This window comes from Uloborus diversus, chromosome 8, assembly GCF_026930045.1.
Source record: "Uloborus diversus isolate 005 chromosome 8, Udiv.v.3.1, whole genome shotgun sequence".
Taxonomy (NCBI): domain Eukaryota; kingdom Metazoa; phylum Arthropoda; class Arachnida; order Araneae; family Uloboridae; genus Uloborus; species Uloborus diversus.
In genome coordinates, this window is record NC_072738.1 from 11678360 (window position 1) to 11741906 (window position 63547).

Genomic DNA, 63547 nt, shown 5'->3' on the forward strand with positions numbered 1-63547 from the left:
AGAACAGCCGATTTAAATTATTGGAATTTAAGAAAAAATGTGAAAATTCATGTGCCTAAAGGTTTAACGTTGTAATTAATAGTTTAATCAACAGTCTAATTGATACAACTATATCAATTAGATAACATTATATGCAGTATTCGGGGGAAGGGGGAGTACATGTATATAGTGTGAAATGTAAGTCAGAACAGCTCTTTTACAAAAGTACTCCAATAGGCTTTCTAGTTTATTTATTTATTTATTGAAAAACACACACACATATACCCCCCTTATAAAAATTAAATTGGTATAGTTAAACATATTGAAAAATTGCAAGATACCTTAAAGAACTGCAAAATACATCATGATAAGTATTATTCCCTCGCTTATGTCTACTCGAACCGGCAGGAAGATGCACCCCCTCCCCCTCGATTTAAAAAAATAAAATTACACCAATTTTAAAAAAAAATGACTTAATATTATAAAAATATTATTTAAACATGTTTTAATGGGTATTGATACTATAAATAAGAAAGTAAGTAAAAATAACAGCATTTTAAAAAGGGGCTAATTCAAAAGTACAAAAATACTGTGTCCAGAAAAATAACTTATAAACTAAATAATTAAATAGAAATACGTCTTAGATGTCGCTTTAAGATTTAAATTAAATAAATAAATAATTAATCACATACTTTTTAAAAATTGGAAAATCAATAAATAAATAAATAAATAAAAATTAATTTTGACTTTTGATAACTCGAATTCAAATTATGTTTTTCGCAATCAAGAGTGTCTGTGTAGGCATGTATGTAGCCGTGTGTGTGTATGTGTAAGTCTATCTTCAAGCATATGTGTGTGTGCAGGTGTGCGAGTGTGGGGAGGAGGTGCCCAAGGTGGAGTCCCTCCAAAAATCCACCTGGGGTGGCGGCAGAAATAAAATTAAAGGACGGACGAACGCCGAAAACGGTCAAGTGAGAACAATAAGCAGTTCACAATTGCTGAATTTAAAAAAATAAATAAAACAGGTTTATTTATTTATTTTTTTATTTTGAGCAATCCCGGTTGTTTATTGTTTTTACTTGATGATAGGTGATTTTCTTTGATTTTATTTTCCTATGCTTATAACGCAAACTTCTCTTGTGCACGGGCCTCCATAAGCGTGTCTATTCTCCTCGTCCATTCGTTCGTGGCATTCATGTCCTCTGGTCCGCGGGCTTCCGCTAGCATGTCCCTTCCCTTGGGTGGTAGCGCCCATGCACCTCGAAATCGTATTATTTATTACGACCTTTTCGATTTACACAATCCTTTTTACGCGAAAACGGTATCCAGCACATAACATCCAATATCCAGCCCCTGGCATTCATTTGAATTTTGACGTCATGAATTCAAATTACGTTGCGGTAAAATCTATTAGTAGGAACAAGAAACCCATCGAATAGGGTCCTACCGCAATTCCTGGTTGCGAAAAACCTAATTTGAATTAAAAATCTCAAAATTAAACCATTTTTTTTAATATATAATTTTTGGGGAGGGAAAAGGGACACATTGGTCATATAATGGATTTATAGCTATTAGAATTGAATGATTTCCCGATTGGCCAGATTCCATGCCTGTATGGAAGCCCTATGTTATTTTTTGTTACGGAATTCTATATGGCTACACCCCCTTCATTTAATTCTGCCGGTGTTCATGCATGATGCGTTCTTTTGAAAATTTTCAAAGACGATTTTATCTTTCAAAATAAGTTAAATTTTGTATCAACTATTTAACGAACACGAAATACCTTCGACCGGCTGGCATCGAACCCTAGACCCTTCGGTTACGAGTCCGACGACACTTTGCCGATCAGGCCACCACGACCCCAGGTAAATAATACTGAGAACTTTGCATGTTCTTAACATGTGGCCGTGATGGCATGATTGGTAGGGCATTGGACTCGCAACTGCAGGGTTGCGGGTTCGATGCAGCTGGTAGGAGATCCTCTGTGTACGCTAATGGTGACAGGTTCACATTTAATCAGTCGTGATCACGAAGGTCTCCAAGTTTCCATTCCATATCGATATCTCCGAGGGTGCTGGATCACGGATTGCCCGGCTCATGGTCTAGATCAAGAAACTAAAACTGTCTTGAAGGTCTCATCCGACCAATTAAATCATTTGTAAGCGGTAGATACGGGGGACCCTGGAGTGTAGGCTAGTGTTATTTTACATGTTGACTACGGAGGCAACATTGATTTTTATTTGCAATTTTATTCATTTAAAAAACATATTCCTAGCTTCATATCCTCGAAATAAAAATCAACAATTCTTAGGTGCAAAAATCAGATACTAGGGTGCAAAAATCAGATGTTCCACTCAGCCGAACGCAGAGCCCCTAGTATTTAGATTCCAAGCACGCTTGATATTCATTTTATCGACCCACTGAAGAAATGAAAGGTCGAGTTGACCGTGCCCATCCTTGGTATCGAACCCGGGTCTGCGGCGTAGCGAAACGAGCAGGGGACTCTTATTCAAGTCATCCTAGTTTTTTCCTAAAAATAATACAAAAAACTGAAACTTTGTCAAAAGTAGTCATTTAAAAGAGTTCAAATACCTGAGCACAAATGTACTAAACTTCATCAATGAAAAATTTTCGTTTTAGTCCTTCCCTCTCTTTTCTCTTATTCCTCATCAGAAATTATTTGGATTTTGTATAATAATATTACACCCCCCCCCCCATCCTATCCTTTTTAATGAATAAAATAATCATATCTTTTAGAACGCCAAATTGAAATCTTAAAACACCAATAATAATATTCTTAATTCATTTTAATTAAATATAAAATAAATACAAATACAAATGTGACGACCAGCAACAGACTCTGGGCCCAGCTAGGCTGGTCCTAGTCAATTAATTAGTCCCCAATGAAGATCAATGGCCCTCTTAAAGCTATCTACTCCCTTGCTCATTACCGCCTCTTCCGGTAAGCTATTCCAAGTGCCCACGACCCTGCTAAAGTAGTAGTTTTTCCTGATATCCAAGTTAGCCTGAGATTTATATAGCTTAAAACAATGACCCCTTGTCCTGCTTTCCCCACAAAAATTTAATCCATTTACATCTTTCATTTTGATAAATTTAAATAACTGAATCATGTCCCCTCTGACTCTCCTTTGCTCCAGGCTATACATGTTAAGCCTATTAAGTCTGGTATCATAATCTAAATCTGAGAGTCCCCTTACTAATTTAGTTACCCTTCTTTGAACCCTTTCCAATACAAAAATATCTTTCTTCAGATAAGGTGACCAAAACTGAACAGCATACTCCAAATGAGGTCTTACTAAACTCTTATATAAAGGCAGAAGAACTTTCTTAGATTTGTTTGAAATAGATCTATTGATGAACCCAAGCATTTTGTTGGCTTTGTTACTAGCAATACTGCACTGTTGACTAAACTTGAAGTCCTGATTTATAAAGACACCCAGATCCATAACATTTTCTGCTTGATTTATGACTGAACCCTGTAAACGATATCTCATACGCTTATTTCCATGACCTAAGTGTAGCACTTGACATTTCCCTACATTAACTGCCATACCCCATTTATCTGCCCACTTAGTAATATGATCTAAATCCTCTTGCAGCTGTTTTGATTTGATTTGATTTGATCTCGAGTCCTGGGACTCCAAAAATTTATGGAGGGCTGCGAATTCTTTTCGCCTTGCCTCACTTCCTTGAATAAAAGTCACTATTGAAGAGTTCTTCCAACTTTGTCTATCTTGTTCCTATAAAAGTAGAATATCACGATAAGATACTTTCTCAACCAAAAATAGAAGACTACTAGCAAAAATACCCGGCGTTGCCTGGGTTAGCAATAATTATGAGAAACAATCGTTACTTGCATTTGTTTTCTGTTTTAAGTGAAAGAACTTAAAACACACCTTTTTGACGTGATTTAAAATCTAGATTCTTCTTTACTCATAAAACTAAAGTAGCAATAAGTAAAAAGAGCAAAATAGTATTCATTTAGAAACGAAAACACAAAATTTAAGCATATACAAATTTGAAGAATTTCCGAAATATGAAATTAAACTTCACATGTTTAAAAAGATTTATCAGTTAATACTTATTTTTTTTACATAGAGTCTTACCTTCTCTGTATGTCTATTGAAGAACGAACTGTTTAAAAAAAATGTAGCCACGCGCTCCTGATCCCCTTAAACTTGCTTTAGTTATTTTGGAAAATTTCAATTATTGTGGATTCTTGGTGAGATTTCAAATGTTGCCGAATTTGCGGGAATCGTTTTGGGATACCTTGGATAATGCTCCCCCTCCTTACTTTGTAAAACGGTATGTTACTAATTTTGGGGACATTTCGATAATTGGGAATCTGGCTATCTTTCTTCATTGGCGTTAATTTTTGGCTCCAGCGCCTGCGCGAGAGGTATTTTTCTTTGCAAATCAAAACAAAGAGATCGGAAATATCTATTCACATAGGGTTACTTTAATCAGCAGGGTTACCAAAATAAAATTATTTACGCCAAAAATGAGACGACCGCGCCAAATTCCCAATTATCGAAATATCCCCCTAATTTTTGTTAAAGAGATATTGTCGCCATATGCTAAGATACTTTTGGTCACCATAAAATGGCGCTAAACAATTTCAACCGAAATGTTTCCAAAATAAGTAGTAAAATTTGGCGATGGTTTGAATTTGTGCACAAAGTCACATTAATGGAAGTTTTTGTGCTGTTTATGGATTTACATAATTTAGTTGCTGGATTATTTTACAGTAAAAAATGTTTTTAAATATTCTTTGATTGACGATATTTTGTTTACATGGTGAAAGCTGACAAACATTATTACGTAGTCTTTGACTTCAAAAACCGCGACAGTTGAAAAAACTGCCAAATGCATTCGCTACTGAAATCTTTCTGCATAAATTTTGGCGAGGTTTCTGCTGTTAGATTGGATAATGATTAAAAAATCCGATCAGCACAAATAATTAAAAAGAACATTAGTTACACTAAAGTTCCGTTTAAATGGAAAATAATCAACCAAATCTAGTTAATTTCAGCCAATCTTGGGAGAAAAAAGAAAAAACGTTACTTTAAGATTTGACTTGAGAAAAGTCTCAGTCAGACGAAACACATAAAAATTCAACAATTCTAACTATGAACTGGGAGTTGAAATGATACACTAAATAATGAATTGGGTTGAGGAAAGCTTTCGAACATGGAACAAAAAAATCTAATAACTCGTTTTTCATAGAACTTTGTAACAGATGCCATCTTCAGCAGAAAAATAAGCGCTTTCGATGGACACATAATTTTAATATGTGCACGTATTTTTTCACCGTCATATTGGGGCATTTATGCGAAAATTTGGACAAATTAGAATAAAAAAGGAACTATCAATCGGATTTTTTTTGAACTGGTCTACAAACCTCCTCAGTACCAAAAAGAACAAACGGTGAAAGTTTCAGCCAAATCTACCGGGTAGTTTCTGAGATCTTAGGGAACAAATTTACCAACATTCATTTATATATATATATATAGATTATCATTATATTATTATTATATTATTATCATTCCATTCCATTAAAATTAATAGTAAAAATCTTCATTAATACAGCTGAAATCCATGTCTTCGGCCGGCTAACAAAAATTGTAAAACGGTCTGTTACTAATTTTTGTCAAAAAGATATTGTCGCCAAATCTTGAGATACTTCTAGTCACCATAACATGGAGCTAAACATTTTCATCCAAAATGTTTCCAAAATGAGTAGTAAAATTTGGCGATTGTTTGAAAATGTGCAAAAAAGAAAAATTTATGGAAGTTTTTGTGCTCTTTAATGGATTTGCATAATTTAGTTTATGGTGGATTATTTTACATCTTGAAAAAAGTTTCAAAGATTCTTTTTATGGCGATATTTTGTTTACATGGTGAAAGCTGAGAAACATTGGCTTCAAAAACAGCGACAGTTGAAAAAATTGCACAAATCTATTCGCATAAGCTATTACGAAGAAGCGAGTTCCATAAATTTTGAAAATATCAACAACAGAACGTGTAAGAAAATAATTACATTTTTGGCAAGGTTGATATCAATTTGAGTGTATCATTCAGCGTTGAATTTATACCAATCCAGGCGGCATTAAAATAATGTTCAATATTGCTGCATATTATGAAAAACAATACGGGTGTCAAGTATTTTTAAATAAGACTAAGCTACTATACTTTTAAACACATAAAACGTTCAAAACCTGAATACTTATGAAGTGGAAAAAACGTTCAGATTTGAGTTAGAATGAGGGTTTCAGTTTTAAAATATCGTTAACAGTCCCTCTAAAAATATGTATCTGAATAAGGAAAGTAGTCATCCCCCCCCCCTCCCTTCGGAATAAGAAAAATTTTCAAAATAACATCAACATTCTGTTTTTGGTTTTGGTTTATCCCCACTTTTGCCGACATTTCAAACTTCCTCCCGCCTTTAATATTTTAATGTATCAAAAGGTATGATTAAATAAGAAAACGGGGGGGGGGACGAAATGTCGGCTAAACTGGGAAGACGCCCTTTTTTAACCCCAACAGAATTAGCATAATAGCTTCAAAAAATTAACTTTTCAATGAATTCTCGAAACGTCATCTTAGAATATCGACGTCCGTCCCTCAAAATCAACATCAACCATTCTGAAATAACGATAACGGCTCATCTAAAAATCTCCATTACATTAAAATTAATAGTAAAAATCTTCATTAATACAGCTAAAATCCATGTCTTCGGCCGGCTAACAAAAATTGTAAAACGGTCTGTTACTAATTTTCGTCAAAAAGATATTGTCGCCAAATCCTGAGATACTTCTAGTCACCATAACATGGAGCTAAACATTTTCTTCCAAAATGAGTAGTAAAATTTGGCGATTGTTTGAAAATGTGCAAAAAGAAAAATTTATGGATGTTTTTGTGCTCTTTAATGGATTTGCCTAATTTAGTTTATGGTGGATTATTTTACATCTTGAAAAAAGTTTTAAAGATGCCTTTAATGGCGATATTTTGTTAACAGCGGCAGTTGAAAAAATTGCACAAATGTATTCGCATAAGCTACTGAAATCTTTGCAAAGAGTTTGGCGAGATTTCTACTGGTAGATTGGATCATGAGTCTGATCGCACAAATAATAAAAATATAACAATAATTTCATTAAAGTTCCATTTAAATGGAAAATAATCAGCCAAATCCATCTATTATCAGCCAATCTTGTGAAAAAACGTTACTTTAAGATTTGACTTGAGAAAAGCCTCGAACAGTCACACGAAACGCAAAAATTCTAGCTATCAACTGAGAGTTGATATGATACACTAAATAATGAATTAGGTTGAGGAGAGCCTTCGAACATGGAACAAAAAAAGCTCATATCTCGTTTTTCATACAGCTTAGAACTTTCTAACAGATGCCATCTTCAGCAGAAAAATAAGCGCTTTCGATGGACACATAATTTTAGTATGTGCACGTATTTTTTCACCGTCATATTGGGGCATTTATGCGAAAATTTGGACATATTAGAATAAAAAAGGAACTAACAATCGGATCTTTTTCGAACTGGTCTACAAACCTCCCCAGTACCAAAAAGAACAAACGGTGAAAGTTTCAGCCAAATCTGCAGGGTAGTTTCTGAGATCTTAGGGAACAAATTTACCAAACTCCATTTTTATATATTAAGATTTGGTAAAAGTTATTGATTATAGCAGAAAAGCATGTATCAAGAGAAAGAAACCCCAAAACAAAAGAAAAAAAAAAGCAAACGGGGAAAGCATGCAACACCGAAACAGTCTCAACCAAAGAAAGAAAACAAAGCCTGAGCGACCCCAGGAGTAAACAAAATATCTTGATCAAGAAATTTGAAACGAAGAGGATTTTTGTATTTCTGAATAAGCTCTATTAAACGTTTTCTATTTGATTTTGTTTTTGTACAATGATGTAGTATGTGATCAATTGTTTGACGAGAGTCACACAAATCACAGTTTGGGGAGTTCGTATTTTTCATTTTGAAAAGTTTGCTTTTTGTAATATAACAGTCACAGATTAGTCTATTCAGGAAAATTTCAATCCTTCTATTTTGGACTTTGTAACTTCCTTTGTTTGAGGGAATTTTTCTAAATTTAAATTTTTCAAAGTATTTGGATTTTTCCCAATTTTCCATTTGCTCCTCATGTTTCATTTTCAACAGATAATTATTACAGTCTTTCCATGTAGTGATATTTAAGCTTGGAATGTTTGAGCCACATGCTGCTTCCTTTGCAAGAGCATCAGCATCCTCATTTAATTCAATATTTGAATGACTGGGGGACCATACTAAATAAATATAATTTCTGCTGGATAACTTCTCCAAATAATATCTGGTAATTTTCACAAGTGGGTCTTGATTTTTGTTTTCACTTCTGATGGCGTTGATTACACTAAGACTATCAGTGAGAATAATTGTTGGCATATCAGCTTTTATAAGATACTAGCAAAAATACCCGGCGTTGCCTGGGTTAGCAATAATTATGAGAAACAATCGTTACTTGCATTTGTTTTCTGTTTTAAGTGAAAGAACTTAAAATACACCTTTTTGACGTGATTTAAAATCTAGATTCTTCCTTACTCATAAAACTAAAGTAGCAATAAGTAAAAAGAGCAAAATAGCATTCATTTAGAAACGAAACCACGAAATTTAAGCATATACAAATTTGAAGAATTTCCGAAATATGAAATTAAACTTCACATGTTTAAAAAGATTTATCAGTTAATACTTATTATTTTTTTACATAGAGTCTTACCTTCTCTGTATGTCTATTGAAGAACGAACTGTTTAAAAAAAATGTAGCCACGCGCTCCTGATCCCCTTAAACTTGCTATAGTTATTTTGGAAAATTTCAATTATTGTGGATTCTTGGTGAGATTTAAAATGTTGCCGAATTTGCGGGAATCGTTTTGGGATACCTTGGATAATGCTCCCCCCTCCTTACTTTGTAAAACGGTATGTTACTAACTTTTCTTAAAGAGATATTGTCGCCATATGCTAAGATACTTTTGGTCACCATAAAATGGCGCTAAACAATTTCATCCGAAATGTTTCCAAAATAAGTAGTAAAATTTGGCGATGGTTTGAATTTGTGCACAAAGTCACATTAATGGAAGTTTTTGTGCTGTTTATGGATTTACATAATTTAGTTGCTGGATTATTTTACAGTAAAAAAAGTTTTTAAAGATTCTTTGATTGACGATATTTTGTTTACATGGTGAAAGCTGACAAACATTATTACGTAGTCTTTGACTTCAAAAACCGCGACAGTAGAAAAAACTGCCAAATGCATTCGCTACTGAAATCTTTCTGCATAAATTTTGGCGAGGTTTCTGCTGTTAGATTGGATAATGATTAAAAAATCCGATCAGCACAAATAATTAAAAAGAACATTAATTACACTAAAGTTCCGTTTAAATGGAAAATAATCAACCAAATATAGTTATTTTCAGCCAATCTTGGGGAAAAAAGAAAAAACGTTACTTTAAGATTTGACTTGAGAAAAGTCTCAGTCAGACGAAACACATAAAAATTCAACTACTCTAACTATGAACTGGGAGTTGAAATGATACACTAAATAATGAATTAGGTTGAGGAGAGCCTTCGAACATGGAACAAAAAAAAGCTCATATCTCGTTTTTCATACAACTTAGAACTTTCTAACAGATGCCATCTTCAGCAGAAAAATAAGCGCTTTCGATGGACACATAATTTTAGTATGTGCACGTATTTTTTCACCGTCATATTGGGGCATTTATGCGAAAATTTGGACATATTAGAATAAAAAAGGAACTAACAATCGGATCTTTTTCGAACTGGTCTACAAACCTCCCCAGTATCAAAAAGAACAAACGGTGAAAGTTTCAGCCAAATCTGCCGGGTAGTTTCTGAGATCTTAGGGAACAAATTTACCAAACTCCATTTTTATATATAAAGATTTAGCAGCATAATATAGCGCCGAAAGCTCCGCTGTAAAAATGGAACAGAAGTTAGGGATTCTGATTTTTCTCTTAATAGATTTGTCTTGGTTTAACAGTCCAAAGCCTACATATGTTTCATTTTTGGAGCCATCAGTAGCCCATATTTCTTTGTCTTTATTTTCTGTAAGAAACTTTAGGAAGTCTTGCTTAATTTCTTCTTTTATTTGTGTCTGTTGAAATTTTCTTTCATCTGTAATGATTTTCAGTTTTCTGCATTGCCATGGTGGGTATTCTTCATAATTTGTATCCTTCCATATTTTTGTATTATAATTTGTCATAAAGTTGTTACAAAAATCTACTATGTTTTCATCCAGTTCCATTGAATTAATCAAGTTAATATTTTCTGAAGAATTATCTTGATACATATTCTTTAAGACCCATTTAGTGGCTTTCCAATTTAGTCTTCTTTCATATGTGTCAATATTTGTAAAATGTCTTATAACTTCATTTGGGGCAAAATTGTTTAGTTTCAGAGCATTCCTTATGACTTGGTTTGTGATGACATCCATTTTATTCTTATTATATTTTGTATCTTTGATTCTGCTCAGGTTGCCATAGTCAATTTGTGGGAGTATAACTTGCTTGATTATTTTGAGTAAGTTATCATTACAGAAACCTGTCCTACTTCCCAAAAATTTAATGACATTTGCAGTCTTGTTGATTTTCCTTTCAATTACTTGTGTGTGTTTGTTCCAGGACAAATTATAGTCAATGTACACTCCAAGAAGTTTGTTCTGAGTATTCCATGGAATGTCCCTTCCGTTTATCTTTATGTTTTCAGTGAATTTGTTTCTAGTCGCTGTCATATTTTGTATGCTACTCTTTTCAGCCGAAAATATCATTTTGTTGTCGTCCGACCATTCTTCTATTTTTTCTATAAAATTCTTGATAGCCCTAATGGCTGCATCTCTACTTTTGTCGAATATAATACATGAAATGTCATCTGCGTATACAAATAGTTTGTTTCTTTCATCATTACCTACCAGGTCTGACATGAAACAATTGAAAAGGAATGGTGATAATATGGAACCTTGAGGCAGTCCATACTCAATACTTCTTCCTTTAGACATCTTGTTTCTCCATCTAATCACTATTTTTCTATTAGTCAACCATTCTTTTATCCATTTAATATATTTATGATCCATTTTTAAATTGTTTAATTTTCTTAACAGTATATCTGATTTTATGTTATCATAAGCACCCTTCAAATCTAATGAGATGAGGAAGATAAAGTTTTTTTTCTTTTCTTAGCCTTTTTAGTGTATTAATAATTTGTACTATGCAGTTTTCTGCACTTTTCCCTTTTCTGAAACCATGTAAAAATTCTGGGAAAATCTGGTTCTTCTCCTCCCACCATGTGAGTCTTTTAAGTATCAATTTTTCCATAAGTTTACACAAACATTGTGTTAGTGCAACTGGTCGATAACTCTCCAAATTCTGTGGGTTTTTTCCTGGTTTGCAAATTGGAATAATCATTGATATCTTCCAGTTACTTGGCATATTACCCGTATGTATGCTATAATTAAAAAGTCTTAAGCATAGCTCCTTGGTTTTTTCTGGTAACATTCTTATAATGCTGTTTGTTATTCCATCTGATCCTGCTGCCGTATTCTTTAAACTATTGATCTCGGCCAAAAGTTCTTTCATCTTAAAAGATTGAAAACTTCCTATATTATTAATTTCCAGTATGTGTTTCTCTTTATCTGTTTTGTCTTTCTTGCTAAAGTATTCCACAAACATTTCTGCCTGTTCGTTATCTTCAAAATACTTAATTCCCTCCTTGATAAGTACTTGGTTGGGACTTGCTGATTTGTTTATGATATTTTTTAATTTATTTACCGATCTATATATGTCTTTAGGTTGTTTAATGTTATAATTTATGTTTTCCCAATATTTTCTTTTTGCTTCTATTATGCTTTTTCTAAAAAGAGCAAGTTTTCTTTTGTAATCTATCCAATGAGTTATCATTTGAGTTCTGTAGGCTTTGTTTTTTGCTTGGTTCTTCTGTTTTTTTTTTTTTTTTTTTTGAGCATTCTAAGTTCCACCAGTTGCTGTTTGAGTTGTTGTTTCTATATTTCACTATTTTTGTTACGTTATCTATATTTGATGTAATAATTTCTGTCACTTGATTAAATGTATTGCAATTAAGAATCTTGAAATTTATATTAGGAATGATTTTATCCATATTATCTTTGAATTTGTCCCAATTTACATACCTTTTAATTTTAGTGTGTGTTTTTTTTTTTCAGCAATCCTGATTATAGTGGGGTAGTGATCACTTTCGCCGTTTTCATCGCTTCTATGCCAATCCATTTCTGTAATTAGCTCAGAACTGACTATTGTTAGGTCTAATATTCCCTCATCTTTTTGTTTGTTGATATGGGTTGGAATATTTTTATTGATTATGCAGATATTTTTTTCTTGGATCCAGTCATAGAATTTAATTGAGCTATTGTATGTTTTTTTGTCTCCTGTTATTTTATTTCTAGCGTTAAAATCACCAGTAAAAATTTGATTATTTCCCTTTTGGATCTTTTTTAAAACGTTTAAGTCCTCTTCAGTGAATTTACCTGGTGGTCTGTAACAGTTAATAATTTGATAATACTTGCTATTGTAAAAAATAGTGACACTATTAATTTCAAAATTGGAATTGGTAATGTCTATTACTTCTTCAGTGACAGGAATGTCTGTTTTGACATATATACAAAGTCCACCCCCTTTGCAGGGAGGTGGTCTTTCATAACTAAAATTATGATAGCCACTTATAGTGGGGATTTTATTCTTTGTGCACCAGGTCTCCTGGAGACAAATAACGAAAGGAGATAACCATGAAATTAAATTTTTTAAGTAAATAAGATTCTTAGCCAAGCTGCGGCAATTCCATGACAAAAGAAAACAGTCCCTGAACATGAAAAAAAAAGAAAAAGAACAACCCCCTAAAGAGAGTTGTATTCCTCTTGGTCACTTTAAATCGGGTCTCCATCAATTGGTAGACCTCCCAACAGTTCAGCTTCAGGTAGAAGATTCTCTGCACTTGGGATTAAATTGATTTTTGGATTTTCCTTCCTCATCTCTCTATATTGCTTAATCAGCTGAACTTCCACTGTATTAAAATTACTATTTTCAGCTTTGTCGTTGTAGGTGTTATTGTACCTCAATATTTGTAATTCAATTTTAATTTTGTCTATTTCCTGCTTCAGCATTTTTATTTCTTCATCTTTCTCTCCTAATTCTTTTTTTAACTGCTTAATGATTAAGTCTTTGCTTTCATTTTCAACTTTATTTTCACTAGCCACTTTTGCATATGTTTTATTTTTTTCTTGTTCTTTCCTGTCTTTATTGTTTGTATAATTCTTTAGAACAAAACAACTTTTATCCTCTGCACTGTGACTACCATTGCATCTAAAGCAAGCTGTTATTTTTCCACAATTTTCGTGTGTCATTCCACAACCTGGCATCTAACTTCTCCCTTGCAATACTTTGCTGGGTGACCTATTTTTTTGCATTTTTTGCAAATCAAAGGTTTTTCTATGTATTTATTAGCTCGGAAGTTAATGCATCCTATTTTAAATTCTGTTCTATTTGTGATTCCCAACTCTTTTATCAAACCAATCGGGATTGGTACCTCAGTTTCTTTTTTCTTAAATCTTATCACCTGCGTTACGTAAACTCCCCTTTCCTCAAGTTTGTTTGCAATGAATTTTACGGTCAAATCTTCATCTACATTTCTTAGTATATACTTTGTGCTTATGGCATCTTCTAATAGTCTTGTTCCAACTTCAATATCCAGAAAAGTTTTAGTTTCACTCACCTTTTTCATGGTGTCTTCGTTTTTGGTACTCACAATTATGTTGCCGTTCCTGGTAAAATATACTTCATCTTCTTTTGAGATTAAGTTTTCTATTTCTTTGTGGAACTTCATCCCTTTGTTCTTTGGTATCTCCTTGTCAACACCGAAAATAACTATTTTAATTTTATCGGCTCCATTTGTCATGGCAGCCCTAATTTTTTCTTTCCTAGACATACTAGTTTCATATATAAATTCATTTCGCTTGGTAATTTTCTCTTTACCATAACAACCACCTCCTTATTAGGACTAGCCTTCCTTTTTGGCCCCATATAAACAAGTTCCTCTTAGAAAAATAAAAACAAAAACCATGCACGAGCAACATGCATAGCTGGAGAAACGCAATTGGAAATAAAAGAAAAACCCCTTTAACAAAACCTAACTCACAAACTCGAGAAAAAATCACAACCTCACATTCGCCTACCACGCCGCGAAAAAAAACCACCTTGCAGCTGTTTTACTTGTTCTTCATTTTCATTGAGGTTACGTACTTTTTTTTTTTTTTCATTGTTTTTTCGTTTACCGTTTCATTTCACAAAAACTTAAAACTTAGATTTCTCCACAAAATGCTTCACTTAAATAGCTAAAATAAAACATATTTTGGAAAATAACTTGATAAACTAATTTTGATAATCCCTCTCCCCCTCTCATTTTAATGAATAAAATAATCACATCTTCTAGAACATCATAAAAATCTTAAAAAACTAATAATAATATTCTTAATTTATTTTAATTAAATATGAAATAAAACCGTATTTGCTCTTAAAAAAATGAACTCCCTTTCCGTTTTATAACAATAACAAAAAGAAAATAAAGATAAAAAGCGAAATTTAAATAAATAAATAAATTAAGATCAAGAAGCAAAAAAGAAAGAAATTATCAACGCGAAAATCAAACTAGCTAAAAAACGATGTGACGTCAGAAGGTTATATAGCTCCACCCATTCTTGTGACGTCAGAGGTAGACCGTTGCAGATTTATCCGAACGTATAAAACAGATATTAAGCCGCACAAACATGCGGCGTTGTGAGCAGCTAAAGTTCATTGGAATTAAAGTTTAAGTGTTTGTTTTCCCTCTACGAATTTCCCTTAATAATATTTTAGCAAGCAAATAAATAATATTAAGGTTATAACTACAATAAAAAAATTTTTTTTTATGAATGAAGTGATCTGTTATCGTCTAAAAAATATATTATTCACTCCACTGAAACTATTCTTAAGCATGATGGTTTTTTTTAACGGCAGCTCGTTTTAGCTAGCAAATGCTGATTGAGGGCCGTGGTAGCCCGATCGGTAGAGTGTCGGATTCGGGGCCGGAGGGTCCTGAGTTCGAACCTCGATGGTCGAAGATCCACCGTCGTCATTAAAGGGGACTGGGCGACGTTAAATATGCTCGTGGTCTCAATGTCCTCCAAGTGAAACGATACCTCTGGGGGTGCTAATTCCAGGTAGCTATTAGCTCTTGGACTAGTTCTAAATTCTCATTAACTGTTCGATCCGGTGATGGTGCTGCCAGCTATCGGTATATAAATTAATGGAGGCAAGGCACTTAGTATGCAGTCCTCGACATAAATACAGTTGTAGTCAGTTGTGACTCTTTAGTCTGACTAATAATAGGAACTGGAAACACTGCAGGGTTACCATATTTGGCAACTTATCGCTCAGTTGAAAGATTCTAATTATTCACTTCAAAGATGTGGATAAAGACAGAACAAGCACTTAACTTGGTCACAGTTAAAAATGGTATAAGTAGAAATTCTTCACATTAATAATATTTTTTAAATTAGTATTTTTCACAAACGTAAAAAAAGTCTTGAAAAAATCGTAAACAAGAGTAAACATCGCATAATTTAATTAAATTATTTTTTTAAACGTTTTATGTCAATTTATTTTTGGTGTTTTCTGTGATTTGATTGTACAGATCAAGCAGGTCATTCGCAGAGTCTTTTTTTCTTAAAAATCAGATAATGACAATTAAAATAATAATAATGAACAAGAAACGGGGAAAAATTGGTAAAATTTTAATTAATGCTTCCATGAGCATCGTCAGAAGAGTCAGTTGAATGCTCCAAACTCACTTCATTTAGGGACTCTATAGATGGGACTGCGGCCCTGTGCCCCCAATTTTTGTGCTCACGATGATGATATGTCGCGAGAAATGAAGGTTGAATGCTTAATTATTTGGCCTCCAGAATAATCTAAACTACTTGAGAATATAAAATTATCCTAATTTTAAATTTTTATTTAAAAAAAAATCACTTGCGCACAAATGAGTGTTGAAAAATACCTTTAATTGCTCCCCCCCCCCCAAAAAAAAGAAGAAAAATTAATTTGAATTTTGACATCTTGAATTCAAATTATGTTTTTCGCAATCACGAGTGTGTGTATGTATAGGCGTGTGTGTTTGTGTGTACGGGTTATGTGTATGTGTGTGTATGAATGGGGGGGGGGTATGTGTATGTGTGTGTAGGCATATGTGTTTGTGTCTGTGTGCAGGCATGAATGTGTGGGTAGTTGATGTTTTTGTGTGTGTATGTGTGGGTATCTGTATGTATGCGTGTGTGTATGTGTTTGTGTAGGTGTGTGTAGGTGTATGTGTTTGTGTGTGTAGTTGTGTATGTATGTGCGTGTGTGTAGGACATGGATGCAACCTGGAGACGGCTTTCGCTGGAGGTGCAGCATCGTGAGGAGCCCGTCGACGGTGATGGTGCGGAGGGTGGTGGTGGGAAAAATCAAAGGAACGTCAAAAACAGTCAAGTGAGAACAATAAGCCATCGTGATTGCTCAAAAAAAAAAAAAAAAAAAAAAAAACACACACAAACACACACACACACACACACACATATACACTGACGTCCCGTCTCTAAAAAACAAGAAGCAGGATATTTTGAAAACGCAGGGCTCCTAAAACTGAATGCAAAAAATACATTTTATGCTATTTTGTTTTTTACTGTGATATGGAATATACTAGTCTAGGTTCGGGGTAAGGCCTCAATTCTAATTTAAAAAGTGATATAAGAGATAGTGGCTTGGCTAGAAAAAATTGCACTAAGTCTTTAGAAATTGTATTAATGCGTAAATAGTCAGGATCCCGTCGATAATGAGAAAAAACACGATGCAGACTGCGCCATTGAGATTTTTAGAAGTTTTGCACAATTTGTGGATGCTCTGTAACATCTGAAGGGGTACGTCATCATTCTTAATGGACATCTTTGAATAAAAAAAAAAAAATAATAATAAATAAAAATTGCAAACAAGTGCAGGAACTGGACTGCCGTGCGCTGGAATTGACAACGAAACAGAATATAAAAACAGAAAATGAATACATTTAGAAAATAAAAGTTTTTTAAATTCCGTTTATATAGGTCGCAAAAAAGGTAATTTTTCTCTCTCTATTCAAAGAATATGGTCAGTAAGATGGTCTGAAGAAAATCAGTAAAACTTCACTGCATTTTTGGGGAAATAATTGGACTAAAATGAAGAAAATTGAAACGTTTTAAGTTTATACTCGTGTATGAAAAGCTTTCGTTTTTTTGATCGCGGTTTTTCAAAAGGTTTCGATTTTATGATTGCGATTTTTGGTAATTATTGGTATACCTAATTTTTCACTTAATTTCAGGCAGGGCCTGATTACTGAATAGGTCAACTAGGCTGTGGCCCCAAACGGCTTTTTTTTTTTTTCAAACTGATTTCGTCAATGGCTAAAATTGTAAGAGTTGACTACACACGGCTCCCTGATGTCTTAACCAGGCCCTAATTTTGGGGAAAAAAATAGATGGTTTGACCAGCTGCGGTTTTAGATTTAGGGCCCGTCAGAATACAAAGTTGGAGGCCCTCTCTAAAACAAAACTATGTAAAACATAGTGCACTTATCATGTGCACTTTTGTGCGTCATTCGGATCCCCTTTACAGTTGCGACATATGGTGAATTCGCCACTGGGTTTGACTTTAGATGAATTTGATCTGCTCTATGTTTTTCAGATATACATTTTCTTAGCTGGTATACACCACTTGGACTATATTTTGGTTTATACACCACATTATTTTATTAGATTGGTTTATATACCACATGGTGTGAATCATGACATGGTATGTTTATATATGTACAGCGCTGTACTAGTGGAAACTGAAGGTAGTTTGTAGAAAATAAAAAATAAAAAAAGTGTGTAAACGCTAAAATTTGAAATGAAGATGAAGGGCAATTTAGGTCAAAATAATGGAAATTGGAATTAAGAATTTTCGTAAATCATCCTATTTACTAAGGTTAGATGCACACTAGTCTATGAACTAATGACGAACTTCCCCATAAACGTCCCTATTAAATATTTTCTTTATGTCATGGAATTTTTTGAGATTTTTTGTTTAAGTTTCTTTACTTTATGATATTAAAAAAAAAAAAAGTCTTCAATTGTTCACATGAGCCCCTATAATAACTCTGCTCACTATCAAATTTCAAAATTTTGCAGCATATCTGTTTATTGGATAGACAAGAAAAAAAATTATAAGACTACACAAAAAATAATTCTTTTAAAATTGTTCGCAAAAAAAAAAAAAAAAAAAAAAAAAAAATCAATTTGAATTCTGAAATTTTGAATTCAAATTATGTTTTTCGCAATCACGAACTGAGACAGGGACCTACTCATTGGAGTTATTGTTTCTAGAAACGGCTCCTATCCCCCCAAGTCTGCCTCTCCTCCTGGGCGGTTACTTGTGCATAGTTGTGTGTGTGTGCGTAGACCTGTGTGTATGCACGTAGGTATGTGTGAGTGTATATGTGTGAAGTCGTGTATGTGTGTGAACGTGCGTGTGTGTAGGACATGGGAACCATGAGAAGCGGATAGCTCAAAACCGGAGCAGCCGCGCCGCGCCGCCAGCAGAGGACGGTGGTGCTGCAAAGGCTTCTGGTCCAAGTTGAAAAAGGCACGGACACCAAAACGGTCAAATGAGAACAATAAGCAATCGTGATTGCTCAAAAAAAAAAAAAAAAAAAAAATAGGGAGTTTTAATGATTACAACTAGGGGGCATTAAAGTTCTCTTCTAGAACATTTGGTTTTTTGTCATATTATCATTCTCAGCATGGAATTTTATACTTTCTGGCTATTGACCATAATGTTCATTCATTTTACAGCTTCCTTTGAATTAAATCTTATGTAGATAGCAAAAAGATTAAAGAATTGTGCAAAACTATTTTTATATCATGTAGCGCGGCTCTAGTAGTTCTGCATTCCTAGGCGATATTGACAAGTGCCCCCCCCCCCCATTGAATAATAAAAATAATAATATATTAATAAAATAAAAATAATAGTAAAGTGCTTAAAATTAAAGCGAGTTTCTAGTTTTATTCCAAACTGATTTTTGCATATCCAAGCACTGGTACACACTTCAATTTTAACATTAAAGTAGTGCATCTTATGCCATAGAAACATATATTAATATTTTCAAAAGACTTTCAAATCATGCAATTTGCCACCTCTAAAATTAAAGCGAGTTTCTAGTTTTATTCCAAACTGATTTTTGCATATCCAAGCACTGGTACACACTTCAATTTTAACATTAAAGTAGTGCATCTTATGAATTAGAAACAGATATTAATATTTTCAAAAGACATTCAAATCATGCAATTTGCCACCTCTAAAATTAAATTGAATTTCTAGTTCAATTCCAAACTATGTTTAGCATATTCAAGCACTGGTACAGTCTTAAATATATATATATATATATATATATATATATATATATATATATATATATTTTTTTTTTTTTTTTTTTTGCATTGAAGCAGTGAATCTTATGATTCTGAAACAGTTATTCATATTTAAAAGAAAAAAATGTTTCAACTCTGAAATTTTCTACCCCTAAAATCTGCTGCCCTAGGCAATTGCCTACCCCAGGAGCCAGGCCTGATATCATGTAATGTATATGTGTTAAATTATGAAAGAATGCTTGATTAACTATTGCAGATGCAAATTATTATACTAAACACACAATTACTTTGAAGATTGAAAAGGGTGCCTTTCTCCAGGTCCAGGGGTCTCATCGCCCTGAGCCCTCTGCAACCTTAGCCAACAAAAGAAATTATGACAGCATTTAATATGCATGTACAAAACAAAGTTGGAATTTTCATGTAATGTAACTATAATTCTTCTCTCTTGCCCAAGTTCTATAACGGGGAAAAAAAATAACATGTAAAATACAGCTGTCAAACAATAACACACAAGTTAAATGCACATTTTCTTCATTTTAATTTTTATAATTTGTTGCCCAATGGGAAGGCAATAATGAATAATGTTATACCATGGTTAAGTTATGAGGCAAGTGCAAAATATATCCCTCAAACCTTGAGGTGTAACAAGTTTCTACCGCATTTAATTAGTTTAACAAGAAAATGTTGCTCTTAGCTAAAATTAAAGACATATTTTTTAGTCACTGTTAACTAAATGTTACTGAATACAATATGAATATTAACAATCCCTGCTCTTATTCATGATTATTCAAATCAATTTGAAATAAAATTTACTTTTTCATATTTACTAAATTGTAACTTATAAGAATTCATCATTATTGCACACATATTACATAATTGAACAAATAAATTCAATGTTATGCATAAAGTTCAAACATGACAAATGACAGTTTCATTCAATTTATTTTTGCATCAAAATTGAGTCCATGTTTTTAAATGTTGGGTATCATACTTTATTACAATATTGAATACACAAAAAAATGTTACAATCATAGAAGTGCATCAAATATATATAGTTTTTTATACTTGTGATTTATTGATAGCAATTTAAAGGGTTCAATGTAGATTCAAAGCTGCTTCTGCAAAATTCATCCACTGCTCTCTGAAGAAACTTTGAAGAGATAATGCAAACCGAAAAGCACAAACAGAAAGGATGGCATTAATTAAAACCAAATCTTCCTGCTGTATGCTACTCAGTAGAAACATTTACTTGAAAAGGAAATTGTGAGATTGGACCAATCCTTGTATTGAAACTCCTGGTTCCAGTTCTGGATCTTAGGGCTCAAAACAAAAGGTCGTAAGATAGCTGTAAAAGCAAGAAATGATTTAATATTAAACAAGACACTTTGGAAATGAGATTTAAATCTTAGGATTTCTTCAAATTTCATAGTAATACTTGACAGCAAATTAAAACTATTTATGTATATTTCCTTGAAATTCAATTTCTTCCAATGCAAACTGAAAAGCATCAACAGAAAGGTTGGCACTAATTAAAACCAATTCTTCCTGCTATAATATACCTACAAACAAATTTAATTAAAATGTTGTACAATTTTCCTTCACACTTTATCCAGGCTTAGGACTGGCAGCTGTTAATGCTGGCGTGTTTAAAAATTGTGTTAAAAAGATTTGAAAAGAAGAAAAAGAAAAGAAAGAACAAAAAATGCATTTTAACTTTTAAACTGTAGCATGAAATGAACTACTGCATGAGCATACACTAGGATTAATTTCCACTCCGCATTTGGATAAGGTATGGATCAGTCTTAGTTTTGTGGGTCTTCTGTCTCTGATGAAAAAAATTGCCACCAAGAGACTTGCAAAAATTCAAGCATTGGAATTTAAAACTGCCCTCATCAGTTCTGCACAGCAGCTGTAAAATAAAGTACATTAACATAAAAAAGTATTTTGTGAGGTAAGTATACAGAGAAAGGTAGAGCAATAACTTATTTCTCTTACCTTTCAAAAATCAGTTTCACACGTAATTATTTATTTGCAACCCACAAGAGTGTTATAAATTTGCTTCCTAGAAGCAAGCAGGGGTTGAAATTTAGAAAAACACGTCACTGGCCCAATGGACTAGTAAAATCTAAATTTCCCAGAACAGCACACGTTTAGTGGTCCATTATCACATCCTGATTTTGAACAATACGAAAAAAGGGAAAAAAACAAAATAAAGTAACATGATAATATAGAGACAATTTACAATTTTTAATCGACATGACACAAGAGGTAAAATCACTAGTCTATGTTATAATGCTATAGAAATCTTTTAACATAGTCTTTTTTGCAGACTGAAAATCTAAACATTGTAAATAAAGGTGCAAACTTTCTTATGGTATCGAAATTGTGATGCTTACAATTTCTGAAAGGAAAGCAGAAATAAAACTTCCCTGGTCAAGTGGACCACTACAATTTGTATTTCGCTGGTCCAGTAGATACTTTTGTGGTTGGTCCTGGACTAGTGGACCACTGTTAATTTTGAACCCTGGCAAGTATATCAAATGAAGACATAAAATTTTGACTATTGAGAATTTGTTGAGCAAAATTCTTAATAGTCAAACACATACCCTACAATTCATGTTATCAATGTGAGTGTTATGAGGAGGATAACTTACATCACTATCAAAGATATTTAAAAGTTTACAAACGAAGTCTCTCCATATCATTATAAAATCAGAATAAACATCTAAATTTTTTCAAACCTTTAAGATCCTAAAAGTTGATCATTCTATATCTTTTACTGTCAATAACAGTAGGAACCAATGACAATTGATATTTGCTGGTAGAAAAAACATAATCTGACCGAGAAATTTCTTCCCTGGCACAACATATTCTTCATTTGTAAGAGCCGACTATGATATGATTTTGCAGCAAGTGAATTATTACTTACTGAATTTTGGAATTTTGTGTTATATGATTTGGAAGTCATCTACGATGCTGTCAAATAACCAACCGTTTCAAAAGATAATGCGTTTTAACTTTAAAAATACTTACTTTATAGGCAGTTAGGATATCAAGATTTTTATTCCATTCACTTTTAGAACACGCCGGTATATCATCAATTTTAAATTTCTTCTGGGAACATCAACTTCTTAAATTCGTATTTCATCATCGAATCACCAATAATTAGTAGTCGCATACCAGTTAGGAATGTAAAGTACAAATCAAAATGAATAAATTAAAACAAAAAAGTAAAATACAAAACACACAAATGCAAGAAATAAACAATTTTTGCGGATCATAATCACCACGCCTCGTGTAAATCAAATCAGGTGTAAATAAATCCGTGATCAGTACTCCAAATAACGATTACCAGAGGTTGGCATAAATGCGGCGACGAGTTCGTTTTGGCGACTCTTTTGGCATGTTTCCTGTTCCTATTATCTGGAAGAATCGTGACTCTTGAATAGAATAGAATAGGAATAGGAAATGCTGATTGGTTCGACTTCAACAAAAACTTACGCTGATTGGTCCAAAAATATGATGCGTGCTGGTGAGGAAGGTGAGCAGATCTGCGATTTCTACTGAAATTACTTCTATTTTGTTTTCCCGGAATCGGCGAAAGTTGATAGTCGGTAAATATAATTTCTGCTGTTATCCTTGCTCTGAATTGTGTAATTCTTCTGAAATTTTTTTGTGCTTAGGTTTTCGAGAGAATAATTTTCACTATGTCTGATATCAGGTGGTTACCTCTAGAAGCAAATCCTGAAGTTATGAACAAGTTTTTGATTCAATTAGGCGTGCCTAAAAAATATGGAATATCTGATATTTTTTCCTTTGATGCTGAAATGCTTCAGTTTGTCCCAAAGCCTTCTTATGCTCTTATACTACTTTTTCCTGCTAAAAGTGAGTTTTATAAAGTAAGTGCAAATAAACAGTTTTTGGATGAAAAACAGGTCAAAGAATCATCAGTCTTTTTTATGAAACAGACAATTGGAAATGCTTGTGGTACTGTCGCATTGATCCATTCAGTAGCTAACAATTTGCACAACATATGTTTAGAGCCTGACTCTCCCCTTGAAAAATTTTTGAAAGAAACCATGGAATTAGGACCACATGAAAAAGCTGAATATCTGGAAAAGAACATAGACATTGGTGCTGCTCATGAAGCTAGTGCACAAGAAGGCCAGACTGAGCCTCCTCCAGCCAATGAGGAAGTGTCACTGCATTTTATAGCATTTGTTAATTCCAACGGCAAGCTTCTTGAGCTTGATGGTCGCAAAGATGGACCCATTTGTCACAGATCTACCAGTGTGGAAACATTTTTTGAGGATGCTTGTGAAGTTTGTAAGGAATATATGTCAAAAGATCCGGAAAATTTGGCATTTACAGCTTTGTCTTTTGGGGCCTTGAATTATATCTAATACTCTTCTGGTAGAAGAGCTTTTTTTGATTTTCTACTACTAATGGAGTACTCGTTATTATTTGCTTGCTTTATGTGTTCAAAAGCTGCTTTGTGATGTTCTCAATTTTTACTTGTTATTGTGTTATGACCTGCATTTTTTCCCTTTTTTTAATGGTAAATGAATCATTTATAATCATGTCAAAATACTCATTTTTAATATTGTTACATTGAAGTGAATATTTTCTTAATAAAATTGCTTGAGAAATCAGTTTATTTATTTGTTATTGCATTATGATCAGAGCTGGTTTTTTTATTGATGGTAAAAGAATCATTTCAAAATAATTATCATTTTTAATAGTGTTGTTACATTGAAGAGAATACTTTCTTAACATCATTCTTAGCACGGGTGGTTCAAAGAATAACAACTTCACCAGTATCGCCGCCATCAGCATTTCTCACAATATTGATGCCGCTGCCATCATCAATAATAATGCATCCGTCTTTACAGCAGAAGCCCTCGCCATCATTGAATTCATTCACCAACAATTATGAAGATTACGTTCTTTTCTCCGACAGCAAGTCTAATCTAAGTGCCCTCTCTTCTTTCAACCTGAAATCTCACTCTGTTATTTTTGTACCATTGAAGCAATTGTTGAAGCCCTGCACAAAGTCAAATCTATTACCATAATCTGGGTCCCAAGTCACCTTGATATTCCGGTCAACGAAAAAGCTGACCTGCTCGCCGAAAAGGGCTCTTCTCAAGTTGCTTCACGTATGATAACGCCTCTGAAGATACCATTACCATGAACCAAAAAAAACTCAAATCAAAGATCAGCAGTTATTGGATTAACAGCAAAAATTTCAACCACAAGCCCTATCTTGGATACATCAACGATTACATCAACTGGACCCCTAACCAGGGTTGTCCTATTTTGTCCACTCCGGAAAAAACCGTCCCTGACAAAATGTCATTTCTTCCACTTCATCAGTAAACTGAAAGTTCTGAGTTAAAAATTTGAAGTTTGAAAATAATAAATAATCATATAGATTTTTCCTATTCAAGTAATATTTTAATATAAAAATAGCATACATAAATCTGTATAAGAAAAATTGATGGTAAAATATTTTTAAGTGAAAAAAAAATAAGATCAGTTAAGTTTATGTAAGTGTGTTAATAAATCAAATGAGTTAAAATAAATTATAAAGCATGTAATAACATTGATAAAACAGTTCTTGTAATACAAATACAAATGTGATGATCAACAACAGGCTCTGACTAGCAGACTTTTAGATAAAATGAAAAGCTTTCTGCAAACAACAAATCTTAACTGGAAAATGTTCTGAAAATAATTATTTTCCCTAACTCACCCTTATATAAAGAATTTATGTTCGAATATGAAAGAGGCCAAAAAAAAAAAAAAGCTTAAATCATTTATTTATTTATTATTATTATTATTTTTTTTTTTACAATAACATATAGTTTGTGCTTATTTTTCACCAACTGAAGAAAACTGCAAAAAACCATTATTTTTTTCACGCATGTACTTTAAAAGACTTTTAGAGAAAAGCTTCAACAGAAATAAACTGGGATCTTTTTAAAAATTCCTTTTTTTTTTAAAATTAACTTTAGCAATTTTAAAAAAAAATTCTGCAAAGCCAAAAATTTTCTGTGAACATGTTCGTGCGTTCGTCTATATTATGCAAGACTGCTGACTAGGCTGTTCCTAGTCAATTTATTAGTCCCTAATGAAGATTAATGGCCTTTTTAAAGCTCTCTACCCTCTTGCCTATTATAGCCTCTTCTGGTACACTGTTCTGACTACCATTGGCGTCGTCAGCTGAAATTTATTGGGGGGGACCATTCTGACTCTGACATTTGCAAGTTGCATTAAGAAAAATTCGTATATATATATATATATATATATATATATATATATATATATATATATATATATATATATATATATCGATTTACATATTACACAATAAGAAAAAAATACGTTTTTTCTAGACTGCACATGGGATACGAATATCCGTACTTTTTTTTTTTTTAAGATCAATTTCGTCCAAGATGTTTTCGTGAACGTAACATAAAGCAACATGATTCAACCGCTTTTGTGTCATAGTCGACCTTAGATACAATTTCAGCTTTCTTAGCGCAATGAAGCTTCTTTCAGCTTTACAAGACGAAGGGCGGCACACCAAGAATAGCCGCACCAAATTTTCAACATTTTGAAACAGTGGACAATTTAATTAACCGTTCTTAATGAATGAAATCATCAAAAACGAAATCCAGCTTTATTGAATCAGCCACTTTATGGAATCAAAGCTGTTTAGAACAAAATGTGACTCATATAAGCCGCGAAAACTGTATAATTAAATTTTTATAATACATAGTGATAAACCCTGCAGCTCTAACTTCTTGGCACAAGTTGGATTCGAAGGAGTTTAATTTGATGTCTTTTAATTCAAAAATTAAAGTATATAATTCACCGTTATGACATTCACGGTGATATGAAAAACACAACTACAAAAATAAAATAAGACACAAATAATTAAGCTCTCATGATATCATATTTTAATAATGCAACCTTTTAAAGTATTTTCTTAATTTTTTCAGATTTTTCGTAACAAATGCACCAAAATTTTGCTTTTTTGTTGAATCCTCCATACACTCAATGCATATGAAACCAAAAAAAAAACAGCAAAAATCATGCCCATGTAAATACAATAATTTTTGATTTCTCAAAGACAGCAGGGAAAGTGCCCCTCCTGATCCTCTTTAAGTGACAGGCCTGCCTTAAGAGGCACACCCCACAGATTGAAAAGTACTGGCCTACACAGAGAACAAACAGCATTTGGTATAATTGAATTCTGATCAGCGGACGATGGAAAATAGATAGAGAAATGAACTGCTTTTTTCTGACACCTGACAATAAGTTTTAAAATGGTTATTTCAATAAAATTTGATCAGTAAAGCAGGTTTATTAATGGATAATTTTCTGTTAAGCTTTAATAAGTAAAAGGAGTATTTTTTATTCCATTAAAATTTATAAAAGATGAAACATTAAAAAAAAAGAGAGAGAGTTGAACGCATTAGCTCCGATAGGACTCATAATGTCAAAATATTGACTGTAAAGCATACCTGATTAGCAGGCATTCAGGGGCTACTCTATAGGAGGTCACTGTAAACTTTCATAAACTTTCCTTTCCCAGAAAATTTTGTCTGACGAGTCTTCAAATTTCGAGTAGTTTTTTGTGAAATATTGCATTAATAAGATATTCTCATTAGATGTAGTGATGTGGGTAATTAGGAATTTCATCCGGAAAATCGAGAAGTAATTCCATTTGAATAGTATAAAATCGGGGAGCCCCTGCATGTATTACACTAAACAGAATGGTACTTACCTATCACGACCTTTTGACTTTTTGAAGACGGTTCCGTTGATGTTGATGATGATTCAGTAGTTAAAAATTGCCTCAGGTTCATTTGATGTAGAAGGTTTGCTACATTTTCCCGTTTCAAGCCACCTCTACATAGCCGTAATCGAATATGTAAAAAAAAAGTATTTTTACCAAATAGGAGCGCTCTTCAGGTCACCTACTCTCAAGGAGACCAACAGACCACATGAAATTATCTTTATTTTTGTCGGAACGTTTCATAATAGGAAAGCTCCTTTTATTTCTGTCTTTTTTTTTTTCTGGAGATCTTGCGCTTCTTTTTTCGTTGGTCTGTCGGAAGTGACATCACAGTATCCATCGTTATGCTGGCTTACGATTTGCTTTTGAAATTGCACGTTAATTTTTAGACTCCTCCTCTTTTTTTTCTGTAACGTAACGCTTTTTTAGTCAAATTTGAGATGCCGCAAACACATTTGAGAAACCGCGCTTCGGTAAGGTATTTGAAGCCATGTGTTGAATAATGTCAAACACATGACACGTCTCCTTTCCCTTTCTACCCCAAACATAACCTTTAACCAGCTAAGTGGTCTTCTAAATTTTTGTGCATCCTTTGGCCAGGGTGTTGTTGCCAGCTGCAAAAAAACCGCCAAAGAGGTCTGATGTCTCATTTTATTTGGGTAACGTCGGGGTCGCCATAAATTGAAACGAATTGGAGAAACAAACACTGCAAAACTCGAAACAGAAACCTGGAAGCGCCGAGAAACGAGATAAGAAAGAAAGGGGAAGAAACTCAGAACCCCGTCTGACTTCTGTGGACTTAGCACGAGAGTCGTAGGGGGGGGGGGGGAGTTTCAGTATCTCAAAGTTGTCCCGTTGTTTACCCTTATATACTTTCCGACTTTCCATTCACTATAAACATCACCTATTTTGTTTTTTTTTTAGTTAATTTTTTTTTCGATGTTCATTTCGTTTTATTTGATATGAATTAAACATGGTAAATTTTGTATTATGCTACTGTTTAAAGTCTTCAAAGCAAAAATATTTTCCCCAAAATAATGAATTTCATTTTGACAATTATCGAAGGGGTCCGATTTTCAGATATTGAGGGGGTCCGGTCCTCAAATATTGGGGGGGTCCGGACCCCTTGGACCCCCCGGCCGCGACGCCCATGCTGACTACCCACAAACCTACTAAAGTAGTAATTTTTCTTAATTTGTATGAATCCAAAAAATATGCAAGTACAAATATTTTACTATGGGGTGACATCAATAAAAACTCGAAAAATATAACAGTTATAAAATATTTTTCGTCTATAAATCTTTGTTTTGTATGTATGTCTCCAAGCATTTAATTTGACTTTTCTGTTGAGTTAATTTTCTACTATTGTATGTAATAGCCCAATAGCATATTCACATTGTTTAATTTCATTACTTTTAAGTAAATTATGATCTAAAATTAGCTAAGCCATTGTGTAATTAAAAAAATTATGAAATTCTAAAGCTAATGATTATATTTTAATTAAATGATTAATTCATAATAGAAAATATATTAGAATAATATACTAATATTATTACACCATAACAATAAATTTATGTATGTATAATCAGTTTACTTTTCATTTTGTCCAGTTTCTTCCGGTGTCCCGGACTTATTACAAAAAAGTGGACAAAATAGCAACACTGCCCCAACAGAAAATTAGGAGTTCTCCGCACTGGGACTCTCCTTGTGAACAAGACTGTCCATCGTTTCAAGTGCAGTGTTTCCCCACTCTGCCCCTTGTGCAATCAAACAGAGACAATTGACCATTTCCTGCTCCAATGTCCATGTCTCTTCAACCTCCGTCATTCCCTTTTCTCACCCCTCAACATCTCTGATCCCAATGTCCCTCTTGCCCTTGTGATTTCTCATATTTGCGCCAATTGCTCTTCCATTCGTGCATTTTGCACTTTTGTCACGTGCTCTAATCGCTTTTGATGTTTATTTTTTTGCCTTTCCTTCTTCCCATGCATCCCCCGAGTTCTTCCCCTTTTTCTCCGGCCGTGGTACAAGCCTCCTCTTGTAGGATAGGCAGAAACCACTTAATAACCCCAATCAATCAATCGGCGGAAGTAATCAAACTTTTAGGAAGTATGGTGAAATAGACAAAGTGACGGTATTGTAGTATTAAATTCTTATTTTTTTACCCATTTTGCAAAATCACCTTTTGTAGAAATGGTTGAGAATTATGTATTTTCTATAAACTTTGTCTTCATAGTTTTAGACCATCTTGATTTATGTACTTTTTCTTTCTTTGCTTTTGTTTTCTTTAATATTTTATTTGCAATAATCAAGTATTTTCTCCTTTTTACATGGAATTTTAATGCTTAAATGGCATGATTCGTTTTTAATTACACATTAAGAATTGATCTTATTTCTTACCTTAAGTATACCAAGGCTATAAATGTAACACTTCGATCATAGTTAGATAAAAATATAAAGTATCTGCGCACACAATCCAAAACTATCTGCAGGTATTTAAAACAATATACAGTGGGTAGATAAAATTTTCAGTAATGCAACGCTGTTTTTGCTTTCAATTGTGTATCCATGAAAACAAGAAATTAGTTTCATTAATTTAGCTGAAGATTTTCAAGATAACCGTTGTTTAATATTGATATTAATTAAAAAATTTTGAGCGAAGTACATATTTGCAGCAAATGTATCCGTGCACGGCGTGCGCGTGTGCGTCTGCATTACCTAGCTATGACTTCGATCTTCATGGTATACTTAATGCAGGGGCGGACTAGGAAGGAAATTCGGCCCTGGAAACTTTCAAATTGATCAGCCCTGAAAGGGAGGGGGGGGGGTCTACAGGGAATCTGAAAAACACGCACTCTTATGCAAGTAAACGCTTTAAATGAGGTGTGCAATGCTAATTTTGCAATTTTAATGATTAAAATTTTATCAATTATATCATATTATATGCCTGGTCAATAATAAATTAATTCCTTTCATGTTATGTCCATTTAAATTTATTCAACATGAACCAGAAAACATTTTTCAAAAAATACCAAAGCTCCCCCCACTGCATTTTTTTACCCATTTTAAAGGAAAAAAACAAATTCAAAACAAATGATTAAAAAGCATTTTGAACAAAATGATTAAATAATAAATACACAGGTATCAAATGGAATAAAATTACTTTTTTTTCCACATTTACTTGATCAAGTTTGCCTCTGTTTAACCCTAAATGTACTTTGCAAGAAATAATATCCGTATAAATAAAAATGTTTCTCCTCTAAGGCTTATGAATTCTCCTTTGGGATTTCGACTTTTGAGTTCATGCGTTATGCTGGTATGACGTAAATGCAGTTTTGGAGACGTAACTAGGTCTTTTTCAAACAGGGGCAAGACCTTGACTCAGTGCCCCCCCCCCCTCACCATCAGAAACTTTTTTAGATAGGGTTCAAATCCCCAACTATGAGAAATTTTGAAATTTTAATTTCAAAATATTAAATCCTTATTCACAATGAGTGTTTTAAAATCTATTTTGGGCTTTCGACTTCCCCCTTAAATACACTCTTGCTCCCCATTCTAGTAACAGAAAATAGACTTCAAGATAATTTGATGATCACAAACTTTTATTATGAGCTCTGAGAAAGAGAGGTTTGATGTATAATTTTTTAGAACATCAGGACTAGAACACCATCAATTTCATGCTCGAGTTTTGCTGATAGCATGCTCATTTGCTGTCGGGTTTCATGACTAAAAATGGTATTACATTGGCAGAGCCATCTAGAGCCAAAGTGATTGCCATGTCAGTTTTCCGCCCCACCCCATCCATCACGCTTATAAGAAGATTATGAAAGCTTCATATTTGAACGATAATATGTATATGTATATATATATATATATTTCTCATATAAGATTTTGAAATTATAATGGATGTCACTTGCAAGACCACTTTTTATCCATGAAAAGGGTTCTATATACATTCTCAAATTTGAATAACTCAAAAAATTATATGTATTTGAATAGTAAGAACAATGGTTTCTGTTCCGCTGATCTGCCAGAGAAAATTTACAGTATATATCATCGCCTCAGAGCAACAGTAAGATATCTAATCTGAGAAATAACACTAAGATATCCTACTGTTGCTCTGAGACGACGATATTGTATTGGTCCGAATAGAAAATGACTTGGACTTTTTAATTAGAAAAATAGACAGCCTGCACTTGTAAGCCTTCAGCTCTATATCGTAATTCTTGCTTTTGGTAAAAATGAGAAAAAAGCTTTTTGTATTCAGTATATCACAGCATTACAAAAAAAAAAAAAAAAAAAAAAATCTTGTTTCAGAACTACAAGCTAAGGTGGCTTTTTCAACACAAAAAAAAAGTAACTTTAATTCAATAAGAAAAAAAAAAACATTGTTATAATTTTACCTGAAGGTTGGTTTACAATCATTAAGGTTTGCCTATTAGTCAATTTAGAATGTGTTTTCACGTGAAGAGGACAGTGATGAAATTTGAAAATTTCACTCCGCAACACGTTCTGTTCAACACTCTGCTAAAACAAAGAAGTAGTCACCGCAGAAATAACAAATGGTTCATTGCTCTAAAAGTTCAACTGTGAAAGGTAGGACTGGTACTGCTACTACTGAGAATTTTTCGATATTTTTTTACTTCATGTTATCCTAGTAAAATGTAAGAGTAATTCATAAGACTTCCTTTCCCTAAAATGTGCCTGTAGGGTTTTTTTTAATTTTGTGCTTCCCTAACATTGTTTAATCCATTAGATTTTTCAGCGTAAATGTACGCAATTTATTTCAACTACTGATAGTTTTGTTTACTTTTTTCTGCATTTAATTCTTTATTAGAATAAAAATTAAATAAAATACTAGATATGACAGAGTTTTAAGCAGAGCCGGCCTTAGCAGATGCGGGGCCCGACTGGAGAGATCTGGCGGGGCCCTACAGAACTGTGATACAAATTCGAGAAAAGCCGACCGAAAGAAATGAATGAATGAATGACCACACACACACACAAAAAAAAAAAAGTGTAAATTTTAAGAACGTAAGAAAAATAGCTCTGAGAATATGCTCAATCACATGCTTTTGGTGCACGAGAAAAGGAGGGTGAAAAGATGTGTGGGGGTTAGGAAACGGCGCCCCGGCTGCTGATTTCTTGTTCCTTTTTTTTTTTTTTTTTTTTTTTTGTAAAATTGGACGATATTGTGGGATTTTAACATGGCTGATTAAATTAATTCCAAAAAATGTGGAATATTGCCTCCAAAACCGGGACGGATGGCCACCATAGACTTTCTTCTTCCAATTCAAAGTTCGATTATCGTGAAATAACACTAGAAAAGTCCATTTTTTTAGTTGGAATTTAATTTTCGTGGAATAAACCAATCCACCTATAAAAAATAATTTTTGTATCGATCATTACTGTGCAACTTTGAGAAAATGAGAAGTGAGGGGGCAATTCCCTTCACCATTGGAAGTGAGCGGGCAGTTGCATCCCCCCCCCCTCTCGTATGAGCGGCCTACGCAATTTACAGCTTAGACGGAAAAAAAATGCACCACAATTTATCAGTTCTAAAAAAGGAATTTTAGACTACATGCAAAAAATCAGCCGTCTTTGGGATGTCAGAAGTGGAACGGAATTGCTGGGAACATGGGAGCTCTTCTTGGGAGATTTTTCGAAATTAAAGTTTTAAAAAAGCAGTTTTGGTACGGAGACAAGGGTTGGGGGGGGGGGGGGGCGTTCGAGGTCAGATAAACCACCCACGGTCCCCGGAAGAGTCTTCAAAGCTGACGTCTAAAATCGCATTGGACAATTCTGTGTAAAATGAAGGGAAAGTAGTAAGGCAGAAGTTCCCCGCATATCGAATTATTTTTAAAATTTAAGATAAGTTAAGATTAATTTTGGCAATGATAGGGAATTGAGGGCTCCTCTCAGAATTTTTTTCTGAAATTTTAGTCCCAAGGTGATGTTGATGAAAATGGAGATGATAGGAATTTGGCGATCTCCTATCGAGGGCTTTAAGGCGCAATTTTAGACTATCATTGGTGACGTTAGGGGATTCAGTGACTCTATGAAAAATTTTCGATATTGAAGTGTTAAAAACTCAATTTTAGGCTTTGTTTGGAAACGATGGAGGAAAAGGGAAGAGATTCTCCCTTAATTTTTTTCGAAACTGAAATCAATTTTATGCTACCCATGAGAAAGAAGGGTTTTCTCGCAGTAGTATTTTCTAAAACGGAAATTTTAAGCAATTCTGCTGGTTTTAAAGAAAGTGGTCATTATAGTTAGGAAAAGGGATTCAGAGACCTTTAAAAGAAAATATTTTGAAATTTAAATCTTAAAAACACTATTTTAGTCTGCCTTTGTAGCAGGGGCGTGCACAGCGGGGGGGGGGGGGGGGGGGCGAGAGATGGGACACCTGTTGGCCCGGGCCCGAGTCTGAAGGAGGCCCAATATTTTTTAAACTAGGGGTGAAATATAGGGGTAAACAATATGGAAAGGGGGCCCCAAAATTTCTGTGCATGCCCCTGCTTTGGAGACGTTAGAGAAGAAGAAGGGGAGGAGGGTGGTGAAATTTATGAATTTTCCTTCCTTGGAAATCCTTTAAAATTGAAACTGAATGATGTAATTTTAGTCAGTTTTTTTGTGATAAAGTTGAGGTAAGGGTGGGCATTTGAGTAGCCTCCTCCTGAATTTTTTTAAATTGAATTTTAAAAATACATCTTCAGTCACGTTAGGAGATATGTCAGGGTTTGGTCGCTGCCCCAAGAAATTTTTTGGGCTTGAAGATTTAAAAACCTATTTCCAGGCTATAGGTAGAAACGTTAGAATATTAATGGCAATTTGCTTTATAGAATTGTTACGGAGATGTTTTACGCTAATAAAAGCACGCAGTATTTGAAGCATCTTTTGTTTGTTTATTTTTCAGAATTGCACCTACGTTAGTGTTAACTGTGTATTAAAAAAATTGTCATTGCTGCTAAGTTTTAAGATTTTTTTTATCAACACAAATAAAGAAAGTAAAAAAATAATAAAAATAAATATGTAAATGAAATAAATTAAAAAGATAGCTTTAGAGATTCCTGAAATTTCGGAGACTCGGGGGTAAGTTTCCGCATTGCCAATGTGATAGTAAGATTCTGGGATAGGGGCCCGTATTAATTGCTGATAATCATTAAAAATTTGTACTTTGGTTCCCCACTACCTAATTCCTTTCTCTTGACCGAAAGTTATAGGGTACAGCGGGTATGGTCTATCTTAGATATGGATTTAAAAATGTTCAACTGGCAGTATGTTCTATTTTTTTCCTTCTGGAAATTTATCTGATACTACTAGTTTCAAATAGGTTTCTATGGACAGCTATTTTCTTACTTTAATAGGGATGCTAAAAGTCTCAGGGAACACCCCTTACTCCCTTAATTACACTGAAAGTAGCTCCATACCCCCAGCTTAAATATCAGTTAAGTAAATTATGATTATTATCAGTTTAGTTCATTTGAACTTTTTGTTTTCTTTATTTTCTTATTTATTTTTGCGAGGGAAATTTTTTTTTTAGAGCGGGGCCCCTATTGGTGCGGGGCCCCATTGGGCTCTTTTGCTCTAATCGGCTTAAGGCCGGCTCTGGTTTTAAGGGTGCTATTTGACTAGTAAAACCAATTGATAAAAGCTGGGGCATCCCAAACTTAAATTTTTAGGAGGGGGAAAATTCTCAATTTGCCGAATAGAACTCCAAATTTCTCCGAATGATAAAATACGGGTGTGCACACATTTGGGCATTTTGAAATTTTAATTTTGCAATAATGTCTCAAAATTTTCCAAATCTTCAGGCAAAATTTGCTGAACAATTAATTTTCTGGGAGGTCACAGCGACCTTCTGTGATCTCTCATCGGAGTGCCCCAGGTTAAATAACATTCTTTTTGTATTATTTTATTATAGTATGCAAACAGAGAACATTTAATGATGCACTTGATATCAAAACTCTTGTTATAAGTTTTTTAAAAAATATAGAAATAAAAAATTGCATTTCTTTCTAGATTATTTGCATTGAATTGCGAGTATAAATATGCATCGAAAAAAGCGAAACAAAGTTCAATTTTGGGAGCTGTAATAAAATGTAAAAAAATGCTTTCAATTCTAAAGACTATTTCTAAAAGCTAAACACTAAAAAGTGTATAAAATAAAATAAGTACTTATATGATTTCTTGATCGCAACTCTCAAAAGTTGAAGTTGATCTTATTTCTGTTCATTCTGAAGGAAGCAGCTATCTCTTCTCTCAATTTTTTTATTTTATTTTACAAGTAAAATGCTTTAGAAATAACATAAAGATATTCAGATCAACTTCAATTTTCAAGAGTTGCAAACAAGAAGCCATATACGTATTTTATTTTATACTTTTTAATGCTAACCAAGCTTTCAAAAATAGTCTTTAGAATTAAAAACATTTTTTACATTTAATTTTAAAATTTTTATACTTTAAAATTTGTTCAAGGTATGACTTTTTGAAATTTTTAACATATTTACCTAAGCTATCCTTTCTTTTAAAAAAATGTATTGCACTCAAAGAGAGAATAAGTTATATCTACTATTAATCTTTTTTCAATATTGCTGATTTGTATGCTATGCTCGAATTTAAAAGCACTTTTGAACAAGTATAGCGGAAAAAAAAAAAAGCTTTTAAAAACGTCCATAAATATGTTTGTATAATTTCAGCCTTGAAATCATTTGTTAAATTTATTAATAATTCATTAATTCATTGTTCTTTTTTTGGCAAGAATTAAACAGCGGAAGTATGATCAATTACATCTACTTTCATTGTTTTTGAAAACTATTAAAAGCCGGAAGCAAATTGTAGGGGTTATGACATAGAAAGTAAACTAAAAAATAGTCTTTAAAAATAATAAAAAATATCTGATTTATAACACATATTTAACGTCGAAAATTTCTCATTTAAATTTAGCTCACATTATCTCTAAGAAACCATAACATTTCCTAAAGAAAAATCCAGCAGCCTTGGAACTGTTTAAATTGAATCTGCTTTATTTTTCTCCAAGAAAGAAAAAAAAAGTAATACGAGGCGTGTTTTTAAAGTAAGTTCCGTTTTGAAATAAAAAAAGAACGAGTACAGGTAGAGCAAAGAAATTTATTGCACAAAAATTTACCACCCTTACGCTATTTTTTGACATTGCTCCAGTAATTTTCCGAGCATTTGTCATAGCGTGGTACAGGTTTTTGTATACCTATTTGTACAAAGTTGCCGCCGGTGTAGTCGACCATGAGGACTCTTACAGGCTTTGGCTGGGACATTTTTGAACATCCTCTGGTCTGCCCCCACCTCGCTCGCAGCATCTTTCATTTGTTTCGGCATCTAAAGTCTTTCTTAGGTGGTCTGTGGCACAACAGCAATAATGAGCTCAGAAAACATGTTATCCTATGGTTGACTACACAGGCGGCAACTTTGTAGGAATAGGTATTCAAAAACCTGTACCACGCTATGACAAATGCTCGGAAAATCACGGGAGCAATGTCGAAAAATAGCGTAAGGGTGGTAGATTTTTGTGCAATAAATTTCTTTGCTCTATCTGTACTCGTTCTTTTTTTTATTTCAAAACAGAACTTACTTTAAAAACACGCCTAGTATATCCAACAAATTTGTAATTCATAGTTCAAATTTTATGGACAGTGCCTTACCTACTCTGCAAATGTCTTTAGCATTTAACCATGGTGATAAAAAAGATGAAGGTTGTTAGGAGTCTTTTTCGCAATCTTTGGCTCTCTTTCTAAATACGGCTCTTTATGTTTTTTTTTTTTTGACATATCTTTAAATTGAAAAAAAAATCCTGGGAATCAAATAAGAAAAGCCAAACCTCGACCTCGCAGGAAAAAGTAAGTGGTATGAGCTAGAGAAGCTTCTCTTGCGAGAATGATTCTGAGGTCCAGCCTATTCACGTCACATAAAAAAGACTTCGCCAAATTTCTCGGCATTTGATGAGGGAGGGCATATAGTGGCTCTGTTTCCTGAAATGGGGGTTATGTTCAATAAAACAGGGTCAGGGGTGCCCACAGGGGGGGGGATTTTTTTTTTGTAAACATAATTTTTGGAGGAAACATAAATATTTAAATTTAGTAAGATGAAACAATAGTACTTTTTTGACGCACTCCTTCCAAAATTTAATAGCATTGGAAAAGAGATTTTTCAATGAAGACAGGGTGGCGTCAAATAATCTGTTTGCAAAAAATGGTCAGAAGGTTCAATTTCATTTTAATTTATCGTGAATTTTTCTGGAACTAGTACAGATCTGTACGATGATCATGTGTGACAGCGATGAAAAAGAGGGCCCTAAAAATGGATGAAGTAAAATCTTTTTTTTTTTTTTTTTGCAAGAATCTTGACCATTATGCTCCAGCCTTTCACTTATTCATTAACCTGAAAAAAAATCAATAAGAACTCATCTTAAAGTTTTAAAATAATATATTTCATAACAATTGCCTGGGGCCAATATTCATATATCTTCTTCACAAACAAGTCTGAGCTTGTGTAGAATTTTTTCATATCATTTTACTCTAAAACATTGTATCATTTTTAAAATGAGTTTTTTTTTTTTTTTTACAATTTACTAATAATTGATTTTTACCAAACAAATCTCAGGCTAACCTGGAACTAAGGAAAAACTACTACTTTAGTAGGGTTGTGGGCTCTTGGAACAATTTATTGGAAGAGGTGGTAATGAGCAAGGGGGGTGGATAGGTTTCAGAGGGCCATTGGACTAATAAATTGACTAGGACCAGCCTAGCTGGGCCAAGAGCCTGTTGTTGGTCGTCACATTTGTATTTGTATAAAACACATACTTTCCCTCTTATTTTTTTTTGCTCTCACGACAGCCCTGAATAATTTAATATTATCCATCATCTTACTGGGATTTTTACATAGCTTAAAAATTTTGCTTAGACAGACAGCCAAATAGAAGGAATCTGGTAGCCGCAACACTCAAAAAAGTCCCAAGCAAATGGCAAAACTTTGCGAGATCCTAAATTTATTGATTGTTTGTACTAGTATTTGCAGTCATAAATGTAAGCAGTTCGTTTTCGCATTTGTTGTAACTTCATTTTCCTCAAGCAACTCTAATTCTTGGATTTCTTTCAGATATTATTTTGGTTTATTCAGAAAATTATGTGAATTTAAATGGAAATTTGTGACACTAAAAAGTGTTATGTTTAACCTAATTTAAAAACAAGAGAGTTAGGAAAATGTTTGGGAGGGATTTTGCGCCATTGAGCTTGGGGGGAATGGGCACCCCTGAACAGGGTAACGGTTGTCCGCTAGGCCAGTGGGGGGTAAACAAGCTTTCGTCACTGTAAGCTGAAAGGTAGACCGTATGTTGACAGCTTTATGATGTTTAATTGTAGAAAAAGGCTATTTGATCCATTTCCGCTGTTTTGTATTGGTGTGTGGTTCGTACGCTCCACGCTCTGCTCGTATATTCCTCCTTCGAGAGGGAGATTCTTAGATAAGATATAACAAGTACTGGTCACTCTAAAATGAGTATTTGCGCAAAATAAAACATTGTTAAAAAAAGTAAAAGAGAACGTGTTCTTCAGATGAATAGGAGGGAATTGAAATCGGAGACTTGTGTATTATTCAAGTATTGTTCAAGTGAACATCAAGTTAAATAAGAAGATGTATGTTACGAGACAATAGGACTCCTCACCGAATTCCCGTGTTTCTATTTTATTACCGTTTTCTTTCTTGTTAAGAGGAACACATTGGAGTAACACCATTATTTTCTTAGCAGTGGCAGTCCCTGCAAGGAAGAGAAAGTTTAAAATGCTCAATTGTACAAATGAGTATTCATGAAAAGCGACTGTGAAACTGCCCTAAAGCGAAGCACTAGGCCACACACAGATGTTAAGGTCTTTAAATATTGAATCAGAGATTTTTTTTTCTGATTTCCTGCACTAAAAAGAGGTTCTAGTTTTATTAAAGTAGTAAGCTGCATTTACTTTAAAAATAAAACAAGTGGCCGTGGCTAACTCTCGACCGGCCTTTATCCGTCCAGGAAGGCCCAGTAACAAAGCCACCGTGAGCTTAATCAGCCTCGGGAGGAAAATGACATGCACCCCCCCCCCCCCCACACACACTCACAACCTTTACTCAAATAGCAGTGCAGCAAGGAGAATGAATGACAGAGGATCAAAACACTCATTATAAAAATCAAAACTATACATCATAAAAACACGCACACATATATGTATGAAGATGTGGAGAAAGGGGGACCCCGGCCACAGCCGCTGAGAGTCAAGGCGGGCCCCCTTCCATTCATAAAACTTTTAAAATTTATACTGCTTGGACTCCAAGCCGGGCCTCTTGTTTGTGCAGGACTGATGAGAGGCCATGTCATTCTATTCGTAAACTAGGCCCATTCCGGCCATTGAAGAGGCCCGGGATCGGGATTGGAGTTGTATAAATTTTCTAGAGGGTTGCCCGGTGATCAAACTGACAAGGAGACCATCGTGGGTCTGTGTTTCCAACTAGGCACCACCATACTCTAAAACCTTTCCTAGGCTATTTGTATCTTTTATGGACCGTGGCCCGAAAATTTTGCTCCTGTTGCCCTGATCTCTTTTCAGCGACCCTCGGAGGGAACCAGCCGTTCTGGCATTTGCCTGAATGCCCACATAACCAGTCCGCCCCTGACTTAACATCAGCTTTTAGTTTTAACCTATCAGTTGAGCTAGGATAACTGTTAGAGCTGAGCCACTTATCAAATTATAAGCAACTATCTGCATGGCCTTACGTTGCACGTTCCACCTCAAAAATAAAAACTATCTTGTGTCATTGTTCGGTTATCAGGCAAAAGAAAAAAAAAATTCTCATAAACGTGTACAAAAAAGCTATTTTATGACTCAAAATTTAAATTTTGGAATTTTTAAAAATCTCAAAACTTTAGTCACCTGTTTTTTAGTCAACATCATTCACGATTTTTCCATGTTGACAGCAATGTATACCGTGTTGGACAGTGGGGGGGGGGGGGGGGGGGGGGCTTCCCTATAGTTTCTGAAAACTTCACTGTCTTCAGAAAATTTTTCTTGAGTCCACTATCACCCCTTTGGTTACTCTTCACAGCCTGCACAATTTCAATTCCAAGCCAGGCCCCTAGTCTTGTACTTGGATGAAATACCCCTTTGCTGGGCCTGGCAATAAAAAATAAATCAGCTAATTCATTTTCACTATTCTCATGCTGGCAACGAACTAACTTTTGAAATTCCTATTAATAACTCTAAATACCAATGCTTCTTCTATGATCTTTGTTCATATCCTTGTACATTAATATTCTAATGTGATATAATTTTCAGAAGGACTTTCAAATCACTTTTCCGAGTCTTCATGTGAATATTTTTCTTTCTTATATTAATTTGGAAGGATTCTCAAGATGTTTGCTGATGAAGACATACCTGAAAAATGGCTGGAAAATGGACTGCAAAAGAAAATACCTATTGAAAGAGCTTCCGTCAATGATAAAATGTGTAAGTTTCATTTTTCATTTGTAATAGTTATACATATAACATATACAGAGGTCTCTCCAGGATTTTTTACTCCATTTTTTGTGAAAAAATCAATTGTGTGAAAAACCAAATAGTTTTCTGAAGAATTTTTTTTTTATAAACAAAATTTCAAAAATTTGAGATGGCCCAAACTGCATCATTGAAACTTTTAGTTTTTTTCCCTATTTTATGTTGAGAATATCATTCTTGAGAGTTTTCCTAGTATTTGAGGGGGGGGGGGGGGAGGCCAGCATTGTTCTCTGGGAGATGGGTGCCCCTCAAGTATCAATATATACCTTTCTAGATTAGGTTAAATTATTTTAGAAATTTTGTGTGTATAGTATTTTAATAATTGAAAAAAAAAAAAAGGGAAACTCTTAAAGAAAAACTCTTAAAGAACTCAGAATTTAATTTGAAACTTATAATTTTCGTGATTTTAAGAAAAATAAAGAGATGTTTTATTTGTTTGCCTTTTAACAAAACTTACTACACATCAAAAATTCGAAAAATCTGATTTCCTCAGCGGATGCAAAGAGATTGCAATCCTCAAAGTGAAGGCATCAAAAGTATAAAACCGGCTTATAAAGAGCTTATTTTTGTAAAATTGCTTTAGAATTGCATTTTAGAGGCCTATGATAAACATATCATTAATATCTATCGACACAGTTGAAGCAAAAATAAAATTAAACAGTCGATTCAGTATTTTAGTTTTTGACTTATAAAAGAAAATGGAATTTTTCTTAAAAAACTTGAAATAACCTGTAACTGCACCTGTTACAGAAACAAAAAGTATTTTCATTTATGTGCATCCTAATAAAACAAAGTTAGCTTTAAAAAATAATAAAACATGATTCTCATATTAGATGTAAAAAGATTGCATTTTCCAAAATGAAGGCATCAAAAATATAAAAAGGGTAAATAAAAAAGTTTATTGCTAAACATCCTTGTTAGCATCAAAAATTCAAACCCATATCATTTTCTCTCAAATTAATGTTCAAACATTGCACTGTAAAAATGAAAACATTGCAAAGCTGGTAAAATAATGGGAGTATTTTCTAAAAAAGTTACTATAAAGGTTTAATGCCAGATGCTGCTGAATGGCAATAATTTTAAAGCAGCCTATCTGGAGCGGTCCCCCCCCCCAACCATTTGCAGTTCTAAGTTCATTTCGCTGATGTATATTACTATTGTTACATTTTTGTTGTTTAAATCATGAGATGGGAGTAAAGTTCTTACATTTTATAAAAGTTTATAGCTATACCAATGCAAAATAGCTATGATAAAACAAACAAAGAAAATTATTTAAAACAGAACTGACTTTCAACTATTAATTTAGTTTAAAGAAACAAATAAGCATTATATTTATTTGGCAGTATTGTTATTTATCACTTGTAGGAGCATCACAAGAGTGCAGGTTTTTTTTTTTTTTTTTGCCAAATCAGCAGATTCTGTATAAGCTAATCCCTCTAATTAAACTAAAAAAGGTTCCAAATATTATCAGTTTATGCATGGAAATATGCGTTATTTTGACGTGAGATTTGCTTTTTCAATGAACAATTTGTGAAAGATCCGTTTTGGTTTATCAGAATTTTGTGAAGGGTCCGTTTTGGTTGATCTGGATTTTGGGAAAGGTCCGTTTTGGTTGTTCGGATTTTTGTTTAGAGTCTGTTAATGAACCAAAATTTCCTCTGGCCAGACCTCTGATATAACTTTATAAATGACTTGCATATGAAGAGAGTTAGGCATCAGAGACGATTTAGCTCTTGCCAGCCGTAGAGACATGTGCTTAAAGTTACATTACATGCTTCCATTAATTTATCCTTGTAATGATGTAAAATCGTTTGCCATTTTGTCTCTTATATTTTACAATATGCAGTTGTGCTTTCACAAAAATGTTTACCTGGATAAAATGCTTTCTTTTATGCGGTTGAATTAAGCATGATCTTTAAATGAATAATATATAGTAAACTCCCTATTATCCATGGAATAGGGTGGCAGGATAACTGCTGATAAGTGAATATCGCAGATAATACGAATAATAGATGAAAAACTATACTAATGAAAACAATAGCTAAAAAATATAATTAACCATCACATATGACATTGCTAAAAACATTGTTACATTGCATCTACTAAAATTGAGTGTAAAAAATAAATGTAAAAGTTAAAACGAACAATAACACAATCATGCGTTTAAAAAACATTTAATTGACCATTATAAAAAGCAATGTGGAAAGACCTGCGCATAATCCCAACTGCGAATAATCGGGAGTTTATTGTATTTGATTCATTTTTTTTGCGAGTAGAAGCAAAATCACTTAAATACTAAAAAGGTTCAATCATACTTTGTATCAATATTGCTATACTTCTGATATTTAACAACATCTGCTATTGTACATTACAAAGCATTCTTGTAACCATAGCAAAGATGTACATTTTTTAAGAATTGTTTCTATGTACCTATTGTAGTAGAAAAATATTATTTATGAAATAATTTCTCATAAATATTATTTATGAGTATGGGGATGAAATATAGAGAGATTTTTTTTTTTTTTTTTGTACTGCACAATGTTATTTGACAACTACCTAATTTTTAGTGTTGTTTCATGGAATTTGCATTTACGCATAGCGAATATGAAAAATTAGGTCATAAAAGGGGATGCGAGGTCTCAGAGATTGCACTACTTTCTTTTTTTTTGAAAAAAATCATGTAATTAAGACTTGTCATTTCCTTTGATGTTCTTTGGGTTTTTCTTTGCGTGAAAAAATATATTAAGCGTTTGAGGCCCCTGTCAATAAAAAAAAAAAATCAACATTTTGAACTTATATTCAGATTTATCTTAGATTTATCTTAGTTTTTTACACTTTCTTTTGTTTTAAATGTCATGTTTCCTGAATATTGCAATAAAATTTTTGTTCAATTTTCTTTTATATTTAAACACTTGGAACTAGTGGTGTGACTAGTCATAACCTCTTTCAAATCTCGCCTTATTTTGTTTCAACTTTTTCTCTATTTAAAACGTATTTTTGCGGCATATATATTTTTCTCTACCTAACTGCGATTTTCATGAAGATATTTTTATGAAAAAAAGCAAAAGCGGAAAAAAAAAAAGATTTAAATTTAAAAATACCTTCAGCCCTCATGAAATTATGTTTATTTACCTATTCATTTTTTATTTGCCTGACGCTTGTCATAGATTTGCACTAATTTGCACTGAATACTTTCTTTTCGTTAAAAAATGTTCGAAATGGTTGTTTCAGCGTTCTCCAATTAGGTAAATCATAATGCAGAGCCTTAGATGTTCCTAAATAATATTCTAAGATTGCATTTGCTTTCAAAATCTCACAGGAAAAAAACCTTTTTGACAATTTTATTCTATTTGTTCACTTATTATTTCTATTCAATGTTCTTAAGATTGCGAAGGTTTCCTTTCTGCTTTTTTTTATCTCCAAAATGAAATTGGTGACCCCCATTTCTGAAAAACTGGGGGGGAGGGAGGTAGCAAAACCCTTCTTGGCGATGGCCTTGGTGCCCCCTACCCCAAATTTTAGTCATGCTACGCCTATGGAGGTGAGGTCTCACATGCAATGAAATTTTAACTAGATGCACATGACAAAGGATGTTTATGAGAGATGGTGATGTTTGAGGTCTCAAAACAAGAAGCTAATGTGAAAAACAATTCAATCAGTCTAATGCTTTTTCCTGCTTTTTTTGCAGGTCATTGTTTTAAGCTATTTAAATCTCAGGCTAACTTGGAAATTAGGAAAAACTACTACTTTAGCAGGGTCGTGGGCACTTGGAATAGCTTACCCGAAGAGGCGGTAATGAGCAAGGGGATAGATAGCTTTAAGAGGGCCATTGATCTTCATTGGAGACTAATTAATTGACTAGGGCCAGTCTAGCTGGGCCCAGAGCCTGTTGCTGGTCGTCACATTTGTATTTGTATTTGTAATGGTGTATAAGCGGTGGTGGAGTGATCAGTCTTCAACACCGCACATCCCTTGTTATGGGTTACGAATACAGATATCATTTTCATTTTGATTAAATTAAAGTAAGAATTTCAAAAAAAAAAAAAAAAAAAATCTTAAAAAAGCTGGGGTTTTTTAATAAAGCTGGCTTTTTTAAGCCGTTTAATCCAAGGATAAGCCGGTCTGCTTTTTTTGGCCGGGCCAAAATCTGGCAGCCCTGGAAACATATATAATGGTAAATCATATAAATGTTAATAATGGCCATTAATTACAGTAGTTGATAAATGTGAGTTTCATCATCATTTTTCTTTAAAAACTGTTGTACATAAAATCATATTGAGTTTCTTAAATGCATGATGTATTTATAAGAGCATTCATAAATTAGGGATGGCACAATTGTATGTGCATTAAATTTAAATTTAGTTTGGCACTTTTAATCTGAATCAAAATTGTTTTGCTAATAATTTTATAAATATAAAATAATTAAGGAATATTATATTAATGATGTATTCACATTATAAAAATATAGCACACACCTCTTTGGTTATTTTAAATAACAAATGAACACTATTACTATGATTAATATAATTTCTATAATGAAAATACCGTAGTTGAAAAAATAAATATTGAAAATATCAAAATATCATGATATTTTCAAAATAAATATCGGATATATATCATGATATATATTGACTGATATATCGGCAAACCCTGGATGTTTCTGTTAAAGTATTGAGAAATAAACTTTATCTTTATGTATTTAATTTTCCTGTTTTAATTATTTCCTTTTTTTCCCCTAGATTTCTTGAAATATTTATTTATTTACATCCTTGTGCAATATTTTTTAAATTGTGTGATGACTGGATACTTAATGTTTACACCACTACTCAGGTTTCATTTTAATGAAAAGTAAGTTTCCTGTAATATTGTATTTTTACTTTTTCTAATTGTTCTTCTTTTTCATTTTTTGTGTTAAAAAAAATTGAACAGAAATGGCTTTTTAATGGCATTTGGGTTGTAGAGGAATGTGGGGAAAAGTGAAATAATTAAGATAACTTACTTTTTTTCAAAATGAGCAAATTGGAAATTTGTTCTAAAAATTATGGCACATAACGAAAGAACGATATATTTTATTATAAGACTTGCATTGAAGTATTATTTTTTATTATGGCAGTAAATTTGTACCTTCAAAAATTCAACTGTTTAAGATATTTTTGAGTAGGTAAGAGAATGAATGAATAAATGAAAAGGAAATGAAACTATAAATGGTTAAATGAATAAATAAATAAGATAATAATGAGAAAAAATAAATGAATGAATAAAATAGTGAATGAATAAGTAAAAAAATGAATAATGAAGAAAATTATTAAGGAATGGAATGTGAATGAAATAATTAATAAATGAATGCGTGTTTTTTTAAAAGGTTAAATAAGTTAATAAAATGAACTATTCCAGTTTGCCCCATCCATTTTGCCCGGCTTGCACTTGACTAACTGTACAAAGCATTTCAGATACAATTAAGCTTAATATTAAACAGATAAGTACTGCACTGAATATTAGTAAGCCTCAATTAATATTTAATATGTTAATAACAAGAACTTTAACATTTAATAATAACAAAAGGAATTTTTGACTTACAAGAAAATCTTAAATTACAATATGAGTATCAACTTTTGAAAATTACTTGTATTATCATATTCTTTGATTTTTTGGGGTTTTTTCTTGACCGAAATAGACAACATGTGTTACAATACAACATAGTTAAAATATTACTAGGTAGGTGAAGCAAGAAGCAAAGTAACTACACCCTTGTGCAAATTAATTGAAACGAAATATTTTTTCCATTAATTTAAAAATCATTCCGAGTATTCATCACCACAATAAGACTAAAATTTGTAAAAATATTTATGGGATCAACAAATCCTTTAACTGTTATCAATTTACATCAATTGAAGGGTTCTGAGCGCATGTGCAGGAATTTCCGAACATGAAAGCTGCAGCTATGATCGCGTCAGTTGAGATTTCTGCAGCAATGGATGCAAGGGCACCCATATGCAAAATTGTAAGGGGGGGGGGGGGGCTCGAATATTTTCTCCATGGTTTAGCAGGGTATTTTCTCCATGGAAACCAATTTCAAGACAGATTAGAATCCTCAAAATTTGTCATTTTTAATAACTTATTCAATAATGCTGGAGAATAAATGTTTTTACATTTTTGCAAAGAAAAAAGTACCAAAAGCAAGAAAATTCTAATTTGAAAGAGAGGCTCGAGCCCCCCCCCCCCCCTTGCCCCCTATATGGGAGCCCTTGAATGGATGTGACACCGTGAGAGAGTTCAAAGATTGTTACTCTTTCCGAACGCCTATAGAGAGATTTCAAAGGTCGTTGGCGTTAGTATTGCAACTGTGAGCAAAACAAAATGGAGGAACAGGATTCATATTTCCAAAGCGGAGAGGAAAACAGAAATCGAGATGACTCTTTTCTACTTATGCAAAATAAAAAAGTCCCTCTAAAGAATAGCGCAGCATTTAATAGAGATTCAAAATATAAGGAATAAAACATTAGCTCATCTACTGTTAGGAGGCGCTTTTTTGCAGCCTGTTGGCCTGCCTATCTGTCGATGATGAAACAGCTTCTGACCCAAGAAAAAGCGCTACTTGTGGGAGTGAAAATATAATAATTGGACTGCTTAATATTGGAGGAAAGTACTACTTAGCAAAGAAAGTAATTTCACTGTTCTAGGCCAAAGAACTCAACATGTGCAGAGATCTCCAGACGAAAGAACATGAACCAATTTGTAAAACACCCTAGCAAGAATATATTTTGGGGTTGTTTGGGTTACAATGGGGTTGGTTCTTTGCAGCATGTTTAGGGTATGATGAATTCAGAGCAAATATTTCCATTCTGGGAAAAAACATATGGAACGGAGATTTTCCAGCAGGATTTAGGCTGTTTCCATTCTTCCAAAATAGTCAAGAAATTCATGTCTAAAAACTATATTGAGACATTGGATTGGCCTGGGAACTTTCCTGATATCAAGCCAATTGAAAATCTTGAGGATATATACAAAAATTGTCTATTGCATACGGACTGTTCAATTATGGAGAAGCCAATAGCTGCTCTAATTCATGTTTGAGACAAGGACCCAAACGTTATAAATGATTGTAAAAAAATGGTGGATTCCATGCCGAATTGTGTCCAAATGTTAATAGAAAGTTCTGGACATCATAATATGCCCTAACCACTTTTGCTTTTATATAAATTTAAATAAAATACCACTTCTTAATTTTTCCAATTTTTCGTTTCAATTAATTTGCACGAGGGTGCATTTCACCACATCACTTTGCCCTGCTATTTCACTTAGCCCCACATTCCCCAATTACTTGTGGAATCTTGTAAATAAACTTTAATCTTGTTATAAAAATTCAATAATCTGTTATAACATGTGCCAGCTCTCTTAATTTGCTCCAGTCATAATCGAATTTCAATGCTCTCCTTGAAACACTAATCTAGTGTAAGGATCATGATTTTTTTAAAAAAGAGTCAAACCCTAGGAATTGTGTAACAAATATGGGGGTTCCAATAATTTTTGAAAAAAATTCTGCAAAATACTATTGTGCTCCTCCTAAGTCCCATATCGCCACAAACAACGAAAATGAAAAGTTGAAAGCAAATAGAGTGTCACTAAGTGACTAACATGTCTTTTCAATCAAATTTACTAATTTTTCAGGATCATTAATTGGGGTAAATCAAAATTGACCAATATTTCTCTTTTACCAAAAAAATTTCCCAAAAAAAAATCTTACCAAGTCACTTACAAAAAAAAAAAAAAAAAAGAAAGAAAGAAAAAAACACACACACACACACACACACACACACAAAAAGTTTAAGCGATAGGAAAATAGTCTGCAAGCTTTGCAAATTTTCTGCCAGCAGGGTTTGAGCTTTCCTTTATATCATCTGGGTCTGCCAGTGACCTCCAAATTTTGATGTCCTCTCTCAAATACTCTAATCTAGTTGTTCCTCCTAAATTATTTTTATTATTAAATCAAAACCTATGAGTTCTCTAAAAAAATTCTTTTAGTAATTAAAATTTCAGAAAAAAAATCTTTAATAGTAAAACAATGAAATTTAATTTAAAAAAATGAAAAAGAAAAACGGTGCATAAAATTCTGTATCATTTCTATATTTAAAAGTACATAATGTAATCTGCTAAAGAATTACATAACTTGCCAAGTTCTGAAGCAATTCAATCAGTACCACATCTTTAAATACTTGCATAGGTACAAGAATACCTGTGCAGTGTGCAAGCAAACAAGTATATGTTGATCAACTTTATTTAAGCACCGTGCTTAGGCAAGTGGCTTCTTTACCAAAATCATCTTATGCATGTCAAGGTTGCTAACATATGCTCAAGTACTCTTGAGCATACCTATGTTAGCATTTTTACAAATTTTCACTCAAAATCAGGGAAATATTTCATAGTGAAAGGAAGTCCATTAAGCTATTACAATGACACCAGTCAAAAAGGATTGACTGCCTCTGCAATTGTGCCTTTTGCAATCCAGGACAATCTTATGAATAAATGCTGAAAGGTAGAGAATGACCGAGAAAAAGGTGCTAATGCAATCTGCAACTCAACCGGAATTTTTGTCTGGAAGCAGTTCTCATTTCTGTATTATATATTACTCAAAATTAATTTATTCCTAAATATTTTTAATTGAGTAGTTAAATTGTTTGAGATTAAAATTAATAATAAAACTTAATTATTATACTAAAATTTAAAAATAATTAATTTTTAGTTTGTGTACAGTTAACATAGTATTTTAAGGTTAGTATTCCATATTAACATTTTAGTTTGTGTACATATATAGCTCTAAATGCCTAACACAAAAAATCAGCTTACATTAAATAGTTTTCTTAGGAGGCGAATCATTAGGACAGACCATTTACTCATGTTGAAGCTAATTTTAGCTGATTTTCTTCTCTTGTGCTCATTTATTTTATGTATTACCGTATATACTCGTGTATAAGTCGATCCCCCTATTTTTAGGAGGAAAATTGGGGAAAAGTCGGAAACCACCCATGTAAAAGTCAAGCCCCTACTCTCTGGAAAAATCGGGAACGTTTCGCCGCTAATTTTGACTATAAACCTTATAAAAAGGAGGAAAATGAAATGTAATGAACATTCTTATGTTAAAAACGTCCGATTTTTATTCTTTTGAACAGAATCTCCCGTTCGCAATGGTGGTAGGTCTATACCCACCACCCGGCGGGGAAAATTGTTTGGTTTCATCGTAGGTAATCGCCTTGACTGGGGCGTGGGACCCGGCCTGCGAAACTACAGAGTAGAGACTCACCTTCTGTCCCTCGAGAAGCACTTGCATGCATTCGCATGGTTGGTGAGGAGTTTCTTTCTTTTGAACAGAAAAGGTTCACTTCTACAATCGCAATTTTCGTAAAGGGTACAATTTTGCTGTTTGGATTTTTGTTATTTGTTGCTTTTATTTTGAATAAATATCAATAAAATTTTGCTCTGTAGCCATATTACATTTTTTTTTTCAAAAAATGAGCATTAATTCGCAACAATCAAGAAAATTTGCGAAATGGCGATTCCTGCACTTTTTGCATGGTCTGCCGATTACTGTAATTATTTAGTCTTTAGTTCAGTCAGGCAATGTAAAATTTTACCAGAATGTGTAAGTATTTACTTACAAAATATCTGCTTAAAAAGGTTGGACTCGAATCGGAAAAATGTTCACGTTTTCAAGTGTTCTTTTTCCCCCAAGTTTGGGAAAAAATTTCGGAAGTTCTGTCCCGCACATAAGTTGACCCCCCAACTTTTATCCCTCATTTTTTGTACTAAATTTCTCGACTTGTATGCAGTGGTGTAGCTAGGGAGGGGCGGAGGGGGCGGTCCGCCCCGGCGGCACTTTTTGGGGGGCAGCAATTTCACTTTTGATGCGAAAAAATTTAATGAGTTTTCCTTACGAGGTTTTAGTATGACTATGATAATAAAATTACTCTAATACAAAACATGTGTTTTTCTTGTGGACATCTCCATCACAGCACTATTGTTCGTTTTTTCTTTTCCTTTGTCTACAGACTGAGGGAGGTGGTAGTGTAAAGTCAAGGGACCATGTTTTTTTTCTTTTTGCTGTGAAGGTCAACTTTTATGGAGGAAACAATATATTTCATAACGTTTCATTATATGATGAAGCTACCACTTGATTTTATGTAAGTTCCAAGAAAACCACTGTATTAAAAAAAAAAAAAAATTAAGGGAAAGTGACATCAAGGATAAAAGGAGAGAGGTCTCAAATGGTGGCTGATTTCTTGCTTTATGCAATGAGTTTCACATTCGGTCATTCGTTTTAAGGAAAGGTTTTCAATTAGTAAAATCTTTCACATTTCGACCTCTATTAGTGAGAAAGAGAATCATCCAAATTTGGTCTCGAAACATTTCCAAGGGATAACGCCCACCCTATCCCTTTACATCTCATCTTTTAGCCTAATATTGATTATAGAGTTTTTACAACTTCAATACCAACAAATTCCTGAGGGCGATCAAGCCCTGACCTTTCCTGTATACATTTAGGACATCAACTTCGAACTTTAAAATCGCCATCTCATCCAATGTCTCCAAAAATAGCTTAAAGTTGGGTTTTTTAAACTTAAACTTCAGAAAAATTCTAAGGGACCCCAGATGTGCATGATATCACCTAACATCATAACAGTTGGCTCCAAATTTCGTTTTTAGAAATTTCTGAGGGAAGACCACAAATCCTTTTTTTTTCTCAGTAGTGAAGAGCTTAAAAAGAATCACAATATTTTGAAAAAGATTTCGGGTGGGAAATCCCTCCTCCGAACTCTCTCTCATAACGTTGTCCGTCAAACAACGGCTGAAGTCCCATTTTTATGACGTCATTTTCAAAAAGTTTCCAGGGAAGACGGAAAAACCATCTGACTTCCCAATATTTTTAGAAACATTTGGAAACTTACGCCGTCAAAGATAGCTTACAATCGCATTTTTGAAACTTCAGCATCAAAAAATTTCCAGACCTGAATGTTCCCTATTCTCTTAAACATTATCATAGATCGACTAAAATTGATTTCAAGTTTGAAAATATTTCTGGAGGAAAATCCAGTCTTTGTTGGAGTTAAGGGAGACCCTTACACCACTAGATACGGACTACATTAACGTGTTTTCAATTTTGTTGAAAAGCTTCCCAGACAGCGCCCCCGAAACTTCCCCAATATCTTCACGTATCCAAAAGTAGCCTGAAATTGCTTTTTTAAAACTTTAATTTCGGAAAATTTCCTTGAGAAGTCCGACCCCCCCCCCCCTAATGTCACCAAAGAGTGCATAAAACTACTTTTAATTTTGAAAACAAAAGAAAAATTTGGAAGGAGCTCCAAACATCTCTTTTATAAGCGTTACTAAAAATTCCAAAATTTAACTAAACTTTTGGAATGTTTCACACACACACACAGTGGAGTTTCCTAAATTACATTTTTTCTTCCCCTGCAAGAATTGTTTTTCTTGCAGAAGGAAAAAAAAAAAAGTTTCTTTTCTTGTTTATTAAAATCTTATCAAAATACTTTTGACTCTATAATGTATCAACTATTTCCCATAAAAAAAGGGGCAGAAAATTGAGGAACCGCCCCGGGCGGCAGAAAGTGTAGCTACGCCACTGCTTGTATGCTAGTATATACTGTCCTATTATTGCCAAGGCCTGTGCTAGGGACTTCAAATTGCTAGCCCACAAATTAGTCAAATTTTAATTGTCTAAGCCAAATTCCATAAATCATAGCCAAAGACTTAATTTTAGTAAATTTTAATTGTGAATTTTTAATTTTTTTTATACAAAACTTCAATTAGAAAACAAAGAATAATTTTATAAAATATACAATGCAAGTGCGTTATGCAGCATACACTTAAGTTTACTAAACACTTAAAAACAATGCATATGACATGGAGTTCCCAATTCATTGTTATTTGTTTTCTTGTAGATTATTTAATAATAATTTTGTGGATCGAGGGGAAAACTATTTTTCTATTTTTTGTGGAAATGTCTGAGGATTTTCCATTTGCCAAGACTAGCCAAATTTATGATTTTATCCTATTTGGCGAATGCTTAGCGTGGGCCCTGGTTGCATTCATTATTAATATTATTGTTTTTATTTGAGGCAAAAAATGCATGGAGCATGGGGAAAAGTAGTGGTACATTAAATGTGTTTCAAAAAACTTCCCACCATTTTTTTTTTCTTTCTGAATGAATGGAAAATTGAGATTATTTATTGATTAGTATTTTGTTAAGGTCTTTTTTTATCTAAGCCTTTACTATTTCAGATTTGTTTTTCTGTTCTTTTTTCAGCAACATGTATTTGATGTCTGTGTTTATCATCTTTGCCTTGACGTATAGCTTACTCATTTTCCTGTCATTGAAATTGCACCATCACGTCAAATGGTGGCATCATATTGCACTCTTTTTGCATGTATGTATCTTATGTTTTCTTTTTTCGGGGAAAAAAACAAAGATTATTTTATCCCTATTTTTTTTTATATTGTTCAGTATTTGCAAGATCTTCCAAACAAAAAATATTTTGGCTGCAGCAGTTCCAAATCTCAGCTATACAAATGCAAAAATATATATATATAAATAAATAACCAGCAAAAAAGCTCTGTTGGTCTCATCACAAGTAGCAGCCTTTTCAAACTAGCCGTTCTGTGCAGTAAAAGTCCTATTGAAATATTTTTTCCTGATTTCAATATTTATAGTGAACTTATTCAAAGTCCAGACTAATATTTTTAAGGCAAATCACTAATTGAATAGTAGAGTTGCAATCATTCAGAATAGTTTACCAGAAGCAGCTGTTACTCGCAATGAGATGAATAGTTTTAAAAGGGCTCTTGATTTTCATTGGAGAGTGATAAATTGACGAGGACTAGCCTGCTACTGGTCATCACTTCTGCATTTGTGTATGATTGTTCTAGGATGTGATGATGTTTGAAGCCGTGACCTCTGCTTTTGCAGTAAATGCAAAATACCATCCATGCTTGGATCCTATATCCCCCATTCAGTTTGATAAATGATTCTTTTTTTTTTTTTTTCTCCTGTAAATACTCATACAGTGCACCATGTTTAATGAGACACTTGGGACTGGACTCATTAAATCTGGTTTTTTGTAAAATCCAAATTCAAGTTAAATGCAATGTATGCAATCGTTTACCACAACTTTAGTGAATCGCTATTTGATAATTCTTATTGACAAGTTAAAAAATAGGTATTCTGTTTTACTTCTCAAAGTTGTGTGTTTGTTTTAGCTTTTATCATGCCTGCACCTCAAGACCAGACTGAGGTAAGTCCAAAAATGGCGGCTTTCAGGTTACTGCTGCTTTGTATGTAGAATTCTATTTCAAGTTGGGCCATAGCCGCATAGTTCCAATTAAAAAAAAATTTTCTTTTCATTTACTACCAAGGTTATAAGAGTCCCTAACTTTATGTGCACAGACAAATATTTTTATTCTCTCCTGCAAGCTAACAATAATGTGACTCATATTAGTTTGTCTTTGAGGTACAGATAATGCTCAATGCATCAAATGCTTCGTCATCTTTTCCTCTCCCCCCTTTCCCTTTTTTTCAAATGCCACATGTTTTAAGATATGCTATTCTGAACTCAGTAATGACTTTATAGAAGCACATTTTAGTATTGTTTATCCTCCCAAGTCTCAACAACCACTTGCACATTTTAAAAGAATGGTTAGGGAAATAGTATTTTTCCTTTTTTTTGTAAACTTTTTTTCATTCTTTTGTAATTGTTGCATGCACATGTAATTATGTTCTCTTTTTTAAAAGAATTCATTTACCCCAAACAAATGGTTCCATGTTCGTCTTAAAATGAACTTTTACGCCCTCCATCATATCACTTTGCAATGTAACACAGTTGGCTCTCTATTTTTAGGACTTTCTTTATTTAACGACAACTTTTCACGGTCCCAAGTTCACTGTAGTTTTAGAAAAATATTCTGTTTAAAAACACATTCTATTTATGGACGATTTTTTTTTTTTTTTTTTTTTTTGGTCCTTGAAAGTCAAATAGAGAACCAACTGTATTACATTATGTTTGTTCATACTAATATCTTAGATTTTTTCATTTAATTGCAATAATAAATCTTTTCTGAAAAATGCAATTTTTATTTAAAATAAGATTTTAAAATTAGAGGTAATGAAGCCGTCATACAAATAAAATGAACTAAAAGCATATAAGTCTGAAATTAAATAAAGATAATTTTATTCGTTGATTTATTACATATTTTTGACGTTAGCATTGGTGACTGTCTTGACATTGTTTAGTCACCAAAGAATTAAAAAAAATTTTTTAGTCGTCGCTGGCTAGTTTCCACCTTTAGTTGATTCATAAAACTTATACTAGGCACTATCATAACGCATAGATTTAAATTCTTATTTCTAACAACACTGTATTGACTGACTTCTGCAAATAGATGGCAAGGAAACTGAGTGTTGTATCACTCTAATTTTAAAAATAAGAATTTTTACTTTTGTCTAACTATTTACTACATTTTTAAATTTTTTTAATGAACCAAGTATAAACTTTTCCCAAAACTTTATATTTTTGTGAATATTGTACTCTTGTCCAAAAAGCACAATCATGTACTACCTTCAACAAACTTGAAAAATGAATCAAAGGTTAGTATTATGATCAGGTGTGTAGATATCCAAAATATACATATTTAGTGATACCCCTTTTTTTTTCATTATTTTTGTTTGATTGCAACAAAATATAATTGAACCTTTACTATGTTCTTGGTTTCATTGTTGAGTGTTAGTATCACACATATTTTTAATGTTTAACAAACTCTTTTGCAGATGATTTCTCAGGCAATCACAGTATCAATATTGGGTAAGTAAAAAAGTCTCTCAAAATTACTTCATTTTCCTCATTTTAGTTGGAGCTCAACTACTTAAAACTTATCCTCATTAAATTTTAATCTTTACTAATAATAAAGCTGAAAGTCTCTCTGTCTGGATCTTTGGTGCCCATAGCGGCTAGACCGTTCGGCCGATTTTCATGAAATTTGGCACAAAGTTTGTTCGTAGCATGGGGGTGTGCGACTTTTAGAAAATTCGATGTGGTTCTTTTTCTACTACAATTTTAAGAACAAAATTATCATAAGATGGACGAGTAAATTATGAAAGTATCATAACGTGTAACCGTAAAGTGGGTACAAGCCAATTGGCGAGAAAATTCACCATACATTATTTGTAAATATACAGGCGAACCAAAAGACCTTTTAATTTTTCTATTACGAGCAAAGCCGTTCGGGTACCACTAGTAAATTCTAAAAATGTTTGAGCAGTGCAGTGTGTCTAAGTGTGTATGACAGTGCTATTAACCCCTTGCCTGTGACACTCAAAATCGGTTCGGGCAGCACATGATGTGTAGTTTACTATTTTCTCAATGGCTGTTCTTGTTTCTAAACTGTTGAACGAAAAGTTCAATAGCTTCGAGCCATTTGTCAGATTTTTGTAATTTTGCAGTTCCTCATCAGTTCTCCCAAAATTTCATTTAAACCCCATATCTTCGCAATGTCAGAATTAGATGACGATTGTCAGGAAGTTTCAGATACCTGGGGTGCCCACCTTGAAGGGTCATGTTGCAGACTGTGCCACTGAAATTTTTTTGAGGGGTATTTTTCTCATTTGGGGGCGGGGTCTCTGCGATATTGAGGGGTGCACCCTCGCCCTTGGGGGAGGGACCTCTGCAGATATCAGTATTTCAACAAAATATTGTCCATGTTTTGTAGAGTATTATTCAGATTCCCGATGCCTCAATGTTATGGTAAAAAAAAAGGCATGCCAGGGTTCGTACGGGTCATAGAAATCCTGGAAAGTCATGGAAAAAAAATAACATTTCAGACCTGGAAAAGTCATGGAAAATTGAAATTTTCATTGAAAGTCGTGGAAATTTATTTCAAGTCATGGAAAAATGTACTGGATAAAGAGAAAGGAACAGTAGCTAAAGGAGCGTTAGAAATCTTGAGTGATTTAACAGTATAGCACATAAAAGCTATTAAAAGTGGAAAATTTAACGATCCAAAAATTAAATCTGAATTTTGAAATCTCATTGCATCCACTTCTGTCGTATTTGCTTGCCATTTTTTGCGATGTGATTTTACTGTCTGGACATCACTTATTTTGAATTTTCTGTTTACTTCATTTGAAAAAAATTAAAGAGACTAAGGCTCCGGGGCCAGATAATATTTATCCGAAAATTTTAGTTGAATGTGCAGAGGAATTAGCAGATGTAATCGCAAACATTTTCAATGCTTCTTATAATTCGGGGACAGTGCCAGAGGACTGGAAGCTGGCTAACATTACACCGCTCTTCAAGAAAGGGTCTAAAGGGAATGCGGGAATTAATAGACCATTGAGTCTAACTTCGGTGGTTTGCAAAATTTTTGAAACATTGATGAAAATTAAGATAGTAAATTTTCTAGAGACTAATAATCTATTGACTAGTTTTCAGTACGGTTTTAGGAAAGGTAAATCTTGTGCAACTAATTTATTACATTTCTATGACAAAGTTACCATGGCTTTGGACAATAAGAAGCCTGTAGATGTTGTTTACATTGATTTTCAAAAAGCTTTCGATAAGGTACCGCATGTTGCTCTACTTAGCAAATTAGCTGATATAGGAATAGGAGGGAAAACTTTCATTTGGGTAAAAAATTGGCTGACCGGAAGGAAACAAAGAGTAGTTGTAAGGGGAAATTATTCTAATTGGAGTGAGGTCTTAAGCGGGGTTCCTCAAGGATCAGTGTTAGGGCCTGTTTTGTTCATTGTCTTTATGAACGATATTCACAAAAATATTTCTGGGAACATGAATTGTTTTGCTGATGATGTCAAAGTTATGGGGACTGTAGAAAATGAAGAACAAGCAAATCAGCTGCAAGAGGATCTAAATCATATTACGGAGTGGGCTGATAAATGGGGTATGGTTGTTAATGTTGGGAAATGTCAAGTGCTACATTTAGGGCATGGAAATAAGTGTACAAGTTATTATTTGTAAGGTTCAGTCATTAGTCAGGCAGACAAAGTTACTGATCTGGGGGTCCTAATAAGTCAGGATTTAAAGTTTAGCCAACAGTGCAGCATTGCTAGCAACAAAGCCAATAAGATGCTTGGGTTTATCAATAGATCTATTTCAAATAAATCTAAAGAAGTTCTTCTGCCCTTATATAGAAGTTTGGTAAGACCCCATTTGGAGTATGCTGTTCAGTTTTGGTCTCCTTATCTTAAGAAAGACATTAATGCATTGGAAAGGGTTCAAAGGCGGGCTACAAGGCTAATAAGTGGACTTTCCCACTTAGATTATGATTCCAGGCTTAGAAGGCTAAAAATGTACAGTCTTGAGCAAAGAAGAGACCGAGGGGACCTGATTCAGCTGTTTAAATTTATTAAAACGAAAGATGTTACGGGGCTGAAGTTTAGCACTGAAAACAGGACAAGGGGTCATTGTTTTAAGCTATTTAAATCTCAGGCTAACATGGATATTAGGAAAAATTATTATTTTAGCAGGGTAGTGGAACCTTGGAACAGTTTACCAGAAGAGGTGGTAATGAGCAAGGGAGTAGATAGTTTTAAGAGGGCCATTGATCTTCACTGGGGATTGTAAATTGACTAGGACCAGTCTAGCTGGGCCCAGAGCCTGTTGCTGGTCGTCACTTTTGTATTTGTATTTGTATTTGTATATCCTGTAGTAGCAAAATTTCACGTTCTTAGTTTTGCCACGCCCACTCAAAAAAGAAAAAGCGATTCAATTGCATGTGAGTTCGATTCCATCACTCGTAAGGACTTTATTATTAAATTTGTCAGAGTTTATCTTAATTTGTTGAATGTTTTAGAAAATAAAGATCTTAAGTCAGGCGATAGAATACAGAAAAATTTCTCTATTCTCTTCGTGTAACGAGGTCATTAAAATGTTCATTGAAGCCATGAAAAAGTCTTGGAAAAGTCATGGAATTTTTTCATCCAAATAAAGTATGAACCCTGGCATGCCTTTAAGTTCCATTCTTTTGCAATGTTATGTCCAAAGATACATTTTTAAAAATTATCTATTTCTAACATTTTGATGATTACAGTGAACTGAAATTAAAGAAATTTCTTTTCCTCATTTTTAGCACGTTTTTCTCTGATATATTTGACATGCAGGGGGTGGTAGCAGGAGAGAAAGGCTCTTGGTTTGTTAAAAGCAAATGCTTGGTGGCAGAAGCAAAAATCACAGGAACCTAACTAAAATGTACAGAACATACAGAGTTTACTTTTTAAATATAAATATTTTGATATAATAATCGTGAGTAATTGAAGTATTTGCTTTCAAATGCTGTACTGTGGCAATTTCATGTTTGGAAATCATCAAAATTCTCTATTGATACAGAATTAGATTAACCCCTGGTTATATTGCGCTTTTTGGGAGACAACAAAAAAGCGCTGTATATCCAATAACGCAATATAACGAAGGTCAAGAAAAGTAACGATTTAATTAATGCAAAAACCAATTACATGTGCCCCTACAAAAAGATCTGTTAAATATCATATTAGGGTATTTTTCTTAATCAAATTACTCTTTAAAAACATTTATCACTTTTTCTTTAAAAAAAAAAGCATTTTAAATGTTTTATGGTGATATATGAACCGAAAGTTGTAGTTTAAACTGTAACAAAGTAAGTGCATTTAAAATATACTGGTTTTTTTCATTGATTAAACAAAGAAGACAAAATTTTTCTGAGATATATATTTTTTTAAATCTTTCTGTGGTGTGTGAAATGTGAAGCATTGTTTTTTAAATATATGTATAATTTTTTGGGAGAGAAAGGACAAGCTCAATATATCCAAATCAGTGTTGTAACGATGCAACAAGGGGGTACTGTATTTTGTTTTTTTACAAAAAGTTGTAAATTTTTATCCTTTTTCTTTGCTGTACCTGAAATGTTCATTTTTCCTGTTGCCATTTGTGTTTAATTCAGATTTTACTGTATGAAAATATTGTTTTTTTTTTTTTTTTTTAATTTCTGCTATGCTTTCAATGGTGTAACATATTTTTATTGCAGTTGCTGTGTATGAGTGGCTGAGTGTGTTATCTACATATTTATTTCTCTCAGTGGCATTTAGCATCTTGTTCTTATTCACTCTGCAAAGAAGAATGGAGTACAAATATTGGGCTGTGATGTATGTATTGAAAAACCATTTCCACTCTTATATTTTTGACTAGCAAACATCGTTGCCTAGGTCAGTAATAATATTGAGAAACAATTTATACTTTCATTTATTTTTAGCCGTGCCCCACGGTTTCACCCGTTTTAATAAGACAATGTATTAAGAAACTATTTTAAGTACATCACTCTATGATATATATATATATATATATATATATATATATATATATATATATATATATATATATATATATATATATGAGGTAGTGGGAAGCAAAGGGATGTAAGTGGCAAAATTAAAAATTTGGAGATAACCAGTACACATGGTAGGTGAACCTCTCCTCTGTCTTGGGGCAAGGGATGGTGCTAGTAGCCCTGGTAGGTGTTGCTGTACAGCATGATTTAGAAAAAAAAAAATTCAATGAAAGCCTACCAAGGACATAATCTTTATATGCGTTTTACTCAAAACTTGAAAATGTCCACTTGTATCCCTTTGCTTCTCACTGCTTCATATGATGTATAAAAAGAAAAAATGACATGTCTTGATCCACAGCAATGTTTTCCATTAAATAAGAAAATTGAAAAAAGAAAAAAAAAATCAATAATAAAAATAATTGAAAACCCTTCATTTATAAATTAAGTAATTTTTAATGAGCCGGGTAGTAAATGCTGAAAATCTTCCCACTCGCAGCCGGGTTCAAACCCGCGACCCTAGGGTTGCTGACCCAGCGCTTTACCGACTGAGCTACATGTTTGAGCTATTGATGCAACAAAAAATACATTATGATTATTAATGATTTAATTTCAATTTATTGATGCTCCACTCCTGTTAGTCATGGCGTGATGTTATAAAGTCTGTAGCCTTCCTCAATAAATGGAGTATTCAACACAAAAAGAATTTTTCAATTTAAACCAGTTCCTGAGATTAGCGCATTCAAACTAACTCTTCTGCTTTATATTGTTAGTGTAGAATACCTGAAGAAAGTATTTTTTATAGACAGCAGTAACTGATTATTTTAACTTGTTGTATCAAAATGGAACAAAGTTAAAAAAAAAAAAAACATTTGCCCCAGGGCTGTTACAAGAGAATTATCTTGTGACTTTTTGGTGTGTGTGGTGAGCTTTTTGCACGGATGAAGAGGATCCATTGTAGCCTTGAAAAAGTTTTTTGCTATACTTTCTTGAGAATTGGTGCTTTGTTTACGTTGGTTTTTCACTTTTAATTTTCAATAAAAAATAATTGAAAAAAGACTGTAGCACAAAGCATATCGGATCATTTTACATTTAGCTGTAAGATTGTTAGCAGTAGATCGTTATAAAGCATTTAGTGGGGAAAAGATTGTTTTTTCTATTTTTATTTCGTAAATATCATAGGAGTAAACAGTTAACCACAAATTGTTTTTTACTAAATATTGTTATATTTTGTTAAGAAAATGTTATCTGATAATGAGCGACTCTGATGTCTTTGATGCATATTCATCAAAAAGTTTCAGTGATGAATGTAATTAACTCGTTTACACTTTCTTCATAATATAATATTTTCCAATTTCTTTTAGCCCATTTGTGAGTCAATCCAACACTTTCCCCACTGCTGAAATTGTAGACAGAGCTTCACTATACTGCCATGTGCAGGTAAACGGCAGTATCTGCAGAAATGAGTTTTAGAGATATTTGAAGAAATGTGTGTAAGATTCCACATTAACCACAGGGAAGTCTTGGAATTAGACATTTTTTCGCGCCTTTTTTTCAGCGGAAACCAAATAAGAAAGCTTGTAAAATAAAGCTAACATACAATAGATGACAAAAATTTTAAATGAAAAATTTGCAGTTGCTGCCCTTTACCTGCACATGGCAGTATACGTACACATGTTTCTGTCAAAAAAAATAAAGAAAGAAAGAAAACCAATACTCTTTTACCAGTTTTTCAAAAACGACTGGTACTTTAATAGGTTATGCAGAGTAATAAACTTTGGTTTCAGCAAGTAAAAACATTAATTTTTGGGTTTTTTCCTTAAATTTTATTCAGAGCATTTTTATGTGTCGTTATTACTGGTCTTAATTTTATGACTGCTTTATAAAAAAATTTGGGATTGCATTTTTTTTTTAATAATAAATGTTCCCAAGCTAATATTTTCAACAGTTTACTCAACCAATCAGAAAGATTTTAATCTGATTTGTTCTTGTTCAGCAAAAGATTAAATATTAATTTCTTTTCCCCTGCACAATTTCACTACATTATATCATTTGAGCTTGATTCTTTAGCTGTTGGTCATTTCTGTAGCTCTCATTACCATCTTCACAAACATTATTCCCATATTTTCTGGCTACCTAACCTGAATGGTGAAAACTTACTAAATTAACTAAAGCAACCATCACAGTTTTTATTTGTTTTTTTCCCCTAAAGGAAGAAATAAATGGATTCGCCAAAAAAAAAAAAAAAGAATAAATTTTAAAAAATGGGGTGGAAGATTAAAGCAATTTCTTTTTAAAAAGGATATTGCTTGTTTATCTGAGCATGACCCATACATTTTATATATAGATAGGTATCTGTGAAAAATAATACAAAACAAAAGGAGCCAATGTATTTTTCTGTCTAACTTGTAGGATAACACTTGAACCAATTTACTGTCCGACCATCACGAGAAAAGCCACCGTCAAAATGTCTCCGCCTGTCTACTGCTATAGCTACAAAGCGCGCCTCGTATTTGCAAGGGAAGCTTAATGTTAGGAAAACCTGTATGACTGCACAAAGGCGAGCAGACGAGTGGCGAAATGGCACTAAAAAGCCTTCCTGATAACCCTACCAGAAAACGAACAAAATCCGTTTCTATGGCAGTAGACGGGCTCAGACTTGACAGCGGGAGCTTTTCTCGTAAAAGACAGACAGTACGTGCATTAGTTTGCCATTATTTTCCATATTATCAAATTTAAATGATTCCATTTTCTTCTGAAATTATACTTGCTGATGCATATGTTGGGCTAATTTCAGATTAAGTTGTTCAGTCAGTTACAGTCATTTTATGAATTGGTATTAATGAAACAATTTTTTAAAAAATATTCCTCTGCACAAAACAAGAAAAACAATTCCTGCTGCTGCGGCTGCCGCCACTCTCTGTGACAGTTTCTTCCGCTTGCACCTCAAGTTCTCGTGAATCAAAATTTCATGAAATTTATTTGAAAGTTTTATGATTTAAAGAGACATTTCTGAGGAAAAAAGTTGATATTAAGTATTTATAGAAATGAATAGTAGTTTTAGAGTTATTTAATTTGAAAGTCAGATTTTTTCTCCTCTATTTGTGCTACCCAGACCTTCAACTAATCAATCAATTTGTTTTTTGATTGAAAGCAGATCCGCATATTTACCCGTAATGGAGCTCTTTTTTTTAAATACGACTTTTTAAGGGAAAAAATATAATCTTAAAACGTTTCTAGTGGGCATCTTTCTCAATCCCTAATG

At 33.3% G+C, this 63547-nt stretch overlaps 2 protein-coding genes across 2 annotated transcripts; both read left to right on the plus strand.

Annotated features, from left to right (window-relative positions):
* The first annotated feature begins 23083 nt into the window (after positions 1 to 23083).
* Positions 23084 to 24194, plus strand: LOC129227677 (ubiquitin carboxyl-terminal hydrolase isozyme L3-like). The gene has a single exon (XM_054862270.1). It carries the CDS (start codon positions 23256 to 23258, stop codon positions 23949 to 23951), a length of 696 nt encoding a protein of 231 aa, XP_054718245.1. The 5' UTR covers positions 23084 to 23255; the 3' UTR covers positions 23952 to 24194.
* On the plus strand, positions 23084 to 60146 carry LOC129227919 (uncharacterized). The gene is made up of 6 exons (XM_054862540.1): positions 23084 to 23162; positions 40693 to 40863; positions 45651 to 45759; positions 53228 to 53348; positions 55742 to 55775; positions 59986 to 60146. Exons 2-6 carry the CDS (start codon positions 40770 to 40772, stop codon positions 60144 to 60146), a joined length of 519 nt encoding a protein of 172 aa, XP_054718515.1. The 5' UTR covers positions 23084 to 23162; positions 40693 to 40769.
* The last annotated feature ends 3401 nt before the right edge of the window (positions 60147 to 63547 follow it).

Excerpts from the sequence above, each read along its gene's own strand:
- LOC129227677 (XM_054862270.1), top strand. The coding sequence starts at position 23,256 with ATGTCTGATATCAGGTGGTTACCTCTAGAAGCAAATCCTGAAGTTATG.
- LOC129227919 (XM_054862540.1), top strand. The coding sequence starts at position 40,770 with ATGTTTGCTGATGAAGACATACCTGAAAAATGGCTGGAAAATGGACTG. Across the intron at positions 40,864-45,650 it reads TTCCGTCAATGATAAAATGT|ATTTCTTGAAATATTTATTT; the intron begins GTAAGTTTCATT and ends TTTTTCCCCTAG. Across the intron at positions 53,349-55,741 it reads ATATTGCACTCTTTTTGCAT|ATGATTTCTCAGGCAATCAC; the intron begins GTATGTATCTTA and ends ACTCTTTTGCAG.